Source organism: Callospermophilus lateralis, chromosome 7 (assembly GCF_048772815.1).
Source record: "Callospermophilus lateralis isolate mCalLat2 chromosome 7, mCalLat2.hap1, whole genome shotgun sequence".
Lineage (NCBI taxonomy): Eukaryota > Metazoa > Chordata > Mammalia > Rodentia > Sciuridae > Callospermophilus > Callospermophilus lateralis.
Window position 1 is genome coordinate 55,087,950 of NC_135311.1, and position 72,089 is coordinate 55,160,038.

At 41.8% G+C, this 72,089-nt stretch overlaps 1 protein-coding gene and 1 pseudogene across 1 annotated transcript; one reads left to right on the forward strand and one right to left on the reverse strand.

The window, feature by feature from the left end:
- Positions 1 to 552: 552 nt before the first annotated feature.
- On the forward strand, positions 553 to 8,313 carry LOC143404283 (protein arginine N-methyltransferase 6-like; annotated as a pseudogene).
- Positions 8,314 to 34,717: 26,404 nt separating this feature from the next.
- LOC143404284 (PRAME family member 12-like) lies at positions 34,718 to 37,356 on the reverse strand. Its single transcript, XM_076862512.1, has 3 exons — positions 37,070 to 37,356; positions 36,111 to 36,692; positions 34,718 to 35,291 (listed from the first exon to the last, which is right to left on the reverse strand). Exons 1-3 carry the CDS (start codon positions 37,354 to 37,356, stop codon positions 34,718 to 34,720), a joined length of 1,443 nt encoding a protein of 480 aa, XP_076718627.1.
- Between the last annotated feature and the right edge of the window lie 34,733 nt (positions 37,357 to 72,089).

The window sequence follows — 72,089 nt, forward strand, 5'->3', positions numbered from 1 at the left end:
GGAGCTTTTCCTCTCATAGCTCTCAGAAGGGTGGCGACAGCGGCGAGGTGCGCACCTAAGAGCGCCCTCCCCTGGGCCAGCTGCAGCACTACCGCTTGTGGAGGTTGGTGCTGCAGCCACAATCCGGCCTGGGCTTCCGCAAGAGAGGGTGGAGGCATTCCCGCCAAGGCCTGCCAGCGGGGCCCCTGGCCTCGCCCCTGGGCGCAGCTCCCGGCTCCAGCCCTGGATCTGGGCGGAGCTAAGGGGGCGGCGCCCGCCTGTGCAGTCCGCTCGCTGGCGCCTGGCTCTCACAATGTTAAAGAAGTTTAAGTTTAAAGGGGACTGCGAGCTGAGGAGCTCTCTCCTGTACCCTACGTCAATGGGGTAATCTTCTGCAAGATGGGGCTGCTGGAAGGCAGCAGCTTCACCCCGGAGTCCTCCAGGTAAGGCGCCCTCCGGGTCTCCTGCTCCTCCTGAGCTGCCACGCCCCCTGCGCAGCCTTGGCTGTTTCATGGACAGCATCCCTTCCCTTGGCCCCTTCGTTCCAGCCCTGCAGCCAGTCTCCTGAGCTCGATGTCCTCCAGGGACCGGTCTGAAACCAGTCAGGAATGTATGGATCAGCGCAAAGTGCTTCGCAAATGGGTTTATCTAGACTGGCCTTGGCTTCTGCGTTCCTGGCTCCGAATGGTTCCTGGTGACAGCTCTTTCCTCTCAATTCTCTAGGAATAGGGGAGATGGCCAAAGGGAGAGAGAGGATGCCTCTTGTTTTCCTTAAGAATCATCAAGTGCTTCTTACAAAGTGGAATTGGAGCTGTTGTTTAAAAAAAAAATGACCCCAGCTGAGTTCCAAGAATCTGCTCTGAACAGCCTGTTCTTGGTGTCACTCTTCTTTCTGGTGGGCTAGAAGGGATTTTGCATGCCCAGATTGAGGCTGAGGTAGGCCAGGTCAGCCTTAATTTAAGGCAAGTGTTCCTAGCAGATGAGGCAACAGTCCATGAGACTGTGGATTGCACCTCCAGCTCCAAGCTAATGCTCATCAAATTACCTGTCTTGAAGAGACCACTGTGAGTCTCAATGTGGGGGACTTAGAACCAGGAGGGAAGGCCAAATTCTGTGCTCATTTTGAAATGAGCCTCTCCCTGTGTGCCCTGTACACTCTCTAGGAGAGACATTAGTAGAATGCAGCCAGGTGTGGCAATGTTCCTTGAGTAATTTCAGGGTTATTCACAGATTGATAGATTTGCCTTAGGTTGTTTTTTTCTTTTCAAGAAAATAGAAAACAAAAAAAAAGTTTATAACTGAATTTTTGAGTTCTTGAGGTCAAGGAGAAGGGTTAATAATCTTTGTTTAACTCACATTTAGTGGTCACAAACTTTATTTTTACACTAAAACTATTGTACTTTCTTTTTTATTTGTCATCCCATTAAAATTGTAAAGGAAATAATGTCAATGGATTGTGGAATTGAAGCCAGAAAATTGTCCCTTGTGGCAATATTGAAGTCTATGGGAACCCAATAATGTCTGGTTGGATAAACCAAAGGATGTGTTAAGCACTATTGATTCTCAAAATTAACAAATAGTCCACTGAGGATAATTTTAAAAAGTAAATTTTGGTAAAAAATCTGAGGATACTCAGCTAATTAATTATAGTACATATTTTTTAGCACACCTTGTAAGAGAATACTGAAATATTATAATATTTCAAATAATATATATGTATGTGTGTGAGAGTGAGTGTGTGTGTGTGTGTGTGTGTGTGTGTAATACTAGCTCCCAAGGTAGGGAAAAGCCTATATCAATTCTGAATGTACTGTAGGTGAAAGTGACAGTCTTGTTTTGCTGCTAGGTTCTACCCCCTGCCTGGAACAGTTAGGTGAATACTCCAGGCCCAATGGTGACACCTGGTGGTCAGGACACTTGTTGGCTACCTTCTTAATTCAGTTATTTAGTCATTGCAGGCAAACATGTCCACTAGGCTTTTTGAATATATATATATATTTGTACCAGGGCTTGTACTCCGGAGTACTGGACCACTGAGCTACATCCCCAGCCCTATTTTGTATTTTATATTTATAGACAGGGTCTGGCTGAATTGCTTAGCGCCTCACCATTGCTGAGGCTGGCTTTGAACTCACAATCCTCCTGAAATATACTATCCTATTTAATTCTCAAAGCAAGCCTAGGGATCCACATTTTGTGAATAAATGATTCAAAGTCCCCACAGATGATATATGTAATGCTGAGATTCTGATACAGGTGTAACGTCAAACAGGGTGATGCCAGATAAAGGGAAAAGTTTGTTCTGTGCTGAAGAGTTTCTAAATAGGCAGCTTCCTAATGGTTTTAAGGCGCAGTGGGTATCATTTGATTTGTCCTCTGCAAGACTTGGAAATGAAAAACTCTCCTGTGATAAGCTTCACCCTTTCTCTTCCAACTAAAATCTGGCTTTAATCAAGGTAAACACAGGTAAGCATATTGCTTGATTTTTTTTGTCTCTTTTTTTATCTTTTAGGCTGAACAGAGAATGAGAAAAGTCTGATTATTAATTTATTCCCCCCTTCTTCCTCAATTCTTTTAAAAATTTTAATTTTTTTTTCCAGAATATTATGTAGTTGGAATTGAACAATTTGGAGCCCTTTCAGACTGGTGTCTTTTGCTTACTAATGTGCATCTAAGCTTCCTCCATGACTTTTCATGGCTTCCTAACTTTTTTTGTTTTTTAGTGCTTAATAATATTCTGTTATCTAGAATTCAATTCATTTGTTTTCATCAGAACATCTTGATTGCTTCCAAGTTTGGGCAGTTATGAATAAAGAAGCTACAAACATGCATAGTTAGGGTTTTATATGGATATGTTTTCAATTCACTGGATTAAATACCAGAGAACATGACTTCTGGACCACATGGTAAAAATGTTGTCCACGCTTTATAAAGGTGAATGGTTCACTGGAGGCCAATAATTAATATTCTGTTTTGTAAACATGTAACTTAAGCTCAAAAAAATTAAATGACTTACCCAAGTATTACACTAGTAATAAATGATAGAGCAGGTCTAAACTTTGGGTTTTCTCCCTACTGGTCCAAGACTTTTTACTGTCTTATGTGGCTTCCTCATTACATGACAGAGAAAAAAGTTTAGATTTCTTACCCAGAGGTCTAAGTCTAAAATTATCACACAGCTCAAAAAAGACTGCAGTAATGTCATACCTAGAACTGGGTGGGGAAAATGTACAAGCTAGAAAAGTATAATATTTTAAGACCTTCAAGAGTGATGAGGATATTAAAGTTTCAAATAAATCCAAGAGTTTTATTTATATTTAAAACTTGTTAAGTCAATAGTGAAATAGCAACTTATAAGAGGGATTAAAATACTTACAAATCCCATATCCTATAGCATTTAATATCCAGAGTTGGGCTGGGTTTGTGGATCAGTGGTAGGGCACTTGCCTAGCATGTGTGAGGCACTGGGTTAGATTTTCAGCACCACATAGAAAAATAAATAAAATAAAGCTTTATGTCCAATTATAACTAAAATATTTTTTTAAAAATACCCAAAGTAATGGGCTGGGGTTGTAGCTCAGCGGTAGAGTGCTTGCCTATCATGTGTGAGGCCCTGCAACACATAAAAATAAATAAGTAAAATTAAGGTATGTGTCGAACTACAACTAAAAAATAAATATTTTTTTTAAAAAAAATCCAAAGTAAATAAAGAACTCCTTCAACTCAAAAATAATAAAATTTGATTAAAAAATGGGCAAAGGATTTCTCCAAAGAAGTTGCACAAATGACCAATAAGTACAAGATATACAGCATCACTTATTATTAGGGAAATGAAAATCAAAACTACAATTAAGAACCACCTCACACCCATTAGGATTGGCTACTATTCAAAAATAATAATAATAACAAGTGTTGACAAGGGAATGGAAAAATAGGAACCTTCTTGTGTTGTTGGTTGGGTAATTTAAAATAGTGCAGCCACTATGGAAAACAGTATGGCAGTTGATGAAGAAACTTAATAAGCAATTCCACTTTGGGGTATAAGTACCCAAAAGAATTGATAACAAAAACCAAACAGGTATTTGGACACCCATGTTCATAGCATTATTTGCAGTAGCCAAAGGTGTAAGTATTTAAGTGTTTATCAAAGTTTGAATGAATAAACAAAATTTCGCATACACACATACAGTAGAATAGTATTCATCCTTAAAAAGGAAGGGAATTCTGATACATCATTAATGACATTTAAGGATATGATGCTATATGAACTAAGGACAAATACTGTGTAATTCTACTTAATATTAGTTAATCTGACCCAGAGTAATAAGATTCGTAGAGAAAGAAAGTTAGATTGGTGATTGCCAGGGAATGAATAGTGGAATAGGGAGTTGCTTAATGGAAATGGAGTTTTGGTTTTGTAAGATAAAGAGTTCTGAAGATTGGGCACACAACCTCGTGACTTTAATTAAGCCACTGATCTGAACTGTACACTTAAAAATGGTTGTGATGGAGAGTGTTATGTGTATTTTACCATTAATTTAAAAAAATGAGTAAATATTTTGACCAAGCCCCATATTTTTATAAGGCTAAGCTAATTACTTACGTGTTATTATATTCAAGTAAACTACATGAGTGTTAAAAATAATTTTCTTTAATACTCTATTTTTGATGAGTCCAGTCAGTCACTCTACTAACTAATATGATTTAGTAAACATATAGCTTAGGATTTTACAGTGATTATTTTTTATTTGACATGTTTGGAAAGTTCCTCCATCATAGTATAACTGTTTAACTCTGAGGCATTGCCAAGTTGTTTTTCAAGAGGCTGCACTAGGAAATTGTTTCTTGACAGAAAGCATCAGTGCAAGCAAATGTGCTTCAGGTTGGCTGGGTTCTGGGGCCTCAGGGTTCTACAAAATTTAGATTTCAATCCAAGATCATGGTAAAACCTGTGAAGTTCAATGCCAGGACTGTGATGGTACAAGAGGGGAACATGGAAGGTGCCTACAGGACCCTCAGCAGAATCCTCACCATGGATTGGCACTGAGGACATGAAGCTATAGTGGTGCTGTGATGTGCCCGGCCTCCTGTGAAGACAGGAAAACTGTGAAACTGCTGGTGGATCTGCAAAGTGAAAATGGCTCCAAAAATCAATTTCTTTTTTATCACTCCCCAGTACGGACACTGGAACCCAGGAGCATTCTACCTCTGAACTGCATCCCTAGCCCTTTTTACAAACTTTATTTGGAGACAGGGTCTTGCTAAGCTGCCCAGGTTGCCCTCAAATTTGCAATCTTCATGCCTCAGCTTCCTGAGTAGTTGGGATTATAGGAAGATCAAGGTCAATTTCTGGGTTTTTGTTTTGTTTTGTTTTGTTTTGTACTCGGGATTGAACTCAGGTGCGCTCAACCACCAAGTCTCATCCCCAGCCTTTTTTTTTTTTGTTGTTGTTTGTTTTTTTTTTTTTTTTTGTATTTTATTTAGAGACAGGGTCTCACTGAGTTGCTTAGCCCCTTGCTTTTGCTGAGGCTGAATTTGAATTTGCAATCCTCCTGCCTCAGCCTCCCAGGCTGGTGGGATTACAGGCATGTGCCACAGCACCAGGTGGAAGGTCAATTTCTTGATGTAAAATAATCAGGCAGATCTGTGGCAGAGCTGCTTAAGCCTGTGGATAGAGATCCATATGTTTATTTTTTGTCTCCACATCTTTTTTTTTTCTATTTTCTGTTACCTGTCCTTACAATACACTCAATCAGGTATGTGCAGCAAGGCCTGCAAATATAGACACCACCCATTAGTCAGTGGTGGACCTTTCTTACTAAGTAAAAAAGAAACAGTCCAAAAGTACTCTAGGAGTAGAGTGGAGGTTGCCAGGGATTGGGAGTTATCTTTATTAAGGGTGAAAATTTGCGATTTGCCAAGATGAAAATGTTCTGAAGATGGTTGGTGGTGATGGTTGTACAAATGTGAATGTACTCAATGCCATGAAACTGTAGAATTCTAGTTAAATATTAACTTTTGTGAGTATTTTACTAATATATATATATATATATATATATATATATGTGTGTGTGTGTGTGTGTGTGTGTGTGTGTGTATGTATGTGTGTGTTAAATAAATCTGATTCAGAAAGTCAAGGTTGAATGTTTTCTCTCATAGAAGGAAGCTTGACCAAAGAAAGGGGGAAAAGTGGGGGAGGAATCCTGTGAAAATAGAAGGGAGATCAGTGGAGCAAGGGATGGGGAGGGAGGAGGAATGGGAAAGGAGAGGAACTATGGAATGAAATTGACCAAATTATGCTATGTACATGTGAATGCACCACAGTGAATTTGACTTTTATGTTTATAAATAAAGAACTAAATTTTAAAATTATAAATAAATAAAAGGAAGACCATTAGAGTAGAAGGGAAATAGGAGGAGGGAGAAGGAGAGGAAAAGGGGAAGTACTGGGGACTGAAGTAGAGCAAATTTTATTCCATGATATATAATTATGTCAAAATAAGCCCCACTATTATGTGTAACTATAATATACTAACAAAACATTCAGAAGTAAAAACATATGCTGTGTTGCTAAAGATTTACTACTGATATACCACTCTTTAAAATGCCTTTTTAATTGATTTTTTAATATGACAGCATAATACATTACAATTACACTTACAGAGCACAGTTTTCATATCTCTTGTTGGATATAAAATATATTTACACCAATTTGTGTTTTCATACACGTACTTTGGATAATGATATGCAAACATAAGTCAAATGTTATTCAAGTCAAAATGTCTGACTTTCTGTCATCTCATTTTTCCCTTTTTTGGTTGAATCCTATCACTCCTATTTCAAAACTTAGCTCACAGACCACTTTTTCTAAGTAGTGTTTTCTAATTTCTCAGCTAGAATTAACAGTTCCATTTTTTTCTTTGAACTTATATTTAACCAGTAAGGAGAAAGAGCATATGACTCAGTAAATCCCAAAGGTATATAGCTAGAGAAATAAAAATAAAATGTTCATATAGAAACTTGCACATGAATTTTATATGGCATTATTCATAAGAGCCAAAACTATGTAAATGACCCCAGGATCTGTCAACTGAATAAAATGTGGTATATCCATAAAAGGGAATATTATTTGGCAATAAAAAGAAATGAAGTACTGATGCATGCTGAACTGTAGGTGAAACCTGAAAACATCATGTTAAGAAGCCAATCACAAAATACCACATATTGTATGATTTCATTTATATGAAATATCTGGAGAGTCAGGGGGTGGCGGCAAAGGAGGGGAGAGAACTGAAGAAGAAGATGGCGGGGAGCAGGAGGTAGCCTTGCCATTATCCCGACCCCAGAGGACTAAAAGCAAGCAAGCAGGACCACCTGTACTAGGAGTGCTACAGGGACATATGGGGAGGAGAGGATCTCCAACTGTGTCCTCACCAATGCCTACCATCTCAGCATCCTGCAGAACTGGGCAGGTCTGCGAGGCAAGACCTTGTTGGAGGTGGGCGCAGGCACCGATATTTTGAGCATATTTTGTGCCCAGGCTGGTAGCACCATTTGGCAAGAGGCCCGAAAGGTAGGGCGGCTCAACAGGCTGGAGGACCAAGTGCATGTCCTGCAGGGTCCGGTTGAGAAGGTGGAGTTGCCAGAGCAGGTGGATGCCATCGTGAGCGAGTGAATGGGCTATGGACTTCTGCATGAGTCCATGCTGAGATCTGTGCTGCACGTACAGACCCAGTGGCTGAGGGAGGGCGGTATTCTCCTACTGGCTTCCACTGAACTCTTTGTAGCCCCCATCAGAGACCAGAAGTTGGAGTGGCGCCTAGGCTTTTGGAGCCAGTTGAATCAGCACTAAGGCATGGACATGAGTTGCCTAGAGAGTTTCGCCACAAGCTGCCTCATGAGCCACTTGGAGATCTTGGTGCAGGCTCTGTTCAGCCAGGATGTGTGGGCCTGGCTGCAGCACTTTGCTCAGCTCCAGCTGGCCTGTGCCATCCTGGGGCTGGAGCTGGAGGCAAGGTGTGTGGGCGCTTCCGCTACAGCTGTTATGACTGGGCGCCCATGCCTGGTTTGACCTTTTGGTTCCAGGTGACCTTCCCTGGAGGAGATTCGGAGAAACCCCTGGTGCTGTCCATCTCGCCTTTCCACCTGGCCACACACTAGAAGCAGGCACTCTTCTACCTAAAGGAGACTGTACAAGTGGAGCAAGGCAGGGTCATTTCAGCAGAGATCACGCTGCTGCCCTCCCAGGACAACCCTCTTCACCTGCGCTTTCTGCTGTGCTAGAAAATGGGCGACAAGGAGGAAAAGACCAAAGACTTTCCCATGGGGGACTGAGCGTTGCTTTTTCTCCCAGCCACCTCCCAAGGCAGCCTGGCCTGTTTGGGAGAGGCCTAGGGAGGTCAGAGGAGAAAGGGAGATCCCATGTGCAAGTAGGGGACTATCTATCTTTTCCCTCATGGCTCTTCGGGAGGGAGAGTGACTTCAGTCTTCATTAGAGGAGATTCTTCTGGCAATTTATAAAGCGATCTCCTCAACCACGGATACAGCATGCTTATTGATAGGCTTTTAAGCCTTAAAAGCACGTGGTAACAAGCACTTGTATTTTCATTTCTTTTCTTTCATGCAGAAAAAAAAAAGGATGGATAAAATGTCAGTTTATGGTAGCTCCATGCACAAACTAAACACCTCACACCTTATCTAAGTCTGCAGCTGGGAAAAGGGTATAAGAGTTCAGTTCCACTTCAGAAGTTTCCACTATAACTTAACCTCTCCAGAGCCTTAATTTCTGTGTCTGAATTCCCTCCATTGCTAGATGCCTGTAGGCTATGGTATTTGTTCCTCATTGTTTTCTAAATACAACTCATTACTGGTAATTAAGGGGTGGAGATGTGGAAGTAGTTTATATAGCCCAGTTCCTACTACTTTTATTGGTTGCTAAAGTTTATGAACACATGGAAATGGTATATAATTATATAGCATACCTAAGAATTTCAAAATACCATATATAGGAGAAAAAAGTCTGAAAAACTGCGAAGTAGCATGGATTTTAAAAATTCTTATTACTATTAACACTGAACCAAGAAAACATCTTATTGTGTTCCATAATATTGGAGTAATTATGAAACAGGCTGATAGAGAAGGTTTCTGGACCTAAACCCAGGCCTTATTCATTACCATGGGTACATTATTTAAGCTTACCAAAATAAGGAAAATACATTCCCAGCTAGAAAAGTGTAGTCAATTTAAACATGTGGAGGGATTAAATGACTTGGCCTATTTACATCTAGTGAAAGTTCCTTTCATTTCTTTTTTAACCTTTTTTTTTTTTTTTTTTTTTTTTTTTTTTTTTTTTTTTTTAGATCACCCAAATGTGAAAGTTGTGAATTTGGAAAAAATGGGTTGTAATGAAGTGGGAGTCATGTTGTCCAATTCATTCCACTGATGTTTCCCTCCTTATCTCTATGGCAAATAAAACATTTGCATTCCTATTATTTTTAGAGATTAAGTAAGATTTGTGTGCTGTTTATGAGTTGTAATGCTTTTTGCCTTTTTAATGTAAGTTCTTAAGTGTTACAAACCCTTCAGAACATAGCTTCAGGGCAATTCAAAGGACTAAAGGTATGGTTTTTGCATATTAGTAGCTTTTATATGCTAATAGAAAAAGTGTGGAAATTGTGTTCTTAAGTTCTCTAGCATTTTATTTATTGTAACTTGCATTTTCTTCTCTTTTATTCATTGCATATTAAAGTATTTAAGTCTAAAAAATAAAAATAAAAGAAATATCTGGAAAAAAGCAAAATCTTAGAAACAAATGGTAGATAAATTGTTGTCACTTGAGTCTGAGGGGTGGGAGGGAGGGAGGTACAGAATGACTACTAATGAGTGCAAGCTTTCTTTTGGAGGTAACAAAAATGTTCTAAAATTGATTATGGTTATTTCACATACTGAATATACTAAAAACCATTAAAAAACATCTTTTAAATAGATAAATTGAATATTATGTGAATTATATCAAAAAAGTTGTTTTAAAAAACAAGTGTTTTCGGACTAATTCCCATCAGGCACAATCTAATCCCTTGGACAAGTGCATTCTTTTATTTAACAAATACCTGTTGAATATCTACTAGATACTGTTTCAGGAATTAAACTACTTGTTATTTCTTGCTTTTTTTAATACTATGAAATTATTTTTCTTGGTGTTTATTCTCCTATCTGTACAATGTATAAAGATTTTATTATTCTGATTTATCTTGATTTCCATAATCTATATAGTGGCTATTATTTTTATTAAGTTTAGTTTTTTAGGATCAGATTATGTATCTAAATTCTATTAGAAATTTTTAACTTGTATGGCAGTTTATACTCAAGAGCAAATGTTATCATGTGTCATGTTAGCCGGTGAGTTTTATGTTTATTATTGCTACCAATATATCCATTATGGATTGAATAAAAGAATTTCTTTTTTTCTGTGGTGATTCTCAGCATTGTCCTCCAGCCTCTGTCTTAGGGTTTAGGGAATAAAGTTCTTCAGGGTTGACATTTCCCACTTTTGACAGATTTGCTAAGACATGAACAGAACCATGAAGGAATATTGAAAACATAGTGTCCAGCAAGGGAGCACAGAATGTTTTGGGATATAGTGAGGGACAAGACTGGAAAGTGTATTGAGAGTTAGATTTTGTGTGAATGAACATAAAAATTGGGCTTACTTCTGTTAGGTGCAGAACAGGCTGAGTAAGCTGTCTGCAGGGCATGCCAAACAAAGTTAGCTGCAGGATGACCTGGCCTCTCAAACCCTCTGTCTGGTTCTTTATCACCTGTTTGCTTCAAGCCCAAATGCCCAAGGCCCAGCTCAAGGCTGAGCGCTTTGCCCCCCCTGCTCAAGGCTGAACACTCAGCCTGCCACTCAAGGCCAAACACTTAACCCACTTGTGCCAACAAGGCAGCTTGCAGACCCAGAGACCCCATTAGATTTGGGCTATAAAAATTCCCTCCTGTCGGGCCCCTCTCTCTCTCTCTTGCTCTCTCTCTTGCTTTCTTTGTCTCTCTCTTGCTCTCTCTCTCTCTCTCTCTCTCTCTCTCTCTCTCTCTCTCTTCTCTTCTCTTCTCTTTCTTTCTTTTCTCCTCTGTTGCACTGCTGTAATAAAGATCTCTTGGTTGCTCTGAGTGTTGTGGTCACTTTCCTTTCATTGGTGTCGAATCCCGGGAGAGGGTTAAAACCCACTTTTGGGTCCCTCTTCTTTCAGAAGTGCCACTCACAGGACAGCCTGAACCCATTTTCTCAAACATCAGAACTCCATCCACCGGTGCCTTTGATTGGTGAGTTTCCCCTTCCAGGAGTCCTAAACCCAATTGTGGTGTCAGGAGAATTTGACCGTTGATTGTCCAGCAAACCTCTTTACTGACCTGCAGGGAGGAAAACACCCCACCACAGCCTTTAAGGCCATGGTGACCCTCAGGGACTCCTTTCTTAGGAAGATTAGACTCTTGGGTTCAAAATTATTCCCCTTCCCAGCTGGAAGTTTACCAGCATAGGCTTTGTAGGTCTCCCTCAAAGGTCTGTGTAACCTCCAGAGACACATAACAGAGAACCAAACATCACACCCCACCCAGACAATCACGGTTTCGGTGGCTCTCATAAAGTCCTAGTCCTCACCTTCAAGACTGGGCTGCTAGAGAGATCCTTACCCTCCCCTTCCTCTCTCTTCCCCTGTCTCTCTCTTTCCCCTCTTTCAGGTCCTGGGATTATCTGGCCTCTCCAGGAGGGGTTCTGAAAAGCCTTGGCCAAGGTCTCCCACGGCTCCGGCTCTATCCAGGATGAGAGCTTCCACTGTCAGGATTCGGTGATAACCAATCTCTGCAGCTCAAACCTGCCACTAAGGCACTCCTGATTTTTGGCTGTAGCGGGGATGCCCCTTTTGCCAATAAATCAGTTTCCTCCTCCTCTCTTATACTATCTTTGCATCTCCTTCCCTCTCCCTTATACTACGTTTGTGTCTCCTTCCTTCTCCCCTATACTACTTTGCATACTCTTCCCTTCTCCTTATACTACGTTTGCGACGTGGGTAATGTGTCCTCTCTGCCGGTCGACTTTCCCCTACAATGCCTCTTGGATAACCTCAAAACCCTCTCCTTGACACCAGACATCAAACCCCAAAAAACTGATCAAATATAGCATCCAGGCCTGGCCAACTTATCCCTTAAACAACCAAAGCAGATGGCTCCCTTTTGGATTTTTGGATCCCTCCATTCTAAGGGATTTCTACAATTACTGTGAGCATTCGAAAAAATGAGTAAAGATCACTTTCTTCTTGCTCCGTTCCAATCCTGCTCTCTGCACCTCTACAAATTCTTCCAGCTTGCAAATCAACTCCCCCAACCATCGATACCCAACTTTCTCCTCCTCCGCACTCATCCACTACTTTTGACCCTGCTAATGAACCTCCATCCTATCGCCTGGCTAGAATAAGTCCTCACCCTCAGCCATCTGCCCCAGACTCTCCTTCATCACGCCCACCTCAGTAACATGCTTTCTCCCCTCCAATTACTAGATCCGAAATGTATATCACCACCCTTCCTCAGACTATTGCCCCCTTGCTGAGGTAGCAGTTACTGAAGGAATCCCTCCACCCATTCACCCCTCTCTTCTCCTGTCAGTGCCCACACCTAGTCCCACCAGGTCCTCTTACCAGCTAACCCAAAGCTCAAACCAGCTGAGGAGAGCCCTCAGACCTCTATCCAAGATCTGGTGAAAATGGCCTTTAAAGTTGCTTTGTCATCATTAAAAACAGGTTACTAAGAATTAAAGTCCCTTACAGGCTTTTTGAGATATTCACTCCCATCTTCCCCTCTGTTCTACCTGTTCTACTGCTCAAGTTTTCCTTGATAGGGAAAATCCCAAACCCGTTTCCCATTATTCTTTTACATCTTCTTCTTCATTCTTAGATCCACTGGAGCTGCTCTCAGCCCCACTTTCCCATATTCCCCCTCCCTATCCAGGTCCACAGAAAAGTCTTAACTGACCTTCTCCAGCAATATTCACCATGGGTGATTTTAGGACTTTCAGCAAAAGAATTTCTACAAAAGATTTCAGTGTAGATAAACTTCCTATTTTTATGTTGCCCTGTTTTACTTGGCTACTGTCTGAAAAAATCAGCACTCCAGGTGCTGGACACCCCCTTACTAGTTTTTCACAAGATATGTGAACAAGGCCTCTGGCCTGGTTCACAGTGCTGACTACATTTCTAAGATAAGGGAGTTACTAACTGGGCTCCATGGTAACAGCTGGCAGAAGGAGGAAAGAAAGGAAAGAAAAAGCTCTCCCCTTCCCAGGTGTCCTTGAAGGGTTAACTTGCCCAGAAAAGAAAAAAAAAAGACTGTGAACTTATGAGCCCCTTCCCTTATGTGCTCGGTGCAAAATTCTGAAACTACCTAAACTTGGAGTTCAGGGGATTAATTGATTACAGCAGAAGCTGTGCCCTCTGAATCTGGCTGCAACCAAATAAAACTCTTTCCCTATCTTCACTGCTATTTTAGGTGCCTTGCCTTGTCCATCTCTACAACAATATATTTCTATACATTTAAACATTGTTTGTTTTCATGAAATGGTAAACAGATGAGATTAATTGTGGACTGCAAGTAACAAAATATCTCTTATTAAATTGGAATAATTTGCATAAATTCAGAAATTTACAAGGATTACTTCAAAGTGTGAATAAAGAAAGAGTTAACAGATGGTAAAGAGAAATTAAAAGGTTCTAAGTATGGATTTAATAGAAGGAAAATGTGTTTCTGGATAAGAGAGTCTATTAAGTAAATAAGAGGGTTTAAGCAAGTGATAAAGAAGGTCTATGTACATTGGTTACGTATGTAAGTTTTTTGAGCAAGTAATCTTGAAGGAATTAAGGATTATACAACTATGGTTAAACAACAACTGTTATTTTGCAATATTGTAATATGTTATTTCTTTAACGGCTAAACTTTATTAATATAAAAACATCAATGTAATTGTGGTACTATTACTCTTCTTTGTATATTAAATGTGTTCATATTTTCCAGGTATATAACTCTTTAAGATAGAAGCTTTAAAGAAATTATATCAAGCTGATGTTCTCCAAAAGGTTGAGTGGTAATTTTAGGCTTATAAAAATAACATATTGGAGATTTATTTATATCATGTAATGTTCTATAACTGGACCTGTTATCAATAAGATAAATATAAAGTTCTAAACACTGGGTACAATTTAAATGTAATATCATATTGTGTTAGCTAGTATTCATGTGACATCAAGCAATAATATATGTAAACTTTATAGAATAATATTTTAAAAAAAGATCAACTTCAATATTAGAACACTTTATCTAAGATTTACAAAGAGCCCTGGCTTACTTGAGATAAGGCTACGCCTTCCATCTTACTACATGTCAGAATGACTCCAGAGTAGGCCAAACTTCAGCTAAAGCCCAATACTCTTAATTTAAGGTGAAACTAACTTTGCTGAATGTTTATGATCAAGACTTAAAATTAAATTAAAATGGCCAAGAAAACCAATATTTGGCTCTTGCCCTCTGAGTCAGTCTGAAATCCAGGAAACAGGGAATATCTCTAAAGCACTTTGCAACTCTAGGTCGCATAACCTCCTGATCAGGGAGACTATTGAGACCACTGGAGAATGAAAAGCCAATCAGTGCATTTTCTATGAAGAGGAGGTTCATTAGAGACAAGAGACATCCCTGATGCTTCCAAGGGAAGCCACATGGTCAACTAAAACCTGGACCCATCCTAGCGCAAATGGCAGTAGCAGAACTAAGAAGCTGTTTTCAAGTTTCCCCATGAGTGACCCCTGTGGGAACTCAACTGACTCTTCACAATAGATAGAAACAAAGTCAATTTTGACCAGCTTGATCTTAAACACCTACCAAACAGTTAAGCCAAAACACAGTTATTCCTAGGAGTAATGAAGGACAAGAACAGCTAGAAAAGGGGAGACAGCAATCAGGCCAACAGTCTCCATGGGGAATGTTCAGTCAAATATGGCCTTGGCTCCTCCCCCTCGCAGGACCCCTACTAGTTTTCTTTATGTTTCTCCTAATAGGACCATGACTATTGAATTGCCTACAGAAGTTCCTGCAATTTCAGATACATAAATTCACCAACCAGTCAGTCAATCAACTACAAGCCCCTGATGCCCAAGACAGAGACTGGGACTCATGACCAACTCCTCTAACTCCAGAGACTCTGTGCCTATCTAAAACCCTCTCTAATCCCTTTTTCCAGTTTTCACAACCCCTCTTTCATGTCCTAGGAATGAGAACTACTGTCCAGCTGGTCCACTCTGCTTGTTCAGTCTGCTCTACTGTATCCCCACAAGGAAGCAACAAACCTAAACTCCCCACACGTCAGATGAGGAGCCACTAGCCAGGCAAAGACTGGTAGATCAACTTCACTCACATGCCTAGACACAAAAAACTTCGCTACCTACTTACTTTGGTTGATACTTTTTCAGGTTGGATAGATGCCTTCCCTACATTCAGGGAAATTGCTGACACTTGCCTCCATCGTCATTGAGGGGATCATTCCCAGGTTAGGACTTCCCACCTCCATCCAGTCAGAAAACATTCCTGCCTTCACTTCTCAGGTTTTTCAACTAGTCTCCAAAGGCCTCAACATCACTTGGAGGCTCCACATCCCCCACCAACCCCAGTCCTTGTGTGGGTCTGTAAACAAGTCAGGATGGTGCCTGGCATTTTGCCAGAGGGAGTGGTTTGTGAAGTAATGCCAGGGAGCCATTAAGTGTGGAGATTCCCTTTGGTTGACTGCTGTATCTAATTTATGTTAATTAGGATAAACTGTGTGGAATGGATATATACTTCTCCTGTCCTACAATAAATGGCTCCCACTCCTGCTGTATCAATCTACACAAGTTGCTCATTACTCCCTAGTTAGTTTGCTCAGCCAGCCGGGCTGCAGCAAGGCCTAACAGCATTCTCAAGGATCATCTCACTAAACTTGCTTGAACTCAGGCTCTTCTGGCCCAATTTCCTACTGTTGGCCCTCACCTGAATTCAGATAGCCCCAAGAGGGCCCTCAGGCCTTAGCCCCTTTGAGCAACTATATGGGTGCCCTTTATTAACCACCCAAAGCTTTCCAATCACTCCTCCTCCCCTTGTGACCTACCTGTCCTATCTCATACTTTTATGCAAACTCCTAAGGGAACATGTAGACCAGTGCCTTCATGTGACATTTATTGCCTCAATTCCAGCACAGCCACAAACTGAATTGGACCCTCTTCAACTGGGTGACCCAGTCTTACTTCAGGAACTGCATTCTCAATCATTGGAATCTTGATGGACAGGACCCCATATGGTCATACTTACTACCCCAATGGTGACCAAGCTTTTGGGCCACTACCCCTGGTACCATGTCTTCCACATTAAAAGGCACCTGTTCCAAATGTCCAGTCTTGGACTTCCACCATACCCACCAAACTCAAAATTTCTCACCAACCCTCTTCTTTTACTAACCATTATTCTCTCTCAAGTTATCTCAAACCACAGATGCCGCTTCTACAACCAAGCCACCAGGATGACACCACCCACTCTCAGTTTATGGGTCAAGGCAATTGCTCCTCCACTGGCTGCAATTAGGCTGTCACACTAAACATTACTGGATTCAACCAAGCAACTTCAATACTTCCTAGAGTCCCTACAACAAAACCAATGACTGATACCAAAGATCTCCTCCGATCAGAAAGGGTTTGATGCCATTGACAACCTATGGCTTCAAGGAACTTTTATGGACTTTAACCCTACCAAAGTATTTATCTATAGCCACTGAGTGTTATTTTTTGTTGAGAGACACAGCCTAGTCGGAATGGCCCCTGGCATTTTGCCAGAAGTAGTGGTTGAGAGGCAAACCATTAGGATGATGCTGGATTGAAACAGGTTGTGTATTCAATTATATATAGACCCCTATGTCCACCTTGGATGCCTGCTACTTTAAAATTCTCGTGGGGACTCCTGGGGATTTTCCATTGGTTGGTGAAGTTCTGGTGGTGGGAGTTCCGGTTGGTGTGTGGTGTGCCTAGAAGGGCCACGTGGGTGGCGTTCATGGGAGTTTGGAAAATAAATAAAGTTTGTTCCTGCTTGAGTGGTGCCTGATTTGTGCCCAGCCAGATTGCAGCAATTTTTGGCTGCCCTGGTGTTCTCAGACTTGTCCTCTGCCCCCAACATTCCTCCACTTCCCCTTCTAGGCCCAACTTCGCCCACCATTAAGCAGGAAGTAGCCAGAGGACTTTACACTATCCCCCATGTCACTTAGAAAAACAAAAAAGAAGGAATGTTAGGTGCAGGAAAGGCTGAGTAAGCTGTCTGCAGGGCATGCCAAATAAAGTTAGCTGCAAGATTACCTGGTCTCTCAAACCCTCTGTCTGGTTCTTTATCACCTGTTTGCTTCTAGCCCAAATGCCCAAGCCCCCGCTCAAGGATGAGCACTTTGCCCCCCTGCTCAAGGCTGAACACTCAGCCCACCACTCAAGGCCGAACACTTAACCCCCTTTTGCCAACAAGGCAGCTTGCAGACCCAGAGACCCCATTAGATTCTGACTATAAAAACTCCCTCCTGCTGTGGTAGTAGGAGCAAATGTGACTCCATTTTGTTTTATGACTTCATCCTGTAAAACAACTATGCCAAGTAGAGGAGTCATGACTGGAGACAGATGTTCTTTTCCTTTTGCTATAGAAACCTATAAGAACACAGAACTACCTAATGGGGCATTGTTTCTGTAACTAGGGTAACGGGGCTCTGTTTCTGTAACTGGAGTGACTGGGCTAACTGTGATTGTTTAGGCTTCCTTCCGCTTGACTGCACTGTCCCGCTTCTGTAACCTGGCTTGCTTGCATTGGCTAAACCCCCTGAACATTCCTTCTGCGGTTTTCAGGCTTATAAGGAGTGCCCTTACAATTTTTGGGGGCTGATCAGGGGAACAGCTTTATGTTCTGGTCAGCCACCACTGGTGTGCTTTAATAAAGGCTTGATTTGATTATACATGAGTGGTCTGGAAGTCAATTTATGAAACCCTGGGACAAAGCTTTAACTATAACACTGCTGGGCCCCTCTCTCTCTCTTGCTCTCTCTTGCTTTCTCTGTCTCTCTTGTGTTCTCTCTCTCTCTCTGTCTCTCTCTCTATCTCTCTCTCTCTCTCTCTCTTCTCTTTCTCTCTTTTCTCCTCTGGTGCACTGTTGTAATAAAGATCTCTTGGTTGCTCTGAGTGTTGTGGTCACTTTCCTTTCAACTTCTGTAGCCAATATGAACTTTTAATTTTTTTTTTAGATGTAGATGGACACAGTATCTCAATTTAATTTATTTATTTATCTGTTGTGCTGAGGATCCAAACTCAGTGCCTTACACATGCTAGGCAGGCACTCTCTACCATTGAGCCATAATCCCATTCCAGCAATATGTTGTTGAAATCACTTTTTTACTGAGTCTAAAATTGTAACAAGATCAGTATAGAAAATTTGAAAAATGCATAAAATTACCAAGAAGAAAAAATGTTACCCATCAGTGGTTATCACTATTAACATTTTAGAGTATAGCTTTCTAGTTTCCTCTGATTCATTTCTTTACATAGTTGAAACTAAATTGCATACATGTATTTTAACTTGTTTTGTTTAAAACTGATATTATAAAATATGCATTTTCCGTGTTGTTAAGAACTTTAGCATATGTAATTTTAATAGTGCCATACATAATATTCTTTCAGGATTGGAGTGTAATTAAGGATTGTTCATTTTAGATATCCCTATTGTTTACAAATTACTGCCTTTATTTTTTATATATATTTCTTTTGGATCTCTGAAGGTAAGGTGCAAGTAAGGTGTATTAAGGTATGTAGATGGTTGAGGGATAGCAAATAAAAAAATACCCAAGGGCCAGAGGATGAAATTTTGGTAGAAAGAGACCTGTTTCAGGAAAATGAGGGGCATGATACACGAATAAAAATATGAAAAATAAAATGGCTCTGACACTGTGTGGATACATGCGGAGCAAGTGGTGAAGCTCAGAAGCATGGAGTGTAACTGTATTTTGGGGAGGTTTGTTGATGAAGAGAAGGAGAAAAATGGAATGAGGTAAAAGGGGGAAACAAGAACACGTAGCATTTTTATTTTATGTGTTTATTTTTAAAGATAGAGACTGGAACATTGTTAGGGCCAAGGTATACCTTAAGAGAAAATAGGGGGTTGGGATTGTGGCTCAGTGGTAGTGCACTTGCCTGGAATGGGTGAGGCACTGGGTTTGATTCTCAGTATCGCATATAAATAAAGATAGAAAGAACTATTAATAACAAAAAAAGAGAGAGAAAATAGGGATATGAGTATTAAAAACAAACTAAAGATTGGAAGTCCATCTGCTGTTTTACATTTTTTTTCTTTTTTGTCTTAACCCTGGTAATTAGTTTCAGAAAAAAATTTCAGACTCCTCATAATCATTTGATATTTCCATGCATTGTGGCTTAGAATCTGACTTACACTCAAGACCTATTTTAGCCTAATGAAATGAGGAACTACACATAATGTTGATTCTAGACTTTGCATGTTTGTTTTTGTTTCATATGTGTCATAGTAGCATAGCATTAGAATAAGCTCATTTAGTAACAACCTCTCTGAAATTTTATATATTTAAATATATAAAATTATATAAAATTTTATATATTTCCTTGTCCACAGACTGCAACCACATTTCAATAGCAGTTTCTGGGAATTCTCTAGTGCTGATGTCTAAACAAATTATTAACATTTTAACTCCTATTGTCAATCTTTCTTGACCTGTTATGTTCCCAGTATATTTTATATTTTTAAAATATCACCTTTATGTCTCATCTGTGCATTTTGGTCATTCCTTGTTATTTATAAATGACTTCTAACAAGCTCACCTGACTATCTTGCTTATACTGTTCTCGTCAAATAAAGACAGCAACTCTAACACCACCCCATGTATCCACAAAGTGCCAGATCCATTTTATTTTCCATACAAAAGATTGTTCATAGAGCTTGCAAAAGAAGTTAATTGGTCCTAAAATTTGGCTTTAGATTAAATTAATAAAGAATCTTTTATAAGCAACTGTAAATGAGCCACTATAAATGACACAATTTCTACTAATGGAAAAATAATCATCAGGCTAATAATAGAGATAATATGTATTTGCAATTAAATAAGTTAAGAATTGTAAATTAATTATACTAATAAAGTGCCAGGCTTCCTTCAGCAACCAGGAACTCAGTAATAACTGCAACATTAGCACTTAGCATTTTCTCATTTGAGAAAACTTAATATATCAGCTGGTAACAAGTCAAAATGAATTTGAAAACTGTTTTTGCTACTCTAACTTGTATAAAACCTAGCTGCTATATAACTCTCTGCTGTATTATGTTGCCTTCAAAGAAACATCTGTTTAGCATTAAAAATAATTAAGAATTTTTTTTATTTATTTTTTATTTTTTTTTTTTAGTTTCTCTAACTCAGCTACCTTGTTCATTCTAGGTTTCCTAGATGTGAGAGGCGGTGTCAGACAGGTCAAGTAATGCAATGTGATGCATAAATATGAAGCTTATTTGTACTAATTGTGATCATTATCAGCAGGAGATTCCACAGTAAAACTCTGCCATCATTGCATCAGAAACAATGCAACTCCTAGAAGAAAATATAGGATCAACATTCCAGCATAGAGGCATAGAAAATGACTTTCTCAATAGGACCCCAAAAGCTCAGAAAATAATGCCAAGAGTTAATAAATGAGATGGCACCAAATTAAAAGGCTTCTGCACAGCAAAGGCAATAATTAAGAATAGAAAGAGAGAATCTAAAGGATGGGAGAAAATCTTTTCCTAGCTACTGTTTTGAGAGAGGATTAATATCTAGAATATATAAATAACTAAAAAAAATCAAATAACCCAATTAATAAATATAAACATACTAATGTATTAAACAGACACTTCTTAAAAGAAGAAATACAAATGGCCAACAAATATATGAAAAAATGTTCAACATTATTAGCAATTAGGGAAATGCAAATCTCACAACAGTCAAAATGGCAGTCATTAAGAATACAAATAATAATATATGCTGGAGAGGATGTGGAGAGTAAGGGGCACTTTTACACTGTTGGTGGGATTGTAAATTAGTACAAGCACTATGGAAATCAGTATGAAGGTTCCTTAGATGGAACCACCATATGACTCAGCTATACCAATCCTCAGTGTTTATCCTAAAGAATTAAAGTCATCATATTATAAGGATACATGTATTTCCATGTTTATAGCAAAACAATTCACAATAACCAATCTATGGAACTAGCTTTGGTGTCCATTGACAGATGAATGGATTAAAAAAATGTGGTGTACATACACGATGAAACTTTATTGAGCCATAAATAAAAATAAAATTATGTCATTTGCAAGAAAATGAATGGAACCAGAGACTATTATGTTAAGCAAAATAAGCCAAAGTCAGAAGATCAAGGGTTGTTATGTTTTTCTCTGATATGTAGAGGCTAGAGAGAAAAAGTAAAACAAAAGTTGGGGTGGATCTCCTAAAAATCAGTGGAAGGTCAAAAAGAGGAAAGGGACCAGGGAGTGGGAGAAAGGGAGTGAGGGAAAAGTGCTAAGGAATGATATTGGTCAAATTATATTCTTATAATGTGTGCATGTATGAATATGTAACAAAAAAATCCCACCAATGTGTATAACTATGATACTCCAATAAAAATATTAAAAATAAAATTCATGACACAAAAAGGAAAAAAAAACTGTGCCACTAAAGAAATACCCTGGCATGTATGCTCAGTACAGGCCTTTTATATATAGCTTCCTTGGAATCTCATCCTTTCACAGATGTGTAGATACAGTCCTTCCAGGCTCCTCTCCAGACCTTCCTTCAAAGTAGAGCTAGCTAGTAGTGTTTCTGTTTCTTTGATGGTAATTTACTTCAGCTGCAGGAGTTTGTATGCTTGTGATATCTTTATTGTAAGGATAACCCAGACAGCCAGAATGGAGCTTCACACTAAAGTTTGCAGCACTCTTTGTGCTGTTTTGTCATGCTCCAACTGTGTCATATTTGCTTTTTCATTCTTAATCTCAATGATGTAAACATTTTGCATTCTTCTTAACTGTCTCTCCAAGAATGTCTTGGTGGCCTATACAGGCTTTTCTGACTCCACTACTTAATATTCCTGTTACAGAAAATCCCCATGATTTTACTCCTCTAGAATTATGTGTTTCCCTTGATAAGAAGTTTTGTGGTAATACTAGCAAAATACTTTCATAATACATATCAAAATTACATTAAACTCTTATCCCTTGCTCTTGTATTTTTTCTTTACAATGAAACTACTACAGACCTACATGTAGAAGACTCCAGGAGTTTAGAGAACAAGAGAAATATAACATATTAACATATTAACAAGCAGGGACATAAGAAAAGCTTTGGAGTGAAGTCTTAAATCATAACATTTTGTGGTTTATGTAATGCTTTATCTGTATCTAAAAAACCAGTAAATATTCCTTCTTACAGTTTTATTTTTAATTAATAAACTACTCACATATGTTTATGGGGTACCATGTGATGTTTCAGATAAATTAGCATATGCATCACCTTAGTATTTGTCATGTCTTTGAGATGAGAGCATTTAAAAATTTGTCTTAGCTATTTTGAAATACACATTATTGCTAATTATAGCCCTCCTCCTCTCTAACTTAACCTCATGCCTGTTTACCAAAGTCTCCCTTTTTCCCCATCTACCCTCCTGGCTGCCTCCTGCGTCCCTGCCACACACATGAGACTTGGTAAATACCATTGTACTCTCCACTTCTATGATTTTGACTCTTAAATTCCACATGTTAAGTGAGAGCATAGGTTTTTTTCTCCCACAACTTGGCTTATTTCACTTAACATAATCTCCTCACTTAACATACTGTCATCCATATTGTTATAAATGCAGAATTTCCTGTTTCTGCAGGGTGAATACTATTTCATTGTGGATGTACACCACCATATCGCCTTTTTAAAGAATCCCTTCATGTGTGGGGGGACACTCAGGTTATTTCTGTATCTTGGCTATTGCAAGCAATGCCTCAGTTAACACAGTGGTATATATACTAAGAGCCACAAATTTCTTGAGGAAACTGCCCATAAAATTATAAAATATGTGACTATAGAAACTGTTCACAGCTATTATTTTCACCTGTGTTTTTAGAATATTCACAAAGGGCAAAAAGACTTTTTCTTCAAATATACAGCACTTTTTCAATAACAGATAACCTCAGTTTTTCATAATTTTTAAGAGCTAACTTTTTATTTATTTTTTTTTATGTTATTGAATATTTCTTTGTCTTATTCAGAAAGGTGTTAGTTTTATGCATCTCTGAGAAACATTTTTACCTTCTTCTGAAAGGCATAGTTTGGACTAGGTATAGCCGCCACAGTTCACATCAACTTCTGAGTTCTATATTCCCTTGTTGCTTTCTCCATTTTTTTTATAATTGCAGGACTGGGATTGAATCTCATGCTTAGTTGTCCTTCATTCACAAAGCTACATTCCCAACCCTTTTAACAAGTGTGATGAGATGTATCCATCATACAGTACCATGCAGAATGTATCCACCAGCCGGTACTGCTATGTAGTGCCAGGTAAAATAGTTCCATTGCCCTAAAAATCTACTATGTACCATCTTGTCTTCCTTCCTCTACTCCAACCCCAGATCCTTTCACTTTCTTTTTAGTTTTACCTTTTTCAGTAGGTCACAGTTCATAAACTGATTTTAATTTCCTATGTCCTCGCAGGTGCCGAAGTCTCGCTGGGCACAAAATAACCAAGCTGCCACACAGCCTTGTAGGTTCAAACAGCAACTCTTTATTCCCAAACTCTCACCAGCACTCTACACACACTTCCCAGGAACAGACTCCCTCCACCAGGGTCCTTGCGCCAATTCTCTCAGAACCCTAGAGAACTCCACAGGAACTCCAAAGTAGTGGGTGCCAGAGGCAGCAGAACCCACCCTAATCCCAGAGCAGCCCTATTCCCGGGGCAGGATCACCTTTCAACCATTCCCTCTGGCAAAATGGCAGGAGTCATTCAGACTAAACTGTGGCTCTCAACATGCAGTATTTTTAATCTTATTGAAATTGGGTTTTTTTTTGTTTTATTTTCTAGACTGGGTGTGTGTTCTCAAAATTTCATTATGAGGTCTTTCCTTGGATTAACATAGCAATTTTGTTTAATTTTTTATTGTGTCTTCTACATCTGTATTGTTCTTTCTAGAAAGTGTGGAATTGATGAATTTGCATAGCTGTAGCCAAATGAATTTTCTTTCTTCAATGAGTTTGACTTTTAGACTCTATATAAGTGAGATCAACCAGTATTTGTCTGTGTCTGGGTTATTTCACTTGGCATAATATCCTCCAGGTTTATCTACATTGTTGGAAATGGAAAAATTTCTCCCTCTCAACCCAGTTCATGGGGCCTCTGCTTCCTGCAGAGTCCTGGTGCCGGAGCTTCAGTAGCTTCTGGTGAAGTGGAGGTATGGGTGGGGGTGAGGGTGGGGTGTGGGACTCTGCTGGCCAGGTCCTCGCTGGCCACTCTGCCACCATTCTGTCTGCCTCCAGGCACCACATGACCCTGGGAATGTCCAGCATGTGTGAAGCCGCCACACCCAGCCACTTAGCCTTGGCCCACCGTGCCCAGGCCCCGAAGCCCCAGACAGGCCCCTCTCAGCACCTTGCCTTGGAGCGTTCTCCCAGCCCAAGGTGCTGGCATCCAAGGCACCCTGCCAGTCCCGGACCTGATGCTCCTCCAGCCACGGGTTGAGCCGGACTGCGGGAAAGGGGTGAGTCCCTCTACCCTGGCTACAGTGGTTTACTAGCTTTCCCTGACACCCAGGTTGGATGGGTCTCTGCTGCAGTCCGGCTGCAGGAAAATAACCAGGGGGTGACGAGCAACTTGTGTAGATTGATACAGCAGGAGTAGGAGCCCTTTATTGTAGGACAACAGAGGTATTTATACATTCCACACAGTTTATCTTAATTTACATAAACTATATACAACAGTCAACCAATAAGGAATCTCCACACTTAATGGCTCCCTGGCATTACTTCACAAACCACTCCCTCTGGCATTTTGCCAGGCACCATCCAGACTTGTTTACAGACCTTAACATTAGCCACTCCCTCTGGCAAAATGCCAGGCACCATCCTGACTTGTTATAGATTCTAACAGGTCTCTCTCTTGGAGGTATGATTCCCCTCTACCCTGGCTGTGGCTGTAAAGGACCTCCCCCTGACAGCCAGCTGGTAGGGTCTCTGGATTGAAGAGGTGAATCCTCTCTATAGTGGCTGCAGTGGTATAAGAATTTTCCTACACCCAGGTGGGAGAGGTCGTCCACCTTGAGTGGAGAGTCTCCTCTACCCTGTCTGTGGCAGTATATAAACTCCCTTGACAACCATGTGGAAGGGATCTTCCACCTGGAGAGTCGAGTCCCCTCTCCCCTGGGTCTAGCGGTATAGGAGCCCCCCCCCCCCCGCACAACCAGGTTATGGGGTCTTCCGCCTGGATGGGCGAGTCCCCTATACCTTGGCTAAGACGGTATATAAGTTACTACCATTCCCAGGTGGGAGGTGTTTCTGGACTGGAGGTGCCAGTTACCTCTACCTGCCTGCTGAGGTATATGAGCACCTCCCCCCAAACCTAGATGGGAGGTGTCTCTCCTCTGAAGGGGCGAGTTCCTTCTACCATTGCTGCGGTAAACAATCTCCCCCTGACACCTAGGTGGGAGGACTCCTGCCTGGAGAGGCGAGGCCACTAAACCCTGGCTGCAGTAGTATGGGAGGTCCCCCTACACCTAGATGGAAGGGGTCTCCTGCCTTTTGTGTGAGACCCCACTACACTGCTTGTGGGAGTATATGAACTCCCCAGAACAAGCAGGTGGAATGGATATTCCGCCTGGAGGGTTGAGTCCTCTCTCCCCTGGCTCTGGCAGTATAGGAGCTCCCCCATCACCCAGGTTATGGGGTCACAAGACTGAAAGTGCGAGTCCCCTCTACCCGGGCTTAGGAGGTATAGGAGTTACCCCCATCCCCAAGTGGTAGGTATCTCTCTCTTGGAGGTGCGAATTGCCTCTACCCTGCCTGCTGGGGTATATGAGCTCACCAGACACCCAGGTGGGAGGGGTGTTCTGCCTCGAGGGGCTAGTCCCCTCAACCCTGGTAAGGCGGTATAGGATTTACCACCATTCCCAGGTGGGAGGTGTCTCTTGCCTGTAAGTGCTAGTCGCCTCTACCCTGGCTGCTAGGGTATATGAGCTCCACCTGACACCCAGGTGAGAGGGGTTTTACACATGGAGCAGGGAGTCCCCTCTACCCTACCCGGGCTAAGGGGGTATAGGAGTTACTCCCATTCCCAGTTGGGAGGTGTTTCTTGCCTCAAGTGCGAGTTGCCTCTACCCTGGCTGCTGGGGTATATGAACTCCCTCTGACACCAAGGAGGGAGGGGTCTTCCGCCTGGAGGGGCGAGTCCACTCTATGCTGGCTGCAGCAGTTAAGGAACTTTCCCTGTTACCCAGGTTTGAGAGGTCTCCCGCCTAGAGGGGTGAGTCCCTCTACCCTGGCTGAGAGGGTGTACTAGCTCTCTCAGACACCCAGAGGGGAAGGGTCTCCTGCTTGGAGGGGAGAGTCCCCTGTGTTCTGGCTGCTGTGGTATAGAAGCCCCCCCCATAACCAGATGTGAGGGGTCTTCCGCCTGAAAGGGCGTGTCCCCTCTACCCTGGATGCAGTGGTATAGGGGGACCCCCTATACCCAGGTGGGAGGAGTCTACCGCCTTGTATGGCAAGTCCTCTCTACCCTGCTATGGCAGTATATGAACTCAAATGGCAACCAGGTGTGAGGGATCTTCCACCTGGAGAGACCAGTCCCCACTCCCATGGCTCTGGCTGTATAGGAGCTTCCAGGACTTGCAGGATATGGGTTCTCCAGAATGGAGGGGTGAGTCTCCTCTAAGCTGGCTGCAGGGGTATATGAGCTCCCCCAGATACCCAGATGCTAACAGTCTCCTGCCTGGAGTAATGAGTCCCCTCTACCCTCGCTGTGGCAATATTCAGGCTCTCCCAGACACCCAGATGAGAGTGGTATCCCACTTGGAAGGGTGAGTCCCCTCTACTTTAGCTCTTACCAGACAAGAGCTCCCAGTACACCCTGGTGGGAGGAATGCCCCTACAGGGGCGTGTTTCCTCTACCCTGGTTGTGGCAGGATAGGAGCCCCCACCCCCACCCAGGTGGGCGGGGTCTCTAGCCTGTAGAAGCGGTCCCTTCTAACCTGGTTACTGCAGTAATCAAGCTCTCCCAGACACCCAGGAGGGAGGGGTCTCCCGATTGAAGGGGCAAGTCCCCACTATCCTGGATACGGATGTATAGGAGCTCACCCAGATATCCAGGTGGGAGGGTCTCCCGACTGGAAGGACAAGTCCCCTCTATTCTGACTGCAGTGGTTTAATATCTCCCCCTGACATCCAGGTGAGAGGGGTCTCCTGCCTCGACTTGGGAGTCCCCTCTACCCTGGCTGCTGCAGTATAGGAGCTCCCCTGACACCCAATTGGGAGGATTCTCCGGCCAGGAGGCTAGAGTCCCCTCTACCCTGCTGCAGCGGTTTAGGAGCTCCCAGGTGGAAGTGGTTTCCCTTCTGGAGGATAGAGTTCCCTCTACCCCAACTGCAGTGGTATAGGAACTCCTCTGACACCCAGGTGGGCGGGGTCTCCAGCCTGGAGGGGTGAGTCCTCTCTTCCTTGGCTGTGATGGTGTAGGAGCTCCCCCCTACACGCAGGGGGTAGGGGTCTCCCTATTGGAGGACGAGTCCTCTCTACCCTGGCTGTGGAGATATAGGAGCTCACCTAGACACCCATGTGGGTGGGGTCTCCCAACTGGAAGTGCAATTCCTCTCTACCCTGGCTACAAAGGTAATTGGAACTCCCCCTGACACCAAGGTGGGTAGGATCTCCCACCTAGAGGTGCGAATCACTTCTACCCTGGCTTCAGTGGTATTGGAGCTCCCCAGGATACCCAGATGGAGGGGTCTCTCTCCTGGAGAAACGAGTCCACTCTTTTTTGGCTGCAGTGGTATGCAAGCTCCCCCAGACACCCAGGAGGGAGGAGTATCCCGGCTGGAGGGGTGATTTGCTGCTACCCCATCTGCAGGTGTATAAGATCCACACTTCACCAGACACCCATGTGGGAGGTGTCTTCCCCCTGGAGGGGCGATTCCCCTCTACCTTGGCTCAGGCTGTATAGGAGTTACCCCCATTCCCTCAGGTGGGAGGTGTCTTTCGCCTGGAGGTGCTAGTCGCCTCTACCATGGCTGCTGGGGTATATGAGCTCCACCTGACACCCAGGTGGCTTGGGTCTTCCACCTGGAAGGGCAAGTCCTCTTTACCTTGGCTGTAGCAGTTAAGGAGATTCCCCTGACACCCAGGCTGGAAGGGACTCCCACATAGAGGAGTGACTTCTCTCTACCCTAGTTGAGGGGGTGTACCAGCTCTCCTAGACACCCAGATGGAAGGGGTCTCCTGCTTAGAGGGGTGAATTTCATCTATTCTGGCTGCTTTGATCTACTAGCACCACCCATATCTAGATGTGAGGGGTCTCCTGACTGAAAGGGTGAGTCCCCACTTCCCTGGCTGCAGGGGTATACTAGCTTTCCCTGACACCCAGGTGGGAATGGTTTCCCACCTAGAAGGGTGACTTCCCACTACCCATTGGGGGTTTACCAGCTCTCCCAGACACCCAGGTGGGAGTGGTCTCCTGCTTAAAACTCTCTATTCTGGCTGCTGTGGTATAAGAGATCCCTCCTACCAACCAAGATGGCAGGGATCTCCTGCCTGAAGGGGCATGTCCCCTCTACCTTGGCTAAGGTGATATAGGTGGAAGGTGTTTCTTGCCTGGAGGTGCATGTTACCTCTACCCTGGCTGCTGGGAAATATGAGCTCCACCTGACACCCAGGTGGGAGGGGTCTCCGGCCTAAAAGGGTGATTTTCCCCTTCCCTGGCTGCAGGGGTTTACTAGCTTTCCCAAGACCAAGGTGAGAGGGGTCTCCTGCTTGGAGGGGCGAATCCCCTCTATTCTGGCTGCTGTGGTTTAGGAGATCTCCCCCATACCAAGATGGGAGGTGTCTCCCACTGGAAAGGGCGAGTCCCCTCCACCCTGGCTGTGGAGATATATGAGCTCCTCCCCACACCTAGGGGAAAGTCGTCCCTTGCCTTGAGTTGTGAGTCCCCTCTACAATGGCTGCAACAGTATAAGATCTCCCCCTGACAACCAGGTGAAAGGAGGTCTCTCACCTGGAGGGGAAATCACCTCTGCCCTAGCTAAGGCAGAATACAAGCTCGCCCTGGCACCAAGATGTGAGGGGTCACTCGCCTAGAGGTGAGTGTCCACTTTACCCTGGCTGCAGCAGTATGAGTTTCCCCAGACACCCAAGTGGAATCGGTCTTTGAACTGGAGGTTCGTGTCCACTCTACTCTGACTCTGGTAGTATAGGAACTCCCCCTGACACCCAGGTTATGGTGACTCCCGATTAGAGAGTTCAGTCCCCTCTACACTGGCTTAGGGGGTATAGGAGGCCCCCCCATAGCCAGGTGAGAGGGGTCTCCCTCCTGGAGCAATGAGTCCCTTCTACCCTGGCTGTGGACATATACAAGCTCTTGCAGACACACAGGTGGGAGTAGTCTTCTGCATGGACAGGAGAGTCTCCTCTACCCTGGCTTTCACGGTATACAAGCTTCCCTGACACCCAGGTGGGAGAGGTATCCCGCCTAGAAGGGTGAGTCCCCTCTACTTTACCTTTTGCCATATAAGAGCTCCTATACACCCAAGTGGAAGGGATCTTCTGCCTGCAGGGGCATGTTCCCTCTACCCTTGCTGTCACAGTATTGGAGCTTCCTCTGACAGCCAGCTGGGTGGGGATCCTGCCTGTAGGAGTGAGTCCCCTCTACCCTGGATGCTGAAGTAATCAAGCTCCCCTGGACATCCAAGTGGGAGGGGTCTCCCAATTGGAGAGGCAAGTCCTCTCTACCCTGGCAGCAGAGGTATAGGAGCTCACCCAGACACCCAGGTGGGAGGGGTCTCCCGACTGGAAGGGCATGTCCACTCTACCCTGCCTGCAGCAGTATAAGAACTCCCCCTGACACCCAGGTGGAAGGGGTCTCTCTTCTGGAGCTGTGAGTCCCCTCTATCCAGGACACCCAGATAGAAGGGATCTCCCATCTGGAGGGGAGAGTTTTCTCTACCCGGCCTGCAGTGGTATAGAAACTCCCCAGCCACCCAGATGGGAGGGGTCACCCACCTGAAGGAGAAAGTACCCTCTACCATGGCTAGAGTGGTATAAGATCTCCCTCTGATACCCATGTGGGAGGGGTCTCCTGCCTGGAGGAACAATTGCCCACTACTCTGTATTTACTGAATAAAAAAAAAAATCCTAGAACTGTGGCTCAGTGGTTTAGTGTCCTTGGGTTCTACTCCTGGTACCAAAAGGGGAAAAAAAGAGGAGAAAAAGAAAAAGTGATTTGGGTACCTTGTTCTTTTGCTGAATAAAATTTTGGGGTGTGGAGTTTTAAAAGCTGTCATTCTGCCTATCAGAGGAATAGGTTGTTATATGTTTACTTAATTTTTTTTTTAAAAAAATGACAGCAGAATGCATTATAATTCTTATTACATGTATACAGCACAATATTTTATATCTCTGGTTGTATATAAAGTATGTTGGCACAAATTCTTGTCTTCATACATGTATTTGTATAATGATGTCCATCCTATTCCACCATCCTTGCTAATCCCTTGCACCCTTATTTTCCCTCCCACTTCTCTGTAATATCTAGTATTTATCTATTCTTCCCATGGTTCCCCTCCCTACCCCACTATGAGTCAGCCTCCTTAAAGCTGAGAAATATTTGGCATTTGTTTTGAGGGGGATATTTTAACTTCACTTAGCATTATCTTCTCCACAGCCATTCATTTACCTGTAAATGCCATGATTTTATTCTCTTTTAATGCTGAGTAAAATTCCATTGTGTATATATGCCACATTTTTTTATCCATTCATCCAATGAAAGACATCTAAGTTGGCTCCACAGTTTAGCTATTGTGAATTGTACTGCTATAAACATTGATGTGGCTGTATCCCTGTAGGATTCTGTTTTTAAGTCTTTTGGGTATAGTCTGAAGAGAGTAATACCTTTGTCAAATGGTAATTCCACTCCCAGATTTTCAAGGAATCTCCATACTGCTTTCTGTATTGGCTGTACCAATTTGCAGTCCTACCAGAAATATATTAGTGTGCCTTTTTCCCCACATCCTCGCCAACACTTATTGTTGTTTGTCTTCATAATAGCTGCCATTCTGACTGGAGTGAGATGATATCTTAGAGTAGTTTTCATTTGCATTTCTCTGATTGCTAGGGATGATGAAAATATCTTTATATGTTTGTTGATTGATTGTATATCCTCTTCTGAGAAGTGCATGTTCAGGTCCTTGTTGATTGGGTTACTTTTTTTTTTTTTTTTTTTTTTTTTTTTTTACAAAACAGATGTTAAAGGAATGGAAAAGAAGAAGTTGACCACAACACAGTAAGAAAACTGGGGCTTCAACTCCCCCCCACTTTTTTTTGGAGAGAGACAGAGAGAGAGAGAGAGAGAGAGAGAATTTTAATATTTATTATTTAGTTTTTTTGCAGACACAATCTGTTTGTATGTGGTGCAGAGGATGGTATCCGGGCAGCATGCATGCCAGGCAAGCACACTACTGCTTGAGCCCCATGCCCAACCCAGTCAACTCCCATTTACAGACATGGACAGATCATCTCTGCACACAGTAGATATTTACAGACCATCCCACCCAACCACTGCAGAGCAAACTTTCTTCTCAACAGCACAGACACATTCTCCATTTATTCTAAAAATAAATCTCCATAAATTTAATAAGAATGGAATCCATAGCAGGGGGAACACCTAGACAGTTACAAAGCATGGGAATTCTTCAGCATGTTCCCCAACAACCAATGGGTCATTGAAGAAATCAAAACATTGTCATGTATGTAAGAAATAAGAAAAATAAATAAAAATAAAAAGAAAGTGTAAAATGCCTGCAGAACAATGAAAAGGGCCACACAAGATATTCAAACTTGGGGATACAGCAAAAGCATTTCTAACTGGGAAGTCCTCAGCAAGAAACAGCTTCATTAGGAAAATAGATCTCGAATAAATTGCCCAATATTGCATCTCAAGGAACTGGAAAAAATAAGGATGGGTCATGCCCCAGTTAGTAAATTTGGGAGAAGTAATAAAATCATAAAGCTTCTCAAGTAGCTGGGATCCCAGGCATGTGCCACTGCAACCTGCTTTTCATACTTGTTTGTTATTGTTTTGGCGACCTGGCAGTGAACCCAAGGGCACCACATCAGTGAGTCCCAACTCTGGGTAGGATTTTGAAACAGGGTCTCACAAACGTACTTACAACCTCACTAAAATACTGAGGCTGGCATTGAATTCACCATCCTCCTGCCTCACATCCTGACCTGCTAGAACTACAGCTGAGCACCACCAAGCCAGCTTTTCCAGTTGTTTTTGGAAGAGAATCTTTCAGGACATCAATTTGGCCCACCTGTCCAGACCAATTAAAGAATGCATCCCATTGCTTTCATGTGGGTTATAGTTCTTTCTTTTCGAATATTTCTAACAGATAACCAGCTCTATTCCAATTAAACCTTCCCAATGTGGTCACATCATTTTTGGATTTATTTATTTGTTTACTTATTTCTGTGATGCCTTGGATGGAACCCAGGCCCTTTCACATGCTAGCAAGTGATCCACCACTGAGAAATGTCCCCAGCTCCCTGAGTTAGCTTTGATGAAGTTCACTCATTTCTCTAGAATAGCATGGTTTCTGGGCTTTCTAAATTGTGGAGATAAAATTGGCCAGTGTTCCAGAAAAGGCTGTAGAGTCTTTGGATAGAGGTGCACAAAGGACTCTGCATCTTTCAGAGGCCAAAGAGTGAAACCCAGGCCCCACTTCCTGACCCGGCCACCCTTACAAACCAGGTTCTGTTTGTTATGACATCCTACAGTTGTGTGCTCACTCACAGCACAAATAGACCTAGATTCAAATGATGAGAAACTCAAATAGAGGTGCATACTTTATCCCCAGGCATCTGAGAAAAGAAAGTGCCCTCAAGATCCTTCCAGTGTTCAAGGGGTCTGGAGGTACCAGAGTATCTTCAAGTACCTTTTTAGTCATGATAACTCTTAAAGAACACATGATGACAGATCTCATTATGCAGACCTTCCTTAACTTTATTTGATCCTTGAATCCAACAAAATAAATGCCATTCAGAACCTTCTGCCTGCCTCACATGTGCAAGCTAGACTTAGAGCCCGAGAAAAGGAAATATCATAAAGAGGTAGCAAGGCACAAAGATCACTCTGTGGGTGACAGAGAGGCAAGCTGTGCTTGGCCCAGACTCTGCGGCCAGTTCCAAGAGTGAGCTGCAGTCTGCTGAAACATCAAAGTGGATTCCAGTTCACTATGTGTAAAGAATTATTCAAGCCATAATTTAAACACATCCACAGGCAGCTTTAGAATACCTCAAATGAAGACTGGGTGGAGCTTGTTCTCATCCTTGGATGAGAAACTAAGGCTAAGGTCGCTGCACAACCCCATCAGCCCAGTCCTCAGTGGAGGAAAGTGTTAGAGGAAGACCTCTCAGTTATGTGCTACCCGCTACCCACCACCTGTGCTTGTAATTGATTCAGTTTCATTTTGAAATATTTACAAGTGTTATCTACCTATATGATTCTACTATTTTGCTGAAAGGGAATTTTGGTACCTTCAAGGGGCACCAAAGTTTTAACTGTGGACAGACTACCTAGCTGGATGACAGGCAAGTTTTGGTGAGGCCCAGAGGCTCTGATCAACATGCAGCATGGACACCACCTGTAGCACTGGGAGTGGGACAATGGGGCCTTTCTTATGCACAGATGCCCTTGCCCAGCACACCCAGAGACCAGGACCTGAGGTTTCTGGGTCTACATGAAGACCCAGAAAGAAGAACCAGCATTGAATGTCTGGGTGGCACTGAGATCCACTGAGAAGAGGTTTTCTTGCAATGGCTCATGTTCAATGCCTACATAGAATGTTCCAATCCACCTGTGTGAACCTGCATGTGTTAAGCCACAGAGTAGCCACACATAATGACCAGATTTCAGTTAGACACCATGACTTCCTGGGGCTAAACCTCATTGTTTACTAAGTACCCCATGCCTTCTTTCTCCATCAGCACCTGGAGAATCCGAAGGTTTCATTAGAAAGCCAGGTAAATCCAGTGCAGAGGATGTTACAAGATTAACCTTGAGATTCTGTTCATTTCTGAAGAAATGGGCAAGCCATGAAAGAAAGTAGCATCTTCCTCTGCCCATCAAGCCTGAATCCCATTCTAGAAATCCAGGTCCATGTATGTCTCTATAGACACATGTTCTGAAGGTCCTATCCTTGGAGGTCTTCCCTCCCATGGAGCCCCCTGCTGTACTTTCCTTCCCCATCCACACTTCAGGCAATGTCTGAAATGGTGGGCTCTGTGTTCCCTCTAAGTGACCTTAAATCCTGCTTATACCTCGAATTGCCTAGCAGTACACTTTTAAAGCACACCCAACTAGGCAGCTGTTGGACAGGAGCAGTGAATGAGGCCCTGATTATACATGAACTTGGAGCCACAACGACGACAGGGAACAGTACAGAACACAAGGATGTTTGGCTGCCTAAAGTCCCTCACTATTGCTGTCAGCTCAGCACAGAGTTGGGAACATCTCCCTGGATGGATGGTACCCTGGGCATCATAGCTCTCCAGAGGGGCAGGATACAGCTCTACGCTCAACTGGCTCAGCCTGGCAGTGTGAAGCAGCAGGTTCCTCAGGGTTGACATAGAGAGGCGGTTCCCATGGAAGCTCAAGATCACAAGCTGGGAGCAGCAGCTCAGGGCAGGCAGGAGGGCCTGGAGCTGGGAGTCAGCGATCCCGCAAGCTTCCAGGTTCAGGCTGTTCAGGGTGGTTGCAGTGCTGTGCAGCAGGATTTTGAGGGGCTCCAGACTGAAATCGGTCAGTTTGATGCCCCTCAGTTCCAGGTGTCTGAGCTGTCTTGCGTTTGGATATCGTGAAAGGTATTTCCAGTCAGAATCTGACAGTGGGCAGTTGGTTATTGAGAGGGTCTCCAGGGGGGTCTTCAGGTGCCTAAAAAAAACCAGACAGTTAGTTCTGAGGAGCAATGTCAAGGAGGGAGAAGACATATTTGCCCAAACCCAAAGCCACCCTGGTGATCTGACAATGGTCCACACTTAGGATGCTGCCTTTTGCAGAATCTGGTAATTCACATCACCCCATGTCAGGGTGAGCCTTTCACCACATCTCCTGTGAACAGATGAGTCCACATCTCTGTGTCCCCTCCTCACTGCCAGACAGAAATTCACAAGTCTGGCCACAGGTGGTCATGGGGAGTCATGTATGAAGGACAAATTTGGGCAGGATGTAACAAAATCCACTGGGGTTAACCCTCTGAGAGGCTCACACCCTATATCCAAAGCAAGGTTTCCAGCTCTGCTCCTGACCCTTACACCCAGGATCACTACTTGGAGTTCAGAAAAGCCTTTGCCAGGTGGGTATAGAGGCAGGTCCTCTGCTCCCAGCTGGGGAGCACAGAGCTTCCCTGTTGACAGGTGTCAGTGTGGGGGCTTCCCTCCTTCCAAGCCCTCTTCTCTACCTGCTTTCCACCACCTTTGCTGGACAGTCCACCCATGGAGGGAACATCAATCCCATCCCTAGCTCCTGTCCCTCTCAACTGCATTCCCAGCATGATGGCACTACCTGACTCTGGACCCTCATTTAGGAGTCTGCTCCAACACATGTTATGCGAACTAGCTTCAGGATCCAATAGGAAAAAAAGGATGTGTTATTTACCTTCCAGTGTCTTATTAACCATGAGAGTGTCAGTGGCTGATTGGTGCAAATTTCCTATAACTGGTCTGCAGAGGATGCTCACCCCCCCTTACTCACCTCAGCACCTGTTCCAGATGGCCCTCGAGGAGGAAGACAGCATTGGCACAGAACTTCTGCAGGCAGTCTATCCTGAGGAACTGCGAGGTTAGCTGGGCAAGCAGCTGTTCCTGCTCCTCTGGGGAGGTGTAGGCAGGCACATAGACCTGGGAAACAAGCAGCTTCCTCAGGTTCCTCATCTGGCCCAAGAAAGGAGCAAAAGCAGCCAAGGTGGACGGCGCCCAGGCGCAGTGCACTTCCACCTTCTGGACAGAGTCCAGCTGCAGCAGTCTCAGGAACTTCCTGGTGTGACCGGTGGGTTTCCCAATGATCTCTAGCCTATTGCAACACAGGTGCAGCCTGTGCCTTCTCTGTCTGACCCACATGAACAAGTGTGTCAGGAATTCATCCAGAGGTCTTTTACTGAGGCTCAAGTCTATGACTACCTTGAAGGGTGGCTTAGCTGCCATTGCTAGACCAAGTTTCGATGTTCGATTCTTCTTAATATCCTCTGGTGAGCAGGCATCAAACACAGCTCCAGACCACATCCTCCAGAAGTTCTGGGGAACATTCCGCAAATCCAGCACCTGCAGTTTCCACCTCCTGCAGGGACGACAGCAGAGTCTCAGCCCTGAGGCTCCTTCCTTCACCTCTCAGCTGCTGCTCCCTGTTCCACCTCTTTTTTCTATCTCACTTTTCTCCATCCACTTCCCTCCAATCCAGCCTGGTGACCCCATTTGTATAGACTGAGGCAGGGGCAGGTACAGCCTCCTTCATGGGTCACCAGAGCTGCCACAAGCATGTCCACATCTGGAAGCCTTTTCCAGATGGGGCTTAGCATGGCCAAGGCCTCTCCACCCCTCCTTGCTCGCAGCACAGGAAGGCTGTGGTGCACAATTCAGCACCCACTCTCCCTGCCTATACCCATCCCTTCCCTGCACCGAGGGTGCTCCCTTCCAGGCCACCTAGGTCCCCCTCACCTGGGGTGATCCTGGTGAGCAAGCAGCATGTCCAGCCCTTCCAGGGCCACTCGGATCATCTCAAACTGTGGCTTCCTCATCAGGGCCCCCAGGGGAAGGCAGGTGAAGGGCCAGGCCTGCACCATTTTCTTCAGGACCTCAGTGTGTCCTCTGCTGAAGGCCTCCACAAAGAGTGGTGGGAAGAGCTCTATGGGCAGTTCCTCCAGATCCAGGACATCCCTGGACTTGTCGCTCAGCAGGCTGATCCCTGCCAGCTCCAGCAGCGTGGGTGGGGACTGGATGCTCATCCTGGGGAGTCTGAATGAAGAAAAATCCTGGAAAATGATCCAGGGAAAAGGTCACTATCCCACCCATTTCCAACCTCTGGTAAGGGGGTACTGGGAAGTCTATAAGCACACCTCACCATTATGGGGGAAAGTTTTGGATTATTATTTTGTCCTTTTAAAAGGGGAATTGGAGAGTCATGTGACCTAAACATTAGGCTCCTCGATTCAACAACTAAATGGCTGGAAATAGACTTGCCCTCATATGGATGACTTTCGTTTTAATTTTCTAAAAAATGCGCATTTATAAAGCATGTGCCCATATTATAAAACACTTGGAAATTACAACAGAGTCTCATGGATATCTGTTACACATGTGAGATTCTGCCATCTTAGGGGGATGTTGAAGAGAACAAACAGATCAGAACAGAGTCTGTGAACTGTTTTATAAGATCATTTGAAGCTTTTATTTTAATTTGTTTAAACAAATTATAAAAGTACAAAACCACATAGGCCATACAGTATACTCTTTTGGGACTGATATTGGCGACTGAATTTAGGACACTCAACCACTGAGCCACTTCCCTAACCCTACTTTGTATTTGAGATGGAGACAGGGTCTTACTAATTTGTGTAGCATTTGGTGTTCTGAGGCTGTTTTTGGACTCTAGTCCTCCTGCCTCCTCAACCTCTTAAATTGGTGGGATTATTGGTGTGTGCCACCACACCCAGCAAAAGAGTATAATTTATAGGCACACAATATAATATTTCCATCATCAAAAAATAGAATTGCAATCAATTAGAATGAAATAGAAATCCAATCTCCTTGGTGAAGAAAGTGGCTGGGGCTCGAACTGGGCTTGATCCTCAGCAGCACATAAAAATTAATAAATAGTGACCTGGGGATATACCTCTGTTATCAGAGTGCTGGCTTCACGTGTAAAAGGCCCTGGGTTCAATCACCATGCAACCAAATAAATACATACATAAATAAATAAATTATATTGTTCATATAAACCTTAAAAAACAAAAATTAAGCAAATCAATAAAAGTTGGGCGTGGAGCCTACACCCCTAATCCCAGGGGCTCTGGAGACTGACATAGGAAGATGAAGGGATCAAAGCCAGCCTCAGCAAGAGCAGGTGCTAAGCAATTCAGTGATACCCTGTTTAAAAAAAAAAATACAAAACAGGGCTGGAGATGTGACTCAGTGGTAGAGTGCTCCTGAGTTCAATACCAGGTACAAAAAAAAAAAAAAAAGGAATTTGAAAGTGACATAAACCAAAATGGAAATCCTAATATTCAGCATAAAGACAAAACCACACTGAGAGGCAAATTGAAGACTTAAGTTGGTTCATGAGAAAAGACAGGAACAAAATTGTCCCTGAATCCACACAGGTGAGGAGGGAAGGCACTGTTCCTTAGGCCAGTGAGGGACTTACGGGATCTGGCCAGGTGTGCAGGTGTTCTGAGCTTCAGCAGGTCAGGATGTGTCTCCTTAGGCTTCAAGACTCTTGTGCTTCTCTTCTGGCTCTGCAGAAGCTTTTATGGAACTCTCTGGCCACGCCCCCACCTCCATCTGATTGATCAGCATCCAATCAGAAAGCAGTATGTGATCACCTTCCCCAGTCTCCACCCACTTAATCATGAAGGCATTTTTTTCCTTGCATTAGTTCATTGAATCTGATGGTCATGCAAGAGCGCAGGATCGGATCGGGGAGATATGAGAGTCAGCGATTTCTTTGTTAATGCACTCCCCACCACGCACTCAATTTTGTCCATATGTGACCCTCCTGTTTCTACTGTGAGACATAAAAGTATTTAATCCCTAATGTAAGAAAAACATTACTGGAAAATTCCTTTCTACAGGGATCTTTGCCATATCAAAATTATGTGAAAAAAAATAATTTTCAAAAACAGTTTGAAAATTCCAGAGAGAAAACAGCTTTTTGAAGACAGTAGTTTCATCCACAAAGATTACAGAATGGAAACCTTGTTTCCAACAGTCACACAAGTGTCAACTTAACTTGCAGCAAATCTGAGCACACTAAGAGAGGTAGAGCACCCAGGAGGGTAGAATCAGTCTTCTAGACTTAGGGCAAGATTTCTTCTGTCTCTTTGTACTGGGGATGAAACACATTGGCTCTCTTTCACAGAGCCACATCCCCATCCCTTTTTATTTTTTTTTTCCTTTTATTTGGAGGCAGAGTCTCACTAAATTGCTTAGGTCCTCCCTAGTTGCTGAGGCTGGCCTCCAAATTGCCATCCCCCTTCCTGAGTCTCAACTCAAGTCTCCTGAGTTGCTGTGATTACAGGCACTGGCCACCATGCCCCATGAGACTTGGAAAAGTTTAAAAGCCACTGAGGGTGGAAGCAGTGGGCAACTTGGGATGTTGGAGAGAAAGACACAGGGTTGGACAGCAGGTGTCCTTGACTTCAGGGAGGCCACCAATTAGAGAGCCTTCCTTCAGGATCAGGGATTTTTCTCCCAAAAAACCTTGGCCACAGGCACTTTCCAAGGCCTTTAGCCTGGGAGAAGAACAGAAGCAAAGGAAAATTTTAAGAGTCTGAGTAAAATGAAATTCTAAAATTGAGGAAGGAGAGACAGAAAGAGATGGAATTCTTGGATGAGCCATGTGAGGTGAGCACTTCCAGGGAACATGTAGAAGGAATGGTTTGATGGGTGGCGGTTAGACAATTGCATTTCTGTTTTTTCGGTCTGTCTTTGTTATAGTCAGCTTTATGGTGCTGTGACTAAAAGACCCAAGGACAACAACTACAGAGGAGGAAATGTTTATTTGGGTTGCTTGGTTTCAGCGGCCTCTATCCAGACATAACACCTCCAAGTTGAGAATGAATATCATGCCAGAAGCATGTTGCAGAGTGAAGAGGCTCACATTACCAGAAAGCAGAGAGAGAGAGAGAGAGAGAGAGAGAGAGAGAGAGAGAGAGATAGGGCCACTTGCAGAAAAAAACTCTACACCCATATTCACACCCCAAAGATCAGCTTCCTCTAGCCACAGCCCACCTGCCCCCATTATCTCCCAGTTAATCCCACCAGGGATTAATTCACTGGCTAGGTTAAGGCTATACACCAATCATTTCTCCTCTAAAAACATTGTTACATGTGAGCTGTTGGGAGACACAGCATCTAAACCGTGATGGTCTTTTGGGGTATCTTGTTGGAAAATATCCCTGCTCAAATCACATAATCATATGTTAGTTGGATAATTACAATTGGCTAAGGTTATATTTGGTTTCTGTTCATGTAATAACTTGCCACAAATGAAACACATTTAATTTCATGTGTGTGTGTGCAGCTATATAGGATTAAGGCTACATCCAACACTGTCTCTGGTTTTTATGCTCTACAATATTTGAAATCTACTCTTTGATTTAATTTTAAGTTTCTCTGGAATTTGTCTGTCACCAGCTGAAAGGGTGACTTCATGCCACAGCCCTGACTTCTCTTATTACCCCTGACTTGGTGCACAAGGCAGGTCAAAATGAGAATCCACCTAAGTCACAACAGACAGTGGCTCTCCAAAGGACAAGTGTGCTCAAATATAATAGGGCAGGAATGCAGCACCCCCAAAGAAAGATGAGTCAGAGCCCCATCCAGGAGGCAAAGGGAGACAGGGTGTCAAAGGCAGCTTTGAATGAATTATCACTGGCTCCACAGATTCAGTACCAAGGGTGGCCTCAGTTCAAGGACAATAGGTGGTGACTGGCCAGGTGTCCTGTTAGAAAACATGGGGGGAGGTGAGGGTTTGGGTGGATTTTATGCACAGCTGAGGTTGGGGCTGACTTGTTTGTGATAGTTCCTGCCATCAGCCAGGGCTGCTCAGTGACCTTCTCTTCACAGCACCCTGCTTGCCCTTCATCAGGATTTGACACAGTGATTGCCTGTTAATTTGAGACCCATTTATGTTTCCCCCTCGGGATGAAGATTTTTTTCTCTGGATGAATCACATAATGGTTAGGGTTTGATTCTATCTCAGTGCCAGGATGGACTTTTCCTGGTTGGTCCAGTTCCCATTGGAGGGAATAAATAGATGCCTAGGAATCAATGTTGAAACTCATTGAGCCACATTTGAACCACAAGGTGGGTTTGGAGGGAGTGGCTCTGAGTCCCTCCACCAGGAAATCACTGTTAAATTCAATTTTGCCTATTCATTAGGCCTTGGGTATCTAATCTCCAAGCTCAGGCCTTTACTGTTCTATGAAGAGTTTGATTTTTGCAGAAATTTTATGAGTACAGGTGATCATTTTTAAAAAATATTTAGGCCCTGAATTTATGTATTTTTATTTTTTGACACTGGGGATTGAACCCAGGAGAGCTTTACCATTGAGCTACATCCTCAGCTTTTTTTTTTTTTTTCATTTTTATTAATTAATTATTTAGTTAATTAAATTTTTCATGTATTCAGTTTGGGTACCAAGGTTTGAACCCAGGGGAACTACAACACTGAGCTACATCTGGAGTCCATTTTTTTAAGTTTTTTTTTTTTTTTTTTTTTTTGAGACAGGTTCTCACTATATTACTGATACAGGCCTTGAATTTGAGATCCTTCTACCTTAGCCTGCTAAATAGATGGTGTTATGGGGAGTCCCTCCAGAAAGCACTCTAAGTCTGAATTTCAAATCAAAATAGAGCTTTCCTTACATTACTAGGGACTGTCACCCACCAAAGAGACTCAAGCTCTGTGAGAGAACAGCAGCTTCCTGGTCCATCCAAAGACAATATAATCACAAATCCACAACTCAGTGACTCGCTTATTTTCATGTAATCTAGCCAATCATAGAAATTAAAACATTAATAAGTGGGACCTCTGGTCTCTAGGTTGGATCTAAATTTTCCAGTCAATAAGCCAGCACATTAGCCTTGCAGTTCAGTTGAGCATGTTCCTGGGTTAAAGCAGGTGCTAGACAGTCACATTCTAAATTTGAGTGGGGGTCTTGGGATGAGAAGTAGATGAGAATCTACTTTAAAGTCATGTAGACCCACGATAGCATTTAAACCCAGGATATAGCTCTCCATGACCACCAGTGCATCCTGAGTAGGGTACAATTTGTGAGGTACAAAATATAGAATTGCAATTTTTTAAAATAAGAAAACAGCTGTCATTTCACTTTCTCACAAACAGCTCTTATAACAGTTTTTCATAGGATGCAGCAAAATGGAGTCTCAGGCCTACCTATGAGAGTTCTTGCTTTATAATTGTCTTATCTCACGTTTCAAGATTTTATATTCATCATCTGTATTTTTTACTAATCTGGAACCCATAAATGACAAACTTATTGATTGTATTTATCACTTCACACCACAGCAGATGGAATTAAAAGTGTGCACCTCCACACCCTGTTTTGAATTCCAATTTTGAGAAGATAGATCATTTGCCTACCATGCATGAGGCCCTGAGTTTGAACCCTAGCAACGATAAAATAGAAATGAAAATATGAATACATAGATAGATAGATAGATGAGAGACCTCTGTTCAAGTAAACTTATTAGTGGTTTTTTTCTTCTTAATCAATTAATCTGATTTTAGTTATATTCAGGGCAGAAATTGAAATGATACTCTTTTTTTTTTAAAGAGAGAGAGAGAGAAAATTTTTAATATTGATTTTTTTTTTGTTTTTCGGCAGACACAACATCTTTATTTGTATGTGATGCTGAGGGACATGTGCATGCCAGGTGAGCACACTACTGCTTGAGCCACATCCCCAGCCCAAATGATAACTATTGATGATAAACATTTAGAATCATCATGGTTAAAAATCTGTTGGGAATTTATGATAACCAATTATTAACAAGGTGATGTGATTGGCATACATTTTAATATAGTGTACAGAATTATGTCTGAAAACATGAGATTTTTTATTAATTTCTGCCATTTTAAAGCAAATATTAATAAAATATCCAAATAAATATAACTTGAAAAAGTTATGACATATTTGACAGGACTTCTCATATCAAATTAGGCTAATTGCCTTAATGTCTCTCTTCTAAAAATCTCTTGAGCAAATATGGAGTTCTCTAGAACATCCCAATGTTATCTCAAAGTCCTCTTACCCTCACCCTTACCTTAGGACCATCCCCTATTCTGTTGGCCAGTGCCTTCCCATGACCTGCTTCTGAGGTGGACATTTCCAGTCCTTCTATCACCTCACACCACGAGCCCATTCACATCTGTCTCAAAACCTCCTCCATTTTCTGCCCAATCACAACACCTGCTCTCCCTCCTTGCTGATGCTGTCCCTCTCTTTGCAGAGCAGACTTGATCCCAGAAGATTTTTTCATCCCTCTGGGGATTTAAGCTGCTTTGGACCTTGGCCTGAGGGCCAGGACAATGACCACACACCTTCTTCCATTCACCTAGGGCTCTTCTTCTTTATCCACACACAGGTTCCTTTGGGGAAGTGACTCTACCCTTATCCTCCCCTCCTCCTCACAAGTCTACCCCGTAGAGATGGCAGTGACAAGTCTCCTCTTGAGACACAGAAGTTAACTTAGATCTTGGCCCAGCACCAAGATTCTAGACTTTCCCATCCCTTTGCTTTGGCAAGTTCACTCTGAGTCTTGGTTCACAGATGGCTCCCCCTTCCTTCAGGAGGGAATTCACGGGGAAGCGTAGACAATAGTCTTTCTAGCCTCGGTTGTGTAAAAGCCTCCACTCCCAATATCAGCAGGCTGAACTTGTTGCCCTCATCAGAGCCTTTGCTTTGGTAAAGGGAGCCTCCCTCATTGTCTACACTCCCTTGAATTACATTTACATTGGGGCTAAACTCCTCCCTTGGCTCTTCCTTTGTCACAGGCCCTCCCAAAGAAGCCACTCAAAATCTCCCCTTTGAGCTTCTATATAGTCAGCCCACCTCCCTGCTTCCTGCCTCTGATTCTCCACTACCCCTTGCTCCTCATCTTTTCTGGCCCCTTCTTGCATACACTAGGATCCCTCTTTGGCAACACAGGGATGTTATTCTGGCAAAGCCGATTCTGCCTCTTCTCTTTCTTCCACTCTGTCTTCTGGTGACCTGGTACTTTTACCATCCCCAATAAGCTCCTCTTCTCCTCTGAATTCTCTGCAAAATGGACTGGACCCTATTGGGTCATTCTTAACACTTGCGAGGTGGCCCACCTTGAGGGCATCCCATATCAAGTTTCTAACCCCCACTTAAAACAGTCCTCTCTGCCCTCTTATACACTGAGATGCACAGGCCCTCTCAACTGCATCTCTCCAAGGTTGAAACCCCAATCTTCCTTTGGTCTCTGAGGACCACGAGGACACTGCAGAACCATGAGTGCCATCTCCCCTTTTTTCATTTTTGCACTCCTCCCTCACTCTGCACTCACCTCCCAGAGGTGCTACCACCAGTGATTACCATTCCAGTATCCATGGGACTTACAGCAACTTACTCAACCATACTAGCCATACAATGGCAGCTTGATTCTTTAGCTGCTGTGGCTCTGCAGAATCCAAGGGGCCTTGACGCTTTTATGGCCAAGAAAGGTGGATTTATCTGAACCTACAGAAGGAATGCTACTAACATGTCAATCAATCTGGTAAAGGACAAGATAAAACAACTCCAACAAGACCTTGAACATAGGAAAACACAGCTCTCCTCTGCTAAATGAATACTAATCCCTCACCAAAACTGGGCCACCTGGGACAGCATTCCACTACCACTAAACCTCCCCCATTGTCCCAATGATTCAAACACTGCCCCTTCCCAGCAGGAAGCCCTTAGAGAAGATTGACCTACATTTCTGTTCCCTATGGGGCCCAACACAAAACAAAAAAGAGGGAATATAAGGTCCTTGCTTAGTACCTGAATGGCCCTCTTAACTGACAGCTGCCATCTCAGGAAAAAGCTTCACTTTCCCACCCAAGGGTGTTTCTGAGAAAGGCTCACCACCCCCTCATAACAAGCCAACCCTTAACCACCAGCACTTGGACCCACTCAGCTCTGATTCCTGAGCCTCCCCCATAAAAGATCCACAACTCAAGCCTGTTTTGCCCTCTCTCTATAGAGAGATGGCCTTTTCTTGTCAAGTCTGAAAAATAAACTCCTTTATGTATCTCTGCCTGGTCTCCATCTTTCACTTGTAACTTACACTTCAATCTCTTCCATTAGGTTGTATTTACTGAATTGAAAAAGACTAGAAATATGGTTCAGTGGTTAACAATCCCTGGGTTCATGCCTGGTGCCAAAAAAAGAAAAAGAAAAAAGTAAAAAGTGACTTGTGGCTGGGGATGTGGCTCAAGCGGTAGCACACTCACCTGGCATGCATGGGGCACTGGGTTCAATCCTCAGTACCACATAAAAATAAAATAAAGATGTTGTGTCCACCAAAAACTAAAAAATAAATATTAAAAAATTCTCTCTCCTCTCTCTCTCTCTCTCTCTCTCTCTTTCTCTCTCTCTCTTAAAATAGTGACTTGTGTTATTTTCTCTTACTGAATAAAATTTGGGGGTGGGTGTTTAAAAAAAAAAGTGGTTGTAGTTGACACTGTGGCACACACCTGTAATTCTGCCAACTCAGAAATTGAGGCAGGAGGATTGCAAGCTTAAGGACAATTTGGGCAAGTTAGTGAGACTTTGTCTCATAATAAAAACATAAAGGACTGGGTATGTGCTCAGTGATCAAACAACCCTGCATTCAATCAATCCCCAGTTCCTCCACAAAAGAGGGGGTTGGAAATGTGTAACAGGGCTTCACTTGATGCTCTTTTATTATTGTTATGCTCCAGTTCGGGACCCCCAAAAGACCACCAGAGACTGAGATTGATGTAAGCAGCAAAGAGGCATTTATTGCAATGTAGCTGGGTCCTCTGCACACGCAGGAATTGGTGACACTGAGAGGCTCTGAGCCCAGGGTTTAAGCAGTTTTATACACTCTTGGGGGAAGGCAGAGACTTTACATACATCAGAGCAGCTCTTAGCAAATTATCAAATGCCGTGGGAAAAATCATAAAACAACTCTAAAACAGGATTAGCACATTCACTGGCAGGAACAAGTTGGGTAGGGGTGATTGGTGAGTACAATAGGGGGATTCTTCTGAACTGATTGCTTTAAGCCACGAGGGGAGTATGTGCTGAACTACATGGTTTTCCAACATGTTATCAATCACCATAAACTACGGGGAGGGTCATCTGTCATCCCAGGTATTTTCCCTGTCTCATGCTGATTGGTGGTTGCTAGGGGGATGCTATGAGTCCTCACCTAGCCTGAGTCAGGGACACCTGGCACTGCAGATCTCTCCTGTTATTTGTAGATAAACAACTCAGCAGGGTGGTTATGTGCCTAGGAGTGCTCTGTGGGTTTTTCCAAAGACATTGGTCATGCCCCCTTTCTTGGACAGGCTTTGCTCTGAGGTAGAGGCTGGTTTCTCAAAAATGGAGTCACATCAGTTTCTCACTATATCCCTTGTGCCTTGAAACTTACATTCCCCCCCAAACCTTCTCCCTAACCTTCTCCTCCCTGAACTTCCTTTCCCTGATCTTCTTCTTCCTGGTTTTTTCTCTCTAATCTCATTTTCTCTGAAACACCTCTTTAAAAACAACATGTTCCTGCTGATGGGTAGATAACTGCCTTTGGGACAGGTGTCCTCTGTGTTCCTCCTTTGCTAGAAAGTAATAAATATTCTTTTTTCTTTTTCTGAAAACTATGTCCTGGTTATTGGATTGACACTGGGGACACAGACCTTTTACTACCCTTGTATAGAGCCCCTGGGTTCAATCTTCAATACTAAAAATAAATAAATAATTGGACAAGCAAGCAGGATCAGCATACCTATCACTTGGCCATTGGCGATTATTCCTTTTATAGTCCCCATGCTTGCCTTCCTGAATTTAAAGGGTTTAAAACACTTTTTTACAACCACACACACTCCAAAGTCCAAACTGTTGCCATCAGTTTCAGACAACTCAAGGAAACCAACGTTTGTTATGTTCTTGCTGAGGATGTCTATCAGCCATGAACTCCTGTGTACTTACAGGTGGTGCTAATGGTGAAAGATTTCCATCAAAATGACACCACTCCATGTCAAACTCTGACAAAACAGGGCTGGGGGGAGGTGCTGGGAAGAGGGCATTTTGAACTACCCAAGTAGCAGGGATTATAGGGGCACGTCACCAAACCAGCTGCTACACAATATTTTTAATAGGCTGAACTTTTCTGATCTATTTCTTTCCCTGAATTTCACTCCACAGTGGCACACTGTCATGTGTACAGGATACACATGACAATCGAGCCTCATCTCAGAATTAGCATTTTCCATCTCTTATTTCCAAATGCTCTCAAATACTATATGTGGCTTTTAGCATGGCTTACATTTAAATTGAGCATGGTGGTACCTGCCTATAATCCAGCTATTCAAGAGGCTGAAACCAGAGGATCATAAGGTTGAGGCTAGTCTGGAAAACGTAGTGAGATCCTGTCTCAAAATAAAATATGGCTAGGAGCCAAATGTGGTGGCAAGTGTCTGTAATCCCAGTGGCTTCAGAGGCTGTGGCAGAAGGATAGTGAGTTCAAAGCCAGGCTCAGCAACTTACCATGGCCCTAAGTCACTTAGTGAGAACCTGCCTCAATAAAAAATAAAAAGAGCTGGGGATGTGGCTGAGTGCTTAAGCACCCCTGAGTTCAATGCCCAGTATGAAGAAAGAAGGAGATGAAGAAGAGGGAGGAGAAAGAGTGGCAAAAAGACAATAAGGAGGAGGAGGAAGAGAAGAAGGGACAGAAAAATAAACCAGTTAAGGGACCCGAGGCAGAGTCCACCCGAGAGCTGAACATTCCCTCTACTGGGCACAATGAAATCTGACTCTAGAACCCAGCAGTAGAAAATTGCTTGGGGGAGAGGGGATGCACTGGGACAAGCCTGCCCTCTAGTGGCTGATTTACAGGTGGCTCTGGCTTCGGATTTCATTTTTCTGTGTTTGGTGCTGACTCTGGAGAGTAGACTTGAAAATTAATTCAAAACTAGATCTCCCCCATCCCAGAAAGAGACTTTCTGTTTGTTTCTTTTTGTTATTGGACACAGTGGGTGGGGGAAGAAGCACTGTTGGTGCTCCTGAGTAGTGTCCTGATGCTTAGAGAGCTTGAACTTGAATGCAAACCCATGTTGGCCTTCGAGTCTTTTAGGGCTTACCTTGAGGTCTCTGTCAGCTAGATATGAAGGTGGTGGCCCCAAGGCCTTGGTTTCTGCACCTGAGATAAGGGCATCTTGGAGGTCGCTGGGTAGATGAAACTGGAAAACTGGATCCTAGTTGCTGGTGAATCTAGCTTTCCTGCTGGGTTTTGCTTTTCCTGGACTAGAGATCCTGTGACTCTTGCTGCAGGCAGAGCCTGGCCTCATGTCATTTCTGGGAACCCAGGGCCTCAACTCCCCATCTGCCTTAATGGCCAGTCTTGCTACCCTTGTCACTACAGAAATATCCCTGACCCAAGAGAAGCTTTACTCCTCTGTGTAGTGCAAATCATCAGCCTCCAGTCAAGTTGCCCAGGGTGCCAAGTCACTCAAGTGCAAGCCAGTCTTTCCAACCTGGTGTCACTGAGTCCTCTGATAGTGTCCCTATTTTTTGTTAATTCACTCTGGGAAACGTGGTCCTCTCAACAGCCTTCTGGAAATGAAAACGACCTCGGGCAATGTTGAAACATTATGCAAGCCTGGCAAGTGCCTCTTGGCAAGCTTTGCCCTGGGGGAACCTCTCCATCCAAACCTCCCTGCTCTCCCTAGTTCAAGGTGATGAGTTGCCATTACCCCAGCTAAAACTAGTCTTGTCAGAGGACCTTAGCAGGCAGAGTCCAGTCTCTATAAGCTCTTGGAGATGTTGGGGAGAAGTGTACGTGGGTCAAAGGCATGTGTCTCAGTCATGGTTTGGATATGAGGTGTCTGTTATGCTTGAATTCAGGACCCCCAAAGACCACCAGAGACCCAAGATCGATGTGGGCAGCAAAGAGGTGTTTATTGTGAGCTAGCTTGGTCCTCCGCGCGCATACACAGCAACTGGTGACGCTGAGAGGCCCCAAGCATAGGGGTTACAGCAGTTTTATACATTCTTTGGAGAGGGCAGGGACGTTACATATATCATAGCATCCCTTAGCAAATCATTACACACCACAGGAAAATAAAATAACAACTCTAAAACATGATTAGCACATTCACTGGCAGGAACAAGTTGGATAGGGGTGATTGGTCAGTACAAAAGGGGTATTCATTTGAACTGATTGGTTTAAGCCAAGAGGGGTGTATGTGCTGAACTACATGGTTTCCCAACAGGTTATCAACTACCATAAACTACTGCGAGGGTCATCTGGCATTCCAGGTATTTCCCTGTCTCATGCTGATTGGTGGCTGCTAGGGGACTGCTATGTCACCTAGCCTGACTGAGTCAGGGACACCTGGCACAGCAGATCTCTCCTGTTATTTGTAGATAAACAACTTAGCAGGGTGGGAATGTGCTTAGGAGTGCTCTGTGGGTTTTTCCAAGGACAAAGGTGATGTCCCTTCTTTGGACAGGCTTTGCTCTGAGATAGAGGCTCGTTTTTCATGTCCTTTAAAATCTGCTGTATTAAGAAGGGTTACTCATCCTTTACATGGGAAGGACGGTGTCACTGAGAAAGCCAAAGTCATTGAGAAAGCACAGAGGCCCCTTTAAGTCACCAACCCCCAGTGGCTACTTCAGTGTTTAGTAGGAGAAAATTTGCAGCCTCTCCCCACCTGGGCAGAGGATTTAGGAGCTTCTAGGTGCTTTCTATGGCCCACCCCTGGGCGAGATGCCTTGGTCCCCTAAACTTTAACATGCCTGAAAAGTCACCAAGGAAATGGTTCAACAAACATTCCTAGGTTTCACTCTCACAGACTCAGGGTCAGAGACCGAGAATTCACATGTCCAGCAGCTCAAAGGTGCTGGGTGCTGTCAGCATTGATGGCTCCCCTTATGGCACTGCCGGGTCTGCTCTTGGGGCCCCACTTCCTTCGAGGTGGGCAGTGCAGGACCGCCTCATCACAAGCTCTTTTTGTGCGTTGTTATTTCTGTAAGAAGACCTTAGAAGGGCCCTGGATCCCTCCGACTAGGGCAGCATGGAAAATGTTGGAGAAGTTGGCAGGGCAGGGGCAGGGTTGGAGCAAACCGGGTGGAAAGTGGGGAAGTGCCCTTCTGTCCAGATGGGGAAGCTGTACATCCTTGCAGGAGGCACAGACTTCCTCAGCTGCCCCGAAAGACAGCCTTTGACTTCAGAACGCCCAGGTCTGCAGAGAGAGCTGGTGGGGAACCCAAGGGCCACACCACAAATAGCGCACCTGGGAGGAAAGCTACCTGCAAGGACTCGCATCTATTCCCACTGTGCTTTGGGTGTTCCCCTCAAGTCCTTGCTCACTTTGATTTATTAGAAAAAATTTACATAAGATTTACTTACAATTTTAGGGGCCATTAGCAAAAAGCCAATGTTTTGTAGTCAGAAGTCCTGGTTTCCCTCTCCTTGCCTCCATGAGGTTGGGAGTAACCGTGTAGGAAATGGTGGAAAGCCTGGGGGCCTTCTCCGAGTCTGTTTCTTCATGGTTGATGGGTCAGTACTGCACAGGGCTGTTTATGTGGATCGAGGGATATAATATGTGCGCAAGGTAGCCCCAGCACACCATGCTGCTGTTATGTAGCCTCCAGCCGAAAGACAATGCTTCAAATAATTTAGGCTTTTTTCCCCCCACCATGGAATTCTCTTCCTTCCTGAATTTTTATTTTTTATTTTTTTATTTTATGGAGCCAAACCTGGCCTTCCTCGACCATCTTTCTGTACAATGTCCCTGGTACAATATTGGCACATCCACGTGAATTCTTTAAGTAAATGAATAGAAACTTGAGAATTCAAGGGATGAACTCTTTGGGTTCCTGTTGTAAACAATTTCCGAGGTGGTATATCCCAGTAAAGCAGTCCCTCTCCTGTATCCTCAGGGGACACTTTAAGACCCCAGTGAATGCTTGAAACCACAGATAGTAGCAACCCTGAGTTCTTTCCTGCACATATATACCCATGAGGAAGTGTGATTCATACATTAGTCACCATAAGAAAACAACGATAACCAAAAATAGAACAATTTATTACAGTATATAAGTATGTAAAAATACACTGTAATAAATGCTTTTTAAAACTTAAAAAACAGTTGCTGTATTAATGCAAGCAGAGAAATGATCAAATCAAGAGAGCTGTAATCTAATCAGTGGATTAATCCATCCAATGGATTAATTAGTCATTTTCCAAGCACACTCAAGTATTTTCCAAGTATATTCTGATAATTAGCATTTCTCCCTCATATTTAATAATACAAATAAAATCAAAACAGAACCATGATATTGTCCACCACGCATAAGAAAACTAACAACTAGACACTGGTTCAAAGAAAATTCTAGAGGCAAATAGAATTTCTCTTTATAAGATAAATTATAGTTTTCTGTGTGGAATGGATAGTGATGAACCCAGCCTGATTCCATCTTAAGATTGAGAATCATCTCGTCACAAAGCCATGAAAAGTTCATTTCTGTTTTACTATAAATTAGTGTAATTTCTAAACTTGTTTGCAATTCTTGCCTGTGCCTTGAACTCACCCATGCATGGCTTTCCCTGACTAGATAACAACCTTCTCTGAAACCACAGTGGTGCCTCAAAAATTCTAATATTGGGATTTAAATTTACTCCCTACTTTGAAATATCATGCCATGTATATCATTAACCTAATATCTGCCTTTGTATTATACTTGTCAAAATCCTGTTAGCTATAAGTTCTCAAGACATCCCCTTTGCAAATTTGTGATATAAAACCTTGTTCCTATAGTGCTGAGGGGCTGGTATTTAGCCTGTGTTTGGAGGGACAGCCATGATCAGTCTCATCATGTACACAAACACAAACTTGCTTTAATTTAATTTAAAATTGTAGTTGGTGGTCTTTTCTTTGCATCAGGGTTCAAAAATAGATGCTTAGGGTATATTTGCAAAGAAACTCAATCATTCTTAATTGGAGATGATATATGGGGTTTACTTTATCTAATTCATAGAAATTGTTTTGTTTGTATCTAACTTAAACTGTTATAGTTCAAGCTTTGTCTCAGTGTTTCATAAACTGACTTCCAGACCACACTCGTATAATCAAATCAAGCCTTTATTGAAGCACACCGGTGGTGGCTGACCAGAACATAAAGCTGTTCCCCTGATCAGCCCCAAACAATTGCAACAGCACTCCTTATAAGCCTGAAAACAGCAAAAGGGATGTTCAGGGCCTGGGGGCGGGGTGTCTAGCCAATGCAAGGAAGCCAGGTTACAGTGCAGTCAAGCGAAGGGAAGCCTAACCAATCACAGTTATCCCAGTCACCCCAGTTACAGAAACAGAGCCCTGTTACCCTAGTTACAGAAACAATGCCCCATTAGGTAGTTCTGTGTTCTTAAAGGTTTCTTTAGCAAAAGGAAAAGAACATCTTGCCCCAGTCATGACTCTTCTACTTGGCATGGTTGTTTTACAGGATGAAGTCATAAAACAAAATGGAGTCACATTTGCTCCTACTATCACATTCCTCACTGGTTTTAGTAGGTTTGATGTCAATCTTGCACATCATTAGGCCTCAGTTTTTGTTCCATCTTCTGTGTCTAAGGGACTATACTGGGATCGCAAGACCATAAGTCTGACCTCATCTATATTCTTGTGTATATGGTTTAGGAGGGTTTTTAAGAGGCAAGGTCCTACAGTAATACCAATCAGGAAAAGGACTAGGGTCCCAACTATGGCTGAAATGATGGTAGTCAACCAAGGGGACCATGAGAATAGGTTTTTGGAACCAATTGTCTGAAGTTTAAATTTATATCTATTTGATATATATCCTTGGTAAGAACTGCAGTTTCTAAAGCAGTAGATCCAGCTATTCCCAAACCAGCCAGGAGAGGAACTAAAATGGGGGCAGCCAGTCTATGTTGATAAATCAGTGGGGCCTGGCCTTTCAATAAGTCCAGGTGTTCTTTTCCATTTACTCCATCAAAATAGTAGGTTACATAGTTCAGAGTTATTGACAGTTTGGAGATTTAGTCAAGGAGTTCAAAGTGGGACCCAGGAAGCACAATTTTTGCTGAACGGGGAGTTTTCCCACTTATAAGTTGGGTTGTGGAAGCAAATGTCTCTTTATAGGAGATCACCCAGGGTGTTCTTGGGAGAAGTTTCCCAGGTACATCTTCCTGAGCTAGACATATTGGTGAACATCTATGTTAACTGTAATTTTTCCTCTAATATTAGGGACCTCCAACTGCTGTAAGGGAAAAGGGCGATGACCGTTCTTGCTACTTCCAGCTGAAAGGAGGGTGATGTGCAGTGGGCAAGCAGTTTGGAGTCCCTTTTTAGAAACTGAGTGGGTCAAGGAGTCCATGGTAAAAATCTGGCTCAGGAAGAACAGGATGTAAATTCACCTGGGGTGGACACTTCTATGAGAGAAACAAGAAGACATGAGTGCTGAAGTAAGATTAATACAAATAGAAGTTGTAGCATCTGGAACCTATCCATGAATATCATGAAAATGACATAAATTAATAATTGTTTACCAGGAGGCAAAAGACCTGAGAATATGTCCCCATAACAATGCCTAACAAAGCCTAAAAAGGCACTTTTTTAGGGAACATAAATCTTTAACATTGTCAGAATTATCAGGAATATAGACACAAAATTTAGTTAAATTAGTTAATGTCATCTGGTTTTTGTAAAAATACCTTTTTGGCATGACCTCTGTGTTCAGTAAAGATCCTTTTGTTACTTAGGGCTAGATAATTATATTAATAAACATTGATTACATCTACCTGTGTTGGAAGTTAGGAAGACCTGTAGGCCTTAAACTGACTAAAAACTTCTGGTAGTTTTTTTATTGACAGTTATCAGGCATTTTTGCCTAAGAATTTCTCTATTGTTGCCTTCAGTCTTACTTATTTTGAGGGGTGCTAAGACTAGTATACATTTTAAGTTATATTAAAATAACTGTTGTTTCTTTTTAAATGTCCAGGAATGGCTGTGCTTTGGTTTTAGCTGTTTGTGCTAGGTGTTTAAGACCAAGCAGGTCAGATTAAACTTGTTTTTATCTATTGGTAAGAATCAGCTGAGTTTCCTTGGAGGACATTTTTGGGGAACTTGTGAGCAGTATTTTAGCTCTGTTAGTGTCATCTGCATTAGGATGAGTCAAGGTCTTGCTGATCATATGGCTTCCCTTGGAAGCATCAGGCATGTCTCCTTTTTAAATGACCCTCCTCTTTTGCAGCATGTACACACATTGTCTTTCTGTTCTCCAGGGGTCTCATTAATCTCCCTTATCGGGAGGTTATGTGGCCCAGAGTTGCAAAGCTTTTCCCCCTGTCCTGGGGTCAGGCTGACTCAGAGGGCTAGAAACAAATATTGTTTTCTTTTTCTTTTTTTTTTGGGGGGGGGTTATTTTAAACTTAATATTTAAATTGGGCGTTAAACATCCAGCAAGTCAGTTTTACCAGTTTTAAAGTAAGAATGCTGGGCTTTAACTTTAATGTTTATAACTTTACAGTTAATTTTTACATAACACAATATCCTTGTTTTATTTATTAATTTATGTAATGCTGAAGATCTGCCTGAAGGCAGAAGTTGACACCTTAGCATCTACTGTATTATCAAATCACTGTACACCAATAAGTCAGCTTGCAGACTTAGAGACCCAATTAGATTCTGGCTCTAAATACTCTCTTGCCAGGTCTTCTGCTTTTGCTCTCTCTTTTTTCTCTCACTTCCCCTGTCTCTCATTCTTCTTCTCACTTTTTTCCTCTCTCTTTTTCCTTCTCTTTCTCTCTCTCTCTCTCTCTCTCTCTCTCTCTCTCTCTCTCTCTCTCTCTCGCTTTTCTCTCTTGAACTTTCTTGTCTCTCTCTCTTTTGCATTTTACTCTCTCTCTCTTTCTTCTCTCTCTCTCTCTCCCTCCCTCTCTCTTTGTGTTGATCAAAAATTGTCACAGTAAAGGTCTCTTGGTTGCTCTGAGTGTAGTGGTCACATTTTTTTAGTTAAAATGAAAATACAAAGTGAAATTAACAATAGTAAAAACATATTTAGCTTGTATATAATTTTGAACTTTGCCTGAGTTATACATTTATTTTTTTATATGAGGTCACAGTAATATTTCCAATAAAATTAATCTTTGAATATACCTTTAAATTAACTGAAAACTGGCCTACTTTGAAGTTATTCTGACATGTTGTAAGGTGGAAGGCAGAGCCCTATCTCAGGTAAGGCAGGGTTCTTCACAATCTTAGGTAAAATGTTTTAGTTCTAAAGTTGAACTTTGTCTCTCTTTTTAGATATCATTTTATGAAGTTTACATATATTGTTTTCTGACTGTGTATGAATGTTAGTAGTACAATATGACATACATCTGAAACATTAATTAACGAAAGGCTGAGAGTCATTAACATTTTTTTATGTAGAAAAGTGGCAGAATGTTTTATAATATTTAACCTTTAAATAGATTAATCTCTCGTTACTTTTAAAAATATCTTTAAATTTTTATATCTCAATGTAAAAGATAACATAAGGTTTGGTTACAAAACATCAAATAATATAAATCCACAATAAAATTTATTATCTTTATAAGTATAAATTACCATTACAGACAATTGTAATTTGGAGAATGCCACCTTTATAAAATGTTTCCTTCTACCTTAAAGACTTGTATAACTGAAAGATATGAACACATTTAATCTGTAAAGAAGAGTAATGTACCACACTTTTATTGATGTTTTTATATTAACCAAGGTTAGCTTTTAAAGGAAAATCTAGACTCCATAATGTAGGACAATGCTTTAAAATAACAGTTGCTGTTTTGCCACAGATGTAAAGACCTTAATTTTTCCAAGATAACTTGTTCTATTGGATAAAACTTAACAGCCACAATGTAATTAATATTTTTAGAAGTCTTTGTCATTTTAACATATAAATATATCAGTACATTATTATTTGTCCTTAGGGAACAACCTTGAATAGTTTTAACTATTTTTATTACATATATAACCAACTTAGTTACATATAAACCTTTTAATATTTGTCTTTTATTTATAGACCTTTATATTACTTAATTAGACTCTTTTGTTGTTTACTTAGATGTATTAAAATTATACTTTATCACATAAAGACTTTTTACCTGGAAACTTTTTTAATTAAATATATTTTTTTTTATTTAGAACTTTTTAATAATTTTCTTAACCCATTGATCCTTTTTTAACCTTGAAATAACCCTTATAAATTTCTGAATTTAGATAAGTTAATTCCTTTTAATAATATGAAATATTTGTTACTTACAGTTCTTTAATTGAAATACAATTGAAGCATCTTGACTCTTTGTATGTAGAATTATACCTTTTGGGACTTTGTAATTTATAGTAACATTGTTTTTATACTAACGCCAAATAATTTTAAACTTTCTTTTTAGTTTAACAATTTATGAAAACATCAACATTGTTTAAATATTTTACCTTATGGAATTTAAGGAGTTAAGAGTACTTGATATTATATTTAACAGTTAGCATTTTAACTTTGTACCTATTAGATGTCTTTAACAAACACATCCATGATTAATTTTATATACGTTTAGATAAAATTTATGTATCTTTTTTAAAAAACAAGGTATCAGACAAGTGCATTGAATAGTATTAGTAATCTCTTTTTTCTGTTGAATAAAAATCCTAGAGACAATGGATATCAGACACTTTATAGACATTAACATTTTAATAGCTGTTTACCCATGTAGAAACAAAACTGTGTATTAGTAACTTTAAAGATATTTGTACTTTTATCTATTTTCCAAATTTGAATTGAACTTTTTAAATTATATATTAACCAAAAGTATTTGGATCCGTTTTTTAAAATGTTAATTTATGAACTCATTTGTACCAAATATATTTAGACATGGCAATACACGTAGACAGACAGTACACACCGGTGCACCCACACAAAGCAAACAGACAAACAAAAAACTTGTAGCTTATTTTTTTAAAACTATTAGATTGAGTGTTAACCCTTGTAAATTGGCCTTAGAATAAAGCAGAGTGTAATCAGAAAAACATATTAACCTAGGCATATTGGATCAAAATTATGAGTTTAACAAACATAGAATTTTAAAAGTTTTCTGACCTTTCTCCTGAGGTGGTCCTGTTCATGAAAGCTGAAAAGAGTTGAGGGAACATAGACAAATGAAGGGGGTTTATTTCTCCTTAGAGGAACTTCTCAAAGACACAGCTTTATTGGTCTCCTTGGGAGAGTGCCCCAGGTTGGGTCCCATTTTAAACTGGTTTTTCTGGTTTCTTGGATAGCAGCCACCAACTTTTAGCCTGACATTGAAAAATCTTTAGACCATTTTTTTAATAGTTTGGAGTTATTTATGCTTACAAATACTGAGAGAAAAAAGCCAAATTTCTAGAAAAAATTATGCTTTTTGTTGTACAATTTAGGAATAATAATTTTATAAAACACTTTAGTTTTCATCTGTCCTCTATAGGAGTTGACAAGATTTATCCAGTTGGCCACCTGGCCCAGTTCCTAAATGAAGGCAATCTCTAGATTGCCTTTTTCTTTTAACTTTAGATTTTACTTTTGACATTTATTTTTAATCATAATGACAGCACTTTATGATTTAATGCAAGCTGTAGTGAGCATAGTTAAAACCGTTTTAACCATTTTTTTTCCATTAAAACAAACTGAGGTAGAAATTAACATAGAACACAAAGGAAACAAACAAAAACAAACAAAAAGACAAAGTCCTGAAAATTGTTAAGAAAACAAGTTAAAGGAGTCCAGGTAGAGATCTCTGTAGCGCTTCCTTGTCTCTGATGTCAGTGGAGTGAAGGAGTCCTGGTGAAAGAAGAGTGGTTATGAGAACAAGAAAAGGACCCCACGCACAACACTCAGACAGATAAACACAAGACAAACGGCTGGCGAACAGACACAGGACAAATGACAAACAGCGAGAAGATGCTGGAGAAATGACAAACAGCAGAACCAACATAGGACAAGCAACAATCGCTGAGGTCACACAGGGAGACCTCTAATGAGGCAGAGACCAAGTCTTGTCCCGCCCCCAGACAGATGAGGCCCAGCATGGTGGCCTCCAGTGGGACAGATGACGTCTCCTCCTGCCCCCAGACAGATGAGTCCTCCCAGGGAGGCCTCCAGTGGGCCCCAGATACAGACAGATAAGGTCACACAGGGAGACCTCCAGAGAGACAGTGACAACGTCTCCTCCTGTCCCAGGGAAGGTGTAAGCCACTACGTCCAATCTGACCTTTTCCCCCAGAGAAGAGTCAACTCCCCAGAACTGATAGCCAGCAGGAGGCTTTTCAAGTGTCCTAGGACAGATTGGAATCATCTTTGGAGTGAGGCTGAGAAACATCTCTCCGGAGCTCCCCTCTACTTCAGGGCCGAGGTCCAAAGGCCCGTCGTTGGAGGCAAATTTGGCATGAGGGTAGGGAAGAAATGGATCCCGGATGAGCCCCCAAATGTTATAGTTCAAGCTTTGTCCTAGGGCTTCATAAGCTGACTTCCAGACCACTCATGTATAATCGAATCAAGCCTTTATTGAAGCACACTGGTGGTGGCTGACCAGAACATAAAGCTGTTCCCCTGATCAGCCCCAAACAATTGCAAGAGCACTCCTTATAAGCCTGAAAACTGCAAAAGGGATGTTGGGTGAGGGGGGGCGGGTCTATCCAATGCAAGGAAGCCAGGTTACAGAAGTGGGACAGTGCAGTCAAGTGGAGGAAAGCCTAACCAATCACAGTTATCCCAGTCACCCCAGTTACAGAAACAGAGCTCTGTTACCCTAGTTACAGAAACAATGGCCATTAGGTAGTTCCATGTTCTTAAAGGTTTCTTTAGCAAAAGGAAAAGAACATCTTGCCCCAGTCATGACTCTTCTACCTGGCATGGTTGCTTTACAGGATGAAGTCATAAAACAAATGTGTTTGCTCCTACTATCACAAAACTACACATTCCTCCTGTCAAGAAGCAGAGGCAGATGTGGGAAAGGACTGTGACATCATACCACCACCAAGAGTTGGATAATGGGATTCAGTTTGACCCTTTCTTTCATGAATGCTAGATGATTCACCTTGTGTGACAACAACAACAACAAAACAAAATAAAAATAAAACAAAATTTTCCACCTAAGTGGGTCGAGCCCAGTACTCATCCTGTCTCCTACCTGAAAAGGCCAGAGATCCTCTTAAAAATCTGGTGACTTCCCTAACTTAAGGTCCTACATGAATTGACCTCTGATTAGTCTGTCATGTGTTCCCAACCCCAATTGTTTTGTGCTTCAGAGAAATGTGGCCCTGTACTACACACCAGGATGCTTTTGGCTCTTGATAATTGTCTCAAAGCAACTTATATAACCTTTCATGAAAGCAATGCTAGCGACAGATACACCCAGGAGTGCATCCAGTGCTATTTATTGGAGACTAAAGGACAGAAACGTGTCTCAGGCAGCAGCAAGATGCTGGACTGCCACTGGGATGATACCTGGACATTCTCAAAAACAATAATGTGTCTGACACGTAAGTGGATATTAAGAAACAGGTCAAGCCATGCTGGGTGGGGGCACACCTGTAATCCCAGCAGCTGGGGAGGCTGAGGCAGGAGGATGGCAAATTCAAGGCTATCCAGGAAACTCAGAAAGATCTTCAGCAACTTAGCAAGATCCGTGTCTTAAAATAAAAAGTGATGGTGGGTAAAACACCCTTGGGTTACATCCCCAGTACAAAAGAAATGGCAAAAGAAAAGTAAAGGTCTGAGACTCAGAGACTGGGACAACATGTTTCTGTGATTGTTAACAATTTTGTTGGCCTCCAGGGCTTGAGATGTGTGTCAGGATTAACTGGTGGGTAAAATGTCGGTTATGACTGAATGGCTCTGGTCACATCAAGCTGTATCCCTATGCTATGGTTTGGTGCAAGTTTCATGTATTAGAAAGCTTCATGTATTAGAAAGATCACCCTCATTGTGGTGATTTTAGGAGTCAGAATCTCCTGGGAGGTCATTAAATGTGTGTTCTTAGAAAGGAATGGCTCTCCTGGGATGCTGAATCAGTCCTCCTGAGAGCTGTTCAGAAGCCTGAGCCTGAGCCTCGGGTTGTGCTCTGGCTTCCTCCCACAGGCCAAATGAAGAGGGCTGCCTGATTTTGGCCTTGCATCTTTCAGAACTGTGGGATAAATAAATCGGTTTAAAAAAATAAACTAAGCCTGTCTCAGGTATTTTATAGCAGTAACATAAAATGGATTAATGTACCTGTGACCACAAAGGGCTCAGGATTTCATTCTTTTTTTAAGTGAAATTGTACCTCAGGTAGGAATCTCTAAATTGGAAAGAAAATCACTTATTAATATTTTAGCAACTGTTAGAAAAATTTTGAACACTTCAAATTGTCTACTAGCAGTGCAATCTGAAAGACATTTGACCTAGGAGGACTCCAGAGGAGAAGTGATCTCTTTGTCCTGCTGTTCATCAGGAAGTCACTTGTGCCCTAACTAGTAAAAAGTGATATTTCTGATAAAAATCTAATGTTTTTAAAGAAGAAATGAGAGCCTTTTATCAATGAGCACACCCTACATAATTGACATATTCAGCAGAATAAATCTGGGTTCCCTGGAAGCTTCATCCAGTGGAATTTTGCAGTCCAAGGCTATTATTCATCTTATAGGTATTGTACTTGCCCACTGGTGCAATGTAGTCTCTCAAGGGTTTTAAATGATCTATGGCCAGGTACCAAGATGCACACCTATAATCCCAGCAGCTTGGGAGGCTGAGGCAGGAGGATTGATGGTTCCAAGACATCCTGGGTAACATACTGAGATCCTCTCTCAAATTAAAAAAGAAAAAGTGTTCAGGATGCAGCTCAGTAGTAAAATGCCTCAAATTCAATCCCCAGTACCAACACACACACACACACACACTCTCACACACACTCACACACACACACACACACACACACACACACACACACAGTCCAGCAGCCATGTGTGTACCAAATGATTGCCATCAGATTTACACAACTCAAGGAAGCCAACACTGACCATGGCTTAGAATATTCCATGACCACAGTGTCCCTGCTGATGCTGCTACTGTGAAAGTCTGCAAATCAAAATGAATTTTTACCAAAAACCTGACAAAAATGGAGGCCAAGGAATCATGCAGGAGAAGGTCCTTAAGCTTGATAGTTTGATCAAGGAAACTTTCTGGGGGACTCCGCCAAAACCACCACCTTATCCAAAAGAAATGCTTCCAAACCCCTGACTTTCCAAACAAGATCATAAGATTTTATCTTTGGTTCTCAAGAGATTAATAAAACACAGGATGGGACCCACAAATTCCAAGTAACTCCATAAGAGCCTTTCTTCTGCACTCCAGCTAAGACTATTATGGTTCATTCTCAAGCACATTTTGAAATTGGTGGGCAAATGATATCAAAGATAATTAAAAATTGTGATGGCTTTCATGTGAATGTTCCAGATGAACAGCTGTCAAAGAGCTTCACTCTTAGAAGTGCATTTGAAAACAGGTGAAGTGGGCCATGCCTGTAATTCCAGCTTCCCAGAAGGCTGAGGCAGGAGGATGTCAAGATTCAGATGAGACTTGGCAATTTGTCAAGACTATTTAAAAATAAAACCAAAATGAGTCAGCATGTGGCTTAGTGGTAGAGTACCCCTGGTTCAATGCTCAGTACCGGGGGGAAGTAACTTTTTATGCTTTCAGATTAGGTTTGTTTGGGGGGTGGAGTGTGGCACAAACTGGGAATTGAACTCAGGGGGGTACTCGACCACTAAGCCCCATTCCCAGTCCTATTTTGTATTTTTCTTTAGAGACAGGGTCTCATTGAGTTGCATAGTAGTTCCTTGCTCTTGCTGAGGCTGGCTTTGAACCTTCAGCCTCTGGAGTTTTAGGTTGGTTTTAACAAGGTCTCTGATTACTTTAAAAAATGGAAAACTTAGTCATCTCTGATAAAAGTTGAAGTACTATTTCCTATGACATAACTTTATGTATAAGCTTTCAAAATCTTTCATCACTCTGGCTAAATGACTTATCTTTTATAATGATCTAGGTCCCTACTTTCACTAAGTGCTTTAAACCTTTTGAAATTGTTGACTAACTTCTCTAGGATCAAATTCTACATTGTCACTTGACCTTGAGCTAACATTGTGATATTACAGATGGCTCCAAAAATTCTGAAGGGATTTCTAGAAGAGAGACATTAACCCACTTAGCCTAATTTGATATGATAGGAAACCCTGTCAAATAAGACAGAACTTTTTCAAGTTATATTTATTTGGCTGTGTATTAATATTTGCCTCAAAATTTCACTAAATTCATTTTAAAAACTAACATATTATCAGACATAGTCTGGACACTATATTAAAACAACCAAATCACCTTGTTAATAGCTGGTTACAGCATATTACCAACAGATTTTTAACCATGGCTCTTATAAGTGTTTATTATATGAATTATCATTTGGATTTTTTTCCTACAAGTAACTAAAATCAGATTCATGGAAAAAACAATCAAACAAACAAACAACCTCTAACAAGTATACTTGAACACAGGTTTTGGATTTATAGATTTATTTATTTTTGGTGCTATGGATCAAACCCAGGGCCTTGTACATGCTAGGCAAATTCTGTACCTTTTAAAATTTTTAATTTGAAATGGGGTGTGATGGTGAACACTTGTTATCCCATATCTCATCTACTTAGGAGGCTAAGGCCAGAAGATCTCAAATTTAAGGCCAGTCTCAGCAATTTAGCAAGAACCTGTCTCAAAATAAAAAAAAAAAATAAAAATAAAATAGGCTGGCAGTGTAGCTCAGTGGTACAGTGCCCCTGGGTTCAATCCTCGGTACCAAAACTACATAAATGAATAATTTAATTAGTTAATTGAAATGAAATGAAAACGGCTGGGGATGTAGCTCAGTGGTACAGCTCCCCTGGGTTCCATCCCCAGTGCCAAAGGAAAAGAAAATAATGTCAGTACCTACATTGTTTTAAAAAATTAAAAGAAAACTGTGGCAGGAGGATGGCAAGGTTGAAGCCAGCCTCAGCAACTTAGTGAGGAACTAAGCAATTCAGTGAGAACCTGTCTTTAAATTAAAAAAAAAAATAGAAAGGGCTGGGAATCTGGCTCAATGATAGAGCACCAATGGGTTTAATCCCCAGTACAAAGAGACAAACTAAAGAAGTTTTTCCCTAAGCCTTGAAGACTGATTCCACCCTCCTTGTCCATGCCTCCTCTCTGAATGGGCCTAGATATGCTGCATGGTAACTGGATACCTATGTTACTGTTGGCAGTTGGATATCTGGTGTCCATTCTGTTTTCTTCACAGGTGATGCTTCTGTCTTCAAAAACCTGTTTTCTCTCTGGAATTTTTTAAAATTATTTTTAAAATAATTTTGATATGGCCAAGGTTTCCTTTACAATGATATTTTGGAGTTTTAGTTTTTCTTGGTTTAGGGATTAAGGGCTTTTCTGTCTCAGCTGAAGGAATAGGAGGGTCACATATGGGCAAAATTCAGTCAATGGTGTGGAGTGCATGGAGAGAGGCATCCATGACCCTCAATATCCCTGATTCTATGCTCATGCATGAAAATCTCACTATATCAGTTAATCTGGAGAAAGAAAATTCAATCAGGGTTACATGGGTGGAGATTGGGGAATGTGATCAGATACTGCTTTCTGATTGCATACTATTCAAAAGGTGGAGTTGGGGGCGTGGTCAGGGAAGTCAATAAAAGCTTCTTCAGAGACAGAGGAGAAACACAAGAGTCCTGGAGCCCAGGAGTCCAATCCTGGCATGCTGAGGATTCCAGCCTGGCCCATCAGATCCCATCAGATCCTGTAAGTCAATCACCACCCTGAGCACTACCCCATTCCCACCTCATCTGTGCAGAGGCAGGAACAATTTTGTATTTGATTCTTTCTTATGCACCAATTTAAGACTTAGATTTTACCCCTCAGTGTGATTTTACCTTTATAAAAAACATTAGAATTTCCACTTCAGTTGATGTTGTTTTCAATTTTCTTTCTCTCTCAACTTTTGTTCTAGAGATTAAACTCAGGGCACTCAATCACTTAGCCACATTCCCAGGCCTATTTTGTATTTTATTTAGAGAGAGGGTCACATTGAGTTGCTTAGCACCTACTCTTCTGAGGCTGGCCTTGAACCCACTGTGATCCTCCTATCAGTTTTTCCTGCTGCTAGAATTACATAAATTTGCAAAAAGCCCAAATCATCATCATCTTCTTCTTCTTCTTCTTCTTCTTCTTCTTCTTCTTCTTCTTCTTCTTCTTCTTCTTCTTCTTCTTCTTCTTTTATTTAGTTGAGAAGAACACAATACATTTATGAATCTATGTGTTAGGTGGTACTAGGAAATAAAGCCAGGGCCTTGTGTGTGAGAGGCAAGCATTCTATCAACTGAGCTATATCCTCTGCCCATTATTTATTTATTTTTATGTGCTGCTGAGAATCAAACCCAGGGCCTCACACTTGCTAGGTGATCGCTTCACAACTGAGCTTCAGTCAAAGCCACTTTAATATTTCTTAACCAAGGAGAATGATTGAAATTCTATATCATTCTAATTGATTGGAATTCTATTTTTTGATGTTTAAGATATTAACTTTGTGTACCTTTAAAATGATACTTTATTGCCAGGTGTGATGGATGGTATGTGATGGTATGTGCCTACTTGGTAGGCTGAGAAGGCAGGAGGATTGGTGTTCAAAGCCAGCCTCAGGAACAGTGAGGCCCTAAGGAACTCAGGGAGGCCCTGTATCTAACCAAAATACAAAATATGGCTGAAGATGTGGCTCAGTGCTTGAGTGCCCTGAGTTCAATACCCAGCCCCAAGTCCCCAAAATTATACCTTCTGGCCTACATTGTTTTGTAATTTTATTGTTTGTTTAAACAAATTAAACAAAAGCTTAAAACTATCTCATGCAACACTTCACAGACTCTGTTCTGATCTATTTGTTCTCTTCAACTCCCCCTAAGGTGGCAGAATCTCACAAGGGTAACAGATATCCATGAGACTCTGTTGTAATTTCCAAGTATGTTATAACATGGGCACATGCTTTTACAATTGCTCATTTAATTTTTTAAAACTAAAACTAATGACACCCATGTGAGGACATGTCCTTTCCTAGCCATGGTATTTGCTGAACCTGAGGAGCCTACTGCCTTAGATCACATGACACTCCAATTCCACTTTTACAAGGACAAAATAATAATCAATCGAAGGCTTTCCCCCATAAGGGTGAGGTGTGCTTTTAGACTCCCCAGTACCCCCTTCCCAGGGGCTGGCAAAGGATGGGATAGTGGCCTTTTTCCTGGACCATTTTACAGGATACTTCTTCTTTCAGACTCCCCAGGAAGAGCATCCAGTCCCCACCCATGCTGCTCGAGCTGGCAGGGCACAGCCTGCTGAGTGACAAGTCTAGGGCCATTCTGGATGTGGAGGACCTGCCCATAGAGCTCTTCCCACCACTCTTTTTGGAGGCTTTCAGTAAGGGACACACTGAGGTCCTGAAGAAAATGGTCCAGGCTGGGCCTTTCACTTGCCTGCCCCTGGGGGCCCTGATGAGGAAGCCACAGCTTGACATGATCCAAGTGCCACTGGATGGGCTGGACATGCTGCTTGATCATCAGGATAGCCCCAGGTAAGGGGGACCCAGGTGGCCTGGAAGGGAACACCCTGGGGGCCCAAGAAACTGACCATGACTGATGGATCCAGGGAAAGTGGATGTTGAAGGGTGGACCAAGGCTTTCTTACTCTGCCAGCAAGGAGGGGTGTACAGGCCTTGGCCATGCTGAGCCGTATCTGCGAGTGGTTTCTGGATGTGGAGTTGCTTGTGGCAGCTATGGTGACCCATGATGGAGGCTGTACCTGCCCCTTCTGCAGCCTGTAGAAGTGGGGTGACACTAGGCTGGATTGGAGGGGAAAGGTGTGGAGAAGGGTGAGACAGAAGGAAGAAGTGGGGCAGGGAGCAACAGCTGAGAGGTGAAGGAAGGGGCCTCAGGCCTGAGACTCTGATTGCATCCCCGCAGGAGGTGGAAACTGCAGGTGCTGGATTTGCCTAATGTTCCCCAGAACTTCTGGATGATGTGGTCTGGAGCCATGTTTGGTGCCTGCTCACCAGAGGCCATGAAGAAGAATCAAACATTAAACATGGACCAGTAATGGCAGCTAAGCCACCCTTGAAGGTAGTCATAGACTTGTGCCTCACAGAAAGGCCCCTGAATGAATTCCTGACCTACTTGTTCCTGTGGTCACAAAGAGAAGGGACATGGTACACCTGTGTTGCAAGAGGCTGAAGATCTTTGAGAAACCCGCCAGCAACACCAGGAAGGTCCTGAGACTACTGCAGCTGGACTCTGTCCAGAAGGTGGAAGTGCACTGGACTTTGGCACCCTCCACCTTGGATGCTTGTGCTTCTTTCTTGGGCCTGATGAGGAACCTGAGGAAGCTGCTTGTCTCCCAGGTCCACGTGCCTGCCCACACCTCACCCAGAAGACCAGGAGCGGCTGCTTGCCCAGCTCACTTCAAAGTACCTCAGGATGGACTGCCTGCACCACCCTAAGGGCTGAGACTCAAGCTTGGAATAGACACCTCCACATACTGAAAGAGAAGAGAAGAAAACAGAACTCTGAGAGTAATTTGTTGTTTGTTTTGTTTTTTGTTTTCCTCTCTTCCATTTTATCCTCTTTCTTACTCCTCTACGGCTCCTTCTCTGGTCCTCACAATCCCAACATATGTGCAACCAAGAACTTTGTATGAAATAGAACTTTAAACTGAGTCACCAGAATAATATCATATAGAGGAATTGCATAAAACCCCCTTTTATATTTCTCTCTCTCTCTGTTCTCTTTTTTTCTTTTTATTATTCTTCCTCTCTTCTCCTCTTTCAACCTCCTAATTTTTTCTTCTTGTAATTTTCTGAATACATATACGTGTTTGTTTGTATGCATTCTACTGTCCTCCCACGTATTTGTCTCCCCTAAATTAACCTCCTGTCTACTCTCCTGTTACTAACACTCTTGATTAAAGTTCTCCTCCAAATTTCCTAAGTTTTATTAACCCCATTGCCCTCTTATCTTTCCCTGTTAACATATCATCAGACACCTGACTCCCAGTTCTCTGTCCACCACCAGAAAATGTACACCTTCTATGAAATTACTGATAATATTTTAAATTATAATTGAATCCAACACTAATGAATGAATCCAACATTACTAGACATTGAGAATAACTATAAATGTCTAAAGAGCAGTAATTTACACATAGAGATGTATTGTTGATATTGGGAACTGTAATCATTGTCCTTCCCCACAAAGGAGGGATCTTGGGATATACAAGAGCACTACAAATCTATACAATAAAAGCAATAGCACCAGTCCCACAGAGCAGGAAAGAAATGCCAGCAACATGAAAACACAAGGGAAGAAAATACCAGAAACAATTGAAAACACACATCATTAGAAGAATTATCAGAAACAGCAGAAAAAAATGACAGAGAAACATTTCAAGATTAATATTATTCAGATGTTTTGGAATCTCAAAGAAGACATTAGACAACAAATACAGACATTGAAAGATCACTTTGAAAATGAGCTACATAAACAAATCCAAGTAGCAAAAGATCACCTCTACAGGGAGATTGAGGTATAAAAAAAGAAAGAAAGAAAGAAAGAAATCCTTGAAATGAAATAAATAATAAACCGAATTAAAAGATCCTGGAACAATATATTTCAAACTCTGAAAGATAATGGGTTCCAACTTAAATATTGTATCCAGCAAAACTAAGCTTCAGATTTGAAGAAGAAAGAAAAACTTCCATGATAAACAAAGGTTAAAATAATTTACACCTAGAAAGTGAGCACTACAAAACATTCTTGGCAAAATATTTCATGAAGAGGAATTGAAAAACTACCATGAAAAACAGCAGAGGAAGGTAGTACACTAAACAAAAAACTAATCAAAGAGGAAACCAAGTCAAGTTAAGTAACAAAAATAAGCAAATATGGCTCAAAATGCAAACCATATATCAATAGTTACTCTAAATGTTAATGGCTGAAACTCACCAATCAAAAGACATAGGCTAGCAGATTGGATTTTAAAAAATGATCCAAGAATATGCTGCCTACAGGATTCTCATTTGATAGGAAAAGACATACACAGACTGAAGGTGAAAGGTTGGGAAAATCATACCACTCACATAGACTGAGAAAGCAAGCAGGGGTCTCCATACTCATATGAAATAAAGTAGACTTCAAGCTAAAGCTAATCAAAAGGGATAAAGATGAACATTACATACTGTTCAAGGGAACCATACACCAACAAGACTTAACAAGCATAAATACATATGCCACAAACAATGGTGCAAAAATGTTCATCAAACAACTCTTCTCAAGTTCAAGAGTCAAATTGACCTCCCATCACAATAATTTTGGGTGTCTTTAACCCACCTCTCTCACCATGAGACAGATCTTTCAAACAAAAGTTAAATAAAGAAACTGTAGAGTTCAATAATACAATAACTTAGACTTAAGTGACATATATAGAATATATCAACCAGCATCAAGCAGATACACTTTCTTCTCAGCAGCCCATGGATTTTTCTCAAAAATAGACCCTACCCTATGTCACAGGGCAACTTTTCACAAATACAAAGGAGTAGAGGTACTTCCATGCATTTTATCAGAAAATAATGGAATGAAATTGGAAATCAACAACACAGTAAACATTAAAAATTATGCATCACATTGAGACTGAACAATATGTTGCCGAATAATCAATGGGTTACAGAAGGCATCAAGGCAGACAATAAAAAAATTCTTAAAGGTAAATGAGAACACAGACACAACATAACAAAATCTCTGGGACACTATGAAAGCAGTACTAAGAGAAAAATTCATTGCATGGAATTCATTCCTTAAAAGAAGAAAAGGTAAACAAATAAATCACCTCACACTATACCACAAAGCCCTAGAAAAAGAAGAACAAATCAGCAGCAAAAGCAGTAGAAGGCAACAAATAATTAAAATGAGAGCTGAAATCAATGAAATCAAAACAAAAGAAACAATTGAAACAATTGACAAAACTAAAAGTTGGTTCTTTAAAAAAATAAATAAAATTGACAGACTCTTAGACATGCTAATGAAGAGAAGGAGTGAGAGAACTCAAATTACCAGCATACGTGATGAAAAGGCAATATCACAACAGACCCTACAGAAATACAGAAGATAATTAGAAATGATTTGGAAAACTTATCCTCTAATAAAATAGAAGACAGTGAAGGCATTGATAAATTCCTTTAGTCATATGATCTGCCCAGATTGAGTCAGGAAGATATACACAACTTAAACAGACCAATATCCTGTGAAAAAATGGAAGAAGCCGTCAAAAGAATTCCAACCCCAGAAAAGCCAAGGAACAGATGTATACACAATTGACTTCTACAAGAACTTTAAAGAAGAACTAATATCAACACTCTTCTCAGGAAATAGAAAAAAAAAAGAGAGAGTACTTCCAAACTCATTCTATGAGGCCAATATCATTCTGATTCCAAAATCGGACAAAGACACGTCAAAGAAAGAAACCTTCAGACCAATATCTCTAATGAACATAGATGCAAAAATCCTAGATAAAATTCTGGAAAATCCAATGTAAAAACATATCCAAAAGATTGTGCACCATGATCAAGTGGGATTGATCCCAGGGATGTAAGGTTGTTTCATCATACAGAAATCGAATAAATGTAATTCATCATATGGATGGACTTACAGATAAGAATCATATGATGATCTTGATAGATGCAAAAAAAGCATTTGACAAAAGACCGCACCCCTTTTTGTTCAAAACACTAGAAAAACTAGGGATAAACAAAACATATCTCAACATTATAAAGGCTATCTATACTAAGCCTCAGGCCAATATCATTCTAAAGGGAGAACAACTGAAAGTATTCTCTCTAAAATCTGGAAAAAGTCAGGGATGCCCTCTCTGACCACTTCTATTCAACATAGTTCTTAAAACACTGGCCTAGATCAATTAGACAGAAGAAAGAAATTCCAGGAATAAACATAAGAAAAGAAGAACTTAACCTAGCACTATTTGCTGATTATATAATTCTATACAAAAAAGACCCCAAAAAACTCCATCAGAAAACTTCAAGAAATAGTAAATGAATTCAACAAAGCACCAGGATATAAAACCCAAACCCATAAATCAAAAGCATTTCTGTACATCAGTCACAAATCCTCTTAGCAGGAAATGAGGAAAACTATTCCATTCACAATATCCTCAAAAAAAAAAAGATACTTGAGAATCAACTTAACAAAAGATGTGAAAGAACTATACAATGAAAACTACAGAACCCTAAAGAGAAAAATAAAAAGAAGATCATAGAAGATGGAAAGATTTACCTTGCTTGTTTATGTAGGCAGAATTAAAATTATCAAAATGACTATATTACCAAAAGCACGATACAGGTTCAAAACAATTCCCATCCAAATCCCAATGGCATTCCTCATAGAAATAGAAAAATGCAATCATTAAATTAATGAAAAATAAGAAACCCAGAATAGATAGAGCAATTCTAAGCAGAAAGAATGAAGCAGGTGGTAACCCTATACTAGGCCTTAAACTATACTACAGAGCAATAGTAGCAAAAACAGCATGGTATTGGCACCAAAAAAGGCTGCTTGACAAATGGTACACAATAGAGGACACAGAGACTTACCCACAAAATTTCAATTATCTTATATTAGACAAAGGTGCCAAAAACATGCACTGGAGACAAGAGAGCACTGGAGACAAGAGAGCACAAATTGTGCGGGGAAAACTGGAAATCCATATGCAACAAAATGAAATTGAACCCCTATCTCTCACCATGCACAAAACTTAACTCAAATGAATCAAGGACCTAGGAATTAAACCAGAGACTCTGTGTCTAATAGAAGAAAAAGAAGGCCCTAATATTCAGCATGTGGGATTAGGCCCCAAATTCCTTAATAAGACTCCTATAGCACAAAAATTAAAAAGAAGAATCAATAAATGGGATGGATTCAAACTAAAAATTTTATTCTCAGCAAAAGAAACAATCTGTGTAGTGAACAGAGAGCCTACATCCTGGGAGCAAATTTTTACCCCTTCCACATCAGATAGAGAACAAATCTCTAGGGTATATAAACACCTCAAGAAGCTAAGCACCAAAAAAATAAATAATCAATAAATGGGCCAAGGATCTGAACTGACACTTCTCAGAAGAGAATATAAAATCAATCAACAAATATATGAAAACATGCTCATCACCTCTAGAAAGCAGAGAAATGCAAATCAAAACTACTCTAAGATATCATCTCACTCCAGTCAGAATGGAAGCTATAATGAAGAAAAACAACAACAAGTGTTGGCAAGGATATGGGGGGGAAACGTACACTCATACATTGCTGGTAGGACTGCAAATTGGTGGAGCCAGTTGAGAAAGCAGTATAGAGATTCTTTGGAAACCTGGGAATGGAACCACCATTTGACCCAGCTATTCCTCCTCTCGCACTTTACCCAAAGGTCTTAAAAACAGCATATTGCAGGGACACAGCCACATCAATGTTTACAGCAGCACAATTCACAATAGCTAAACTGTGGAGCCAAACTAGATGTCCTTCAATCAATGAATGGATAAAAAA

Coding starts and splice junctions, on each gene's coding strand:
- LOC143404284 (XM_076862512.1), bottom strand. CDS start 37,356: ATGAGCATCCAGTCCCCACCCACGCTGCTGGAGCTGGCAGGGATCAGC. Junction 36,693..37,069: donor GCTCACCAGGATCACCCCAG/GTGAGGGGGACC, acceptor TCGTCCCTGCAG/GAGGTGGAAACTGCAGGTGC. Junction 35,292..36,110: donor CATCTGGAACAGGTGCTGAG/GTGAGTAAGGGG, acceptor GGTTTTTTTTAG/GCACCTGAAGACCCCCCTGG.